At 50.5% G+C, this 72,089-nt stretch overlaps 1 long non-coding RNA gene across 1 annotated transcript; it reads left to right on the forward strand.

Annotated features, from left to right (window-relative positions):
• The first annotated feature begins 28,164 nt into the window (after positions 1–28,164).
• LOC125543909 lies at positions 28,165–31,748 on the forward strand. Its single transcript, XR_007299031.1, has 2 exons — positions 28,165–28,546; positions 31,336–31,748. It is a non-coding gene; the product is annotated as an uncharacterized LOC125543909 (long non-coding RNA).
• Positions 31,749–72,089: the final 40,341 nt, after the last annotated feature.

Below are 72,089 nucleotides of genomic sequence, written 5' to 3' on the forward strand. Positions count from 1 at the left end.
TTCAGTGATGTTGAATGTCCTTGCAACTTTAGGCCAGTGGCTATGGATAATTGCCCGCCCAACCTTCGTCCTCTTCAGCAAGACTTCAATATTATACCGTGGGTGTTGAATGAATACCTTCCTCACCTCTTGACCATGTAGGTGGTTTGAGAGGTAATCATCGGTGAACTGCTTTGAAAAGTACTGAAAACAAAGCTATGCATAAATCGTTGTTGTAAATTTTGAAATGGAGCAAGGGGTAAAAACAAGGTAAAAGAGTTGGTACCATCCTATAGTTGACAGATGTCTTCTTCATTGTGCAAACAAAGATCTTGTTGTTATTCGTCGCAAGTTTCTTCATCCTAACAATCTTTCTAAGTTTCTTGATTTGACTGATATTCATGGACATCTCATTTTCCCATATGCAAAATGGGTCGAACAGTGGGTCTAAGCCTCTGACAGTAGAACCTACATGTGCAAGACCAAATTGTAAGAAACCTAAATATTAGAATGATTCCTCCAACTGCACAATAATGTGCTATTAGCCAAAGGGCCCTGCTTGAACAAACCTCGATGGTAAACCGCAATGTCTCCCATTGTTTCCCTGCAACACACATAAGGAAGATCTTGATCAAGTTAACTGAGAGTTGTCATACTATCAGTAGAATATGTATTGAGTATAGCCAAATTCGATTGGTGTCACATGCATAACAATACAAAATTATACCCACAGCAAATGAAAATCAAATTGCAGAACTGAACCAAATAATTAAATGGACAGCAGACCAAATGAACCAAAATAGTTAACTGAGCACGACATTGCAGAATAAAAATATGTACCAGAAGATAAGACATTTAACAAAACAAAGAATGCTTGAGAACAGTACTACGAAATGTAGCAATTGTTGGACCAAAGTGTTAATTGAACATAACATTTCAGAGGACCAAACTGTTAACTAAACATCAGATTGCATATTAAAATTAAAGAGGACAAATCACTAGAAGGCACTGGCGGTGGCCTCGAGAAAACATCATGAACTATATTTTAAAGTAGACAACCGCGTCGCGGTGTCGACGGTGGCCTCGAAGACAAGGTGCTCCTCCAAGATCTGGTGGTCGACACGCATGGCAGCTATAGCGACCTCGTTCGCGCGTGCGGCCGCATGCTACTGAGCTCCACGTTATACTGCATGCAAAATGGTTCTGGGCAACGCTAAATTGGAGGAGGGGCAGTGATTTAGGTCCTACGCAAGAGATGGGAATGAAATTCAAACATCTGGGCGTCGTGGCTCGACCGGAAAGATTGAGAAACTTGGTTTTTTAATTCCTGTAAATCCAAAACACGCCTGAAAATCATGAAACTTGGCATGGTGTCATGACATGGCACCGACATGCTGCGGTAATTTTTTTGGCCGGATTGGGACAAGCTTTGGTATAAGCTTCTTGCAAATCGGAGCTTCCGTCAAGAAGGCTCGTGGTTCCGAGAGGGAACGTGCCATCTTCGTGTGTGAAACGACATACGTCCACTGCCTTCTCCCGCCTTAATTTTTTTACATAGGCAGATTAGACCAAATAGAAGTATTGTGCTAAATTTTGGAATTATTCCGGATTCGTTTGGCCTTTTTTATACATTAATTGAGTTTTTGCGCATTTAATATACATAATTCAAATTTGAACTACAAGCACAGGCTCCAGTGCACCAAAGTTGTTTGAAAAACCACATGTGTGTCCTTGGGTGAATTTATAGGTCCCATGCAAGAGATGGGAATGAAATTCAAACATTTGGGCGTCGTGGCTCGGCCGGAAAGATTGAGAAAATTGGTTTTTTAATTTCTGTAAATCCAAAACACGCTTGAAAATCATGAAACTTGGCATGGTGTCATGACATGGCACCAACATGTTGCGGTATTTTTTTTGGCCGAATTGCTACAAGCTTTGGTGTAAGCTTCTTGCAAGCCGGAGCTTTTGTCAAGAAGGCTCGTGGTTCCGAGAGGGAACGTGCCACCTCCATGTGTGAAATGACATACGTCACTGCCTTCTCCTGCCTTAATTTTTTTTACATAGGCAGACTAGACCAAATAGAAGTATCATGCTAAATTTTGGAATTATTCCGGATTCGTTTGACCTTCTTTATACATTAATTGAGTTTCTTCGCATTTAATGTGCATAATTCAAATTTGAACTACAAGCACAGGCTCCGATGCACCAAAGTTGTTTGAAATACCACATGTGTGTCCTTGGGTGAATTTTTAGGTCCTATGCAAGAGATGGGAATGAAATTCAAACATCTGGGCGTCATGGCTTGGCCGGAAAGATTGAGAAACTTGGTTTTTTTAATTCCTGTAAATCCAAAACACACCTGAAAATTATGAAACTTGGCATGGTGTCATGACATGGCACCAACATGCTACGGTAAATTTTTTGGCCGAATTGGGACAAACTTTGGTGTAAGCTTCTTGCAAACCGGAGCTTCTGTCAAGAAGGCTCGTGGTTCCGAGAGGAAACGTTCCACCTCCTTGTGTGAAACGACATACGTACACTGCCTTCTCCCGCCTTAATTTTTTTACACAGGCAGATTAGACCAAATAGAAGCATCATGCTAAATTTCTGAATTATTCGGGATTTGTTTGGCTTTTTTTATAAATTAATTCAGTTTTGCGCATTTAATGTGCATAATTCAAATTTGAACTACAAGGACAGGCTCCAGTGCACCAAAATTGTTTGAAAAACCACATGTGTGTCCTTGGGTGAATTTCTAGGTCCTATGCAAGAGATGAGAATGAAATTCAAACATCTGGGCATCGTGGCTCGACCGGAAAGATTGAGAAACTTGTTTTTTTTAATTCCTATAAATCCAAAAATCAACAAAGTCATTTCGGAACAAGTGCTGTCACTTTACAAATTGGAAACACAAGTATTATTGAAATCGTGGGCGTTCTACTTACCAATCACGTGCCGCCACGCGTCCCCTTTTTTATTGGCTACGAGGTATCATGCGGGGTAGCTATTTGAGTACGGGAGGCATGCGATCAGACCCCTGCGCGTGCTCATCGGGAGGAGAGCCCTTTGACCGCTACCAGTCGCGCACCTCCCTCCCAACGTCCTCATTAATGGCGCCCGAGCACCTGTTCTACAGCGTGGCTATATGTCTCACTAGACTGAGATTTAAGAAAGAAAAAAGAAAATCTAAAAAGAAAGTTTTGCGCGAATCTTGATGTAAGATCCGACTGACCTATATAGCATCGACTGTGACTTGTAGCAAGGATGATGAATATAAGGACGATGACAGTGGATAATAATCATCTTACATATTTAGCAACATAATTAAAATAAGCAACATACGGCAACGCCCGAAATACACAAGGGCAAAAGAAGAAGGAAGACAATGATCTGGCTCGCTGATCTCTACTTTGTTGATGCGTTGCTGCAGGCCGCGGGAACTAGTCTCCGCGGCGAGCGGCGACGAGCTCTTTCTTGTCCTCAAGATGCTGCTTGAGAGCATCCACAGATTCCTCGACCAGCCTTCTGCGCTCGATGCGCAGCATGGCATTCTCGTCCATAAATTTCTCGATGATGACGCCGGTCCTCTTCAACAAGGCAGTGGTCTGCTCCTACTGCTCCGCACTTCTAACGATCTTCGCCCTCAGCAGGTCGCGCTCGTCCCGGAGCTTCGCATTGCTCTCATATAGTTGTCGGATGACATCAGTAGACTATTCAAACGAGGCTTTCAGGTCATCCTGCAACCTCGCCCACCTAGAGATCTGATCCATCTGCCTAAGGACGAGGGCACACACGCTCCTGTAAGAGTCCTCGCCTGCCCGCGAGACATTTTCCCAGGCCACCGTGGCGTGGGAGGACATCTCTGCTGCATTCGCAGCGCGGCGGGACATCTCTTCTGCTTTCGCGGCACGGCTAAACCAGTCTGCTGCATCGACGGCACGACGGGACCTCCGTGCTGCTTCGGCAGCGCGGCGGGACCTCTCTGCTGCTACGGCTGTCGGGTGGTAGGTGCGACATATGCCAACGGGTGGCTTATCATTGTGGGAGCCAGTAAGACGTCGCCGGTGCCTGGAAACGGGATGAGGCGAAGACATGCACGCCGGCAAATCTTACCCAGCTTCGGGGCTCTCCGTGGAGATAACACCCCTACTGCTGCTCTGCGGGGACTCCGCATGATCACTAGATGGACAAGTAGCTACACAATGCTCCTTGATCTGTTCGGTGGGAGGAGGAAGAAGGGCACGGCTAGCTTGCTTCTTCTCCTTGTGTGGTGTCTAAAACTAGCTGGGGGTCCAACCCTTTGCATGGGCGCCCCGGGGGGTTTATATAGGCCTACCCCCGGGGGTACAATGGTAATCCGACTGGGCGCGGGGCCCAGCCGTCTGTGACTGCGCTCGCCGGCTTCTGCGCCGGCTGCTGGGGCCCGCCGACTGGTGGGTCTCGCCGGCTGCCGGCCCCTTGGTCGACAGGCAGGCCCCACTGTCCAGGACCTGGTCGATGGCTGGTTACTATTGCTCTATCTTGGTGACGTGGGCTTCATCAAGGTGCGTGGCTACAGTGCCGCCGCCCGGCGGGCGATCGCTGTAGCTTCACCGCGTCTTGTCTCCTTAATGGGGCGTCTCCTTTGAGGGAGGCGGCAAGCCGGCTGCGGGGAGCCGGCTTTGTCTTGGGCCGACTGGGGGAGGCGTGGCCGCCTTCGGGTGTCTCTCTGCCCGAAGGGGCCCACCGCCCGTGGGCCGCGCTGGCGGCCCGTCGTGGGTGACATCAGGGTCAACATGGCAACAGTGCCGCGCGCGGACGGGTCATGCCCACTCCGTACGGCGCACTGTGCCAGGCGTGCTCCGGGATTCGGGGGTGGCAGGCTTCACTGTAGCCACGCCCAGTCACATCGCCGCTAGGTGGATGCAAACTTTGAGGGTACGGTCTCGTCCGCTTTATGGGAGCCGGCTTCTTGGAGTCGGCCTTCTCGCGGCCGGCTTCTCGAAGTCAGCCCTCCCATGGCTTTCTTCATGAGGGCTAAAGTCGGGCCGCCTTCCGAAAGCCGGCCTGGGTGACAGCCAGCAAGGGGAAGGCGGCCCCATGTCTTGGATTCTTGAGAGCCGGACGGGCTCGTAATTTTTTCAGAAGGGTCAGGGGAAGCCGGCTAGGCTACCCATGGCTATTTACTCCGACAGTAGTCCCGAAGTTGATCGAGCTTCGAGGCGGACAAAGGGACGAGAAGCTTGGTCAGCTTCCTACCCTGAAGAGCCGGCTTTGCTGGTGTATGCCGATTTCGGGGAGCCCTGCGTCTTGCAGGCGGGAAAGTGGTCGACCCGCGTGCTCACCGCGGGCCCTCCCGCGGGCCACGTGGCAGCGAAACCCTGCCAGCGCACGCGCGCGACGGGACGCCGCCGCAGGCCCGGGCCCGCCACTCCTAGGCCTCGGCCCGAACGCTGATCTTCTGCGGCCCAGGTGGACCGCTCGCCTTCCCGTGGCGATTTTATTTCGCCGTTAGGGCACAATAAACGCGGGACGTGGGGGAGTGGGCACGATCGATCCCCACGTTTCCCCACGCCGTGCCTCCTCGGCTCCGCCATGCGAGCCTATAAGTAGGGGGAGGAGGGGGAGAGACAGAGGTTCGCACGCTCTCTCTCGCTCCGCCCCTTCTCGTCCTCCTTTCTTCCTCTCGTTGCCGCCGCAGCCTCCCGTCTCAGCGCCGCCGCGCCGCCACATCGTCTTGCTCCCATGGTGCTGTCGAGCTCGTGGGATGGATCCAACGTCCATGAGGACCATGTTGAGTTCCTCCGCCAGACTCGGCGCCTGCCCGACGCCAACCTCGTGCGGGTCCGCCTGGCGCCAGAGACGGAGATCTCGCCGGCACCGGAGGAGGGCGAGCAGGTCGTCTTCCGCTCGCACTTCCTGCGCGGCTTCGGCCTTCCGGCGAGCGGATTTCTGTGCTCCTTCCTCGAGTTCTACAATCTTCAGCCGCATCACCTCACGCCCAACGCGGTGATGCTGCTGTCGGCCTTCGTCTCTCTCTGCGAAGGTTTCTTGGGGCTGCTCCCCACGCTGGAGCTCTGGGGGGAATTCTTCTAGAGCAAACTCGGCACCGTCGTCGCAGGCGTGCCTGCCCCCTGCGGGGCCTTCATCACCATGAGGAGGTCGGGCGAGAACAACCCGTTCCCGCCCATCCCCCTGATCCAGTCGGTGAAGATCTGGCAGAAGTTGTACTTCTACGTGAAGAACGTCGCCCAGTAAGGAGACCACGTCAACTTGCCGGCTTACGTAGCCGGCCTGCCGGCTGGGAGGCAGCCCTCATGGAGTTTCTGGTCCAGGTCACTGTCTCAGGCCGGGAACGCTGCCGTCTCCCGACTTCGGGTGATGATCCAGTCGGAAGGCCTGTGCGGGGCCGACTTGGTGGCCGCCTTCGTGGAACGCCGGATACTTCCTCTCCAAAGCCGGCCCCACATGATGTGTCAGATGAGCGGCCGCTTCGACCCAAGCCGGCTGAGCACCAGGGAGATGCCTCATGCGGAGGTGTCGTACATGGTAAATCATATCTCCAATTGCAAGCTCGCCAAGGACTGGCGATACGGCAAGGTGCCGTATTCTCGCGCCAACCCTCCGCCCGTGGTAAGCTTTCCTCTCTTTCTTCTTTTGTTGGTAGCCGGCTTTATGATGGCCGGCTTCTGATCGGTCGGTTCTTCTTAGCAGAACCCCCCTTCTTCCGCCGATGACCGGGGCAGCAGGGATAGAACGCCAGTACGTCCCCGACCGCACGGCGGACGACGTCGACGACCCGGATTTGGGGGCGGCCGCCATGGAAGACGTCGTTGTGGGGGACGACGCCGAGCCCGGAGGCACCGGGCTTACCGCCAGCTTCGAGGACTGGCCGGATGATGCCGAAGCCGAAGTCGCCCCGGGTCGCCAGCCGGCGGCCGACCATCAGGGCGCGGGCTTGTCCACCGCGCCGGCTGCCAGCGACGGCGCACAGAAGCGCCGGGCCGCGTCAACCCTCTTCGGCAGTCGGCCGAAGAAGTCCAAAGCCTCCACCGCGGCGACCAAACGAGATGAGGCGGCCGCGAAAGCGACCTGCTTCCGCAAGGCAGTGAAGCAGCCTCAGGCGGTCTCAGCGTAAGTCGTCGATTGCCTGGTCACATGCTTTTCATCATTCTCTCTTGTTCGAACATTCTTCCTAACCTTTTCCCGCTCGCTGGACAGGGCGCCGCTTTCCCTTGAGCGGGGTCCGGGCGGCTTCGTAGTTGGGCCGACTGGAGGGTCTTCGGGCTCCCGCCGCGTGGACCCCCGTGCCGACCTCAGGGAGGCCACGGAGCGGAACGCCCGTGAGGAGCGAGAGGAGCGTGAGGCGGCGGAAAAAGCGGCCGCCCAGGCGGCGAGGGAGCAGGCCGACGCGGCAGCCAAGGCCCAGGCGGAGGCGGCGACCGCGGAAACGGAAGCGGAGGGTTCGCGTAACCAGCCTCCGCTGCTCGCCATTCCCCTCCGAGCCGTGGCCCCTGACACCCCATTGCCCCTGGCGGAGGAAATCGTCCAAGACCCGCCGCTGATGGAGAGGAGGGAGGACCTCGTGGTCTTCGCGGGGAGAGCGCCGCCGGCAGCGCCAACCGGAGCGGTCCAAGGCGGCCAATCGTCAGCGGCGCCAGAGGAGCCGGCCGGGGGTGAGCCGGAGGACGGAGCCGGCTTCGAGGTGCAGCCGGTGACGCGTCGGCGCGCAGGGGGAGGCGCCGCTCCGCCGGAGTCGCGCCGAGTTGCGGGCGCCGGCCAGTCGGCGGAGGCTCTGGAGGCGGCCAGCACCGCCACATCCGACTGGACTCCCAGCAGGGGGACTGGCGAGCTGAATGTGGCGGCTCAAGAGGTCCGGAGCCGGCTTCAAGCTCAGGCCGCCCTGCTGCAGCAGTATACCCAGGAGTTCCTGTCGACGCGGGCCGCCATCCGGGTGAGTCTTTCATTCTTGGCCGCTTTGGTCTCTTGATTTCTTCCGTGGGGGCGCGTCAGCGCACCCACTGGGTGTAGTCCCCGAGATTCGGGCCGACTGCTGAGCAGTCGGGTCGGATCTTTCTTGACGACTACCTTATTTTTGCTTCCTGTCTAAACTTCCAGGAATATCATAACTCCCGTGATGCCGCCTTCAACTCCCAGGCTCAGGAGTTGGGTCGGAAGACCAATGACCTGACCAACAGCCGAAGTAAGTGCTTGATCTTGTCTGTCTTCTGTGGGGGCGCGTCAGCGCACCCACTGGGTGTAGTCCCCGAGATTCGGGCCAACTGCTGAGCAGTCGGGTCGGATCTTCCTTGACGACTTATTCCTTATTGGTTTCTTTTTTTTATTTTGTCTTTCGTGCTTTCAGGGGCCAACGCCGACTTGAGGAGGGAGCTCGGCGAAGCGCAGGCCGCCCTTCGTACCAAGGATGCTGAGTACGCTACCTTGGTCCAGGAGCGTGACCGCCTGGCCAAGAAGTTGGCTGACCAAGAGGAGAGCCACAAGGCGGCCCTGCAGAAAGCGCAGGATAGCGAGGCCGCCCTGAAGGCAGAGTTTGAGACCGAGGCGGCGAGCTGGGCTGAGACCCGGCGAGCGCTGGATGAAGGCTTCGGCCGCATCGAGGACTTGATCGACGGTAAGCCGCCTTCCTCGCTCCTCTCCTGCCCCTTGCCGCCTGGCTTTTGGCCTGACTTGTGCCGCTGCCTATTTTCTTGTGCAGACTACTTTCCCGGCTACTCCGCCTTCGCCGCCCAAACCATCGAGGCCCATCGCGAGGCGCGCCGTCAGGCGGGGGTCAACATCGCGCCGGACGCGAATCGGACGCTTGAGGAGCAGCTCTTGGCTGTCCAAGCGCGGCTGCAGCCGGCTCACCGGATGCTTCGCCGGCTCCAACATGCCGGGGCGCAGGTGTTGGCCGCCCTCTGGCCCGGCGAGACGATCCCCCGCACCCCAAGCCAGACTGCCGACTGTCTGGAGGTCGCAGTCGGTCGCTTTGAAGCTTGGAAGGCGTCGGCGGCCCGTCTTGGAGCCGGGCGGGCATTGGAGTTCGTTCGAGCTTGGTACCCAGGGCTGAACCTGGACCAGCTGTGCACTTGGCGGCTGGAGGCCGACGCGGAGCTGGAGGAGGTGCGGCGGGCTATCGCCCAACATGCTTCGACGATCGCCGAGTGCACCGACATCAGCGTTTTTGCACCTGAAATCAATGATGACGGCGTTGCCCAGCCGGAGGAGTGGTGGGCGAGGACTCGGCAGAGGAGATCGCCTCCAGCGACGAGGGCGAGGATGACGAAGAAGAGGACGGTGAAGACGTCGAGCCGGCTAGTGGAACAACCGGCCGGCCTCAGGCTGACCGTGCCTCTAGCAACGAGGCGCGTGGAAGCGCGCCCTCTGCGGGAGGCGGTGATCAAGCCGAGGTTCGCCAGCCGGCCACTCCTTCAGCCGGCACAACCGTCTCCGCCGACCAGCCCGGCTCGTCGGTCGCTCCGCCAGCTTGACCTGCCGTCCTTATTTTTCCTGCTTGTTGCCTTTTGAACAATCTTTATTAAGCTTTCGCAGTTCCACCCACTGGGGGTGTATCCAAACTGTGTTGAATGCTGGCCTCTTGGAGGTCTTTTATGTAAATATTATTATGTGCATGTTTGGTTTCCATTCGCGTATGCTTTTTATCCTTAGGCTTTTTCCTTTGCCACCTTCCCTCTTTGGGGAGGCAAGTACTCGAGCTTTCTTGGATTGAAGTGAAGTGAATGGAAACCAGCCGGCCGGCTACTCTGGTAGTCGGTCGGTGGTAGGCGGCAAATCGGCTTTCGTTATATTAGTCCGTTGGTCCCTGGCCATTTTTCGTGTGGGCATCCTTTCCTGCTTTTGACTCTTGCCAGCCGAACAGCCGGTTCTTTGAACTGCGACTTTGGCAAGAGCTAAGCCTGGGTGTCGGCACACTACTTGTCTGACCGCGGGTAGGACTTCTAATATAACTCCAGTCGGCCAGTCCCCGGGCCGACTAGTCGAACCCGGTGCCGGACGGAACAAGTAAATGAAATGACAAGGTCATAAGCATGATACTTTTCATTCATAGATAAAAGATGGCAGTCCCCGAGCCCTCCTCGGGGGGCCTATTATCTCGTATTTAGTACAAAAGTTAGCGTGATACATACTGCATTTCAACTGTAAAATCTTCGAAGGAGGTTGGCGTTCCATGGTCGTTCCGACTCCTTGCCGGAGTCGTCTCTCTTTCGTGCCTTCGGCTTCTGCACGTCGATCAGGTAGTAGGAGTCGTTGCCTAGAGCTCTGCTGATGACGAAGGGGCCCTCCCAAGGGGCCGAGAGCTTGTGCTGGCCGGCTGTTCGCTGGACCAGCCGGAGCACAAGATTGCCCTCTTGGAAAGATCTTGGCCTGACCTTCCGACTGTGGTAGCGGCGCAAACCCTGCTGGTAGATGGCAGACCGGCTGAGGGCTAACAGCCGGCCTTCTTCCAGCAGGTCGACGCCGTCTTCTCGTGCTTCCTTGGCCTCCGCCTCCGTGTACATGGTTACCCGGGGCGAGTCGAACTCGATGTCGGTTGGGATGATCGCCTCGGCACCGTACACGAGGAAGAAAGGAGTGAAGCCGGTTGACTTGTTTGGGGTAGTGCGCAGACTCCAGAGGACAGCCGGCAGCTCATCGAGCCAACAGCCGGCTGAACGCTCCAGTGGCACGACTAGTCGGGGCTTGATGCCGGAGAGGATAAGGCCGTTGGCTCGCTCGACCTGGCCGTTTGACTACAGGTGGGCGACGGACGCTAAGTCCAGCCGGATACCTTGGGCTGCGCAGAAACGTGCCAAGGCTCCTTTGGCAAGATTCGTGCCATTGTCGGTGATGATGCTGTGTGGCACGCCGTACCGAGTTGTTATGTCTGCGAGGAATGTCACAGAAGTCGGCCCATTCAGCTTCTTGATCGGCTTTGCCTCAATCCACTTGGTGAATTTGTCCACGGCGACGAGCAAATGCGTCATGCCACCGCGCGCCGTCTTGAATGGGCCCACCATGTCCAGTCCCCAAACGGCGAAGGGCCAGGTGAGGGGAATGGTCTTGAGTGCCGAAGCCTGCATGTGTTGCTTGGAGCTGAAAAGTTGGCACCCTTTGCAATATTTAACTAATTATTTAGCGTCATCCAAAGCAGTCGGCCAGAAGAAACCATGGCGGAAAGCTTTGGCGACGAGTGATCTTGAAGCCGCATGGTGGCCGCATTCTCCTTGGTGAATGTCTCTGAGGATTGCAATGCCCTTCTCTTGCTCGACGCACCGTTGGAGGACTCCAGTGACACTGTGCTTGACGAGTTCTCTGTTGACGATTGTGTATGCTCCGGCTCGACGTTGGACTTGTCTTGCCTCTGTTTCGTCAGCCGGCAGATCTTGGTTTACTAGGAAGTTGAGGATGGACTGAGCCCATGACGGAGCCGCGACTTCTCCTACTGCCAATGTGGCTACTGCCACCAGGGTGGGCGGGCTGGGTGGTGAAATGCTGGAGTCGGCCACCGGCTGTTGTGTTGGTGCAGTCCCCGGGCCGGCTACTGCAGTCCCCGAGCCGGGTGTGGCAGTCCCTGAGCCGGTTGCCAAAGTCCCCGGGCCGACTACTGAAGTCCCGGGGTCGCCTGCTTGGTTCTTCGAGCCGGACCCAGCCGCGTCGGGATCAGGCAGTACGAAGATGGAATCGGACTCTGGAGACGGCTTGATGGACGGCTTGAGGAGGCGTTGTAGAGCGACGCCGGTTGGTATTGCTTGCCGAGTGGAGCCTATTCGAGCCAGGGCATCGGCTGGCTCGTTGTCGGCTCGCGGTACGTGGAGGAACTCGCATCCTTCAAAGTATCCGCTGAGTTGTTGAACCAGGAAGCGGTAGCTTGCCATATTTGCGTCCTTGGCGTCCCAGTCGCCGGATGATTGCTGAACCACCAAGTCTGAGTCGCCATAACATAGGATCCGGCGGATGCCGAGTTCCTTGGCAAGCCGGAGCCCGTGTATGAGTGCCTCGTACTCGGCTACATTATTGGAGGCGGCAAAGTGAATCTGCAGCGTGTATCTGAGCTTGTCGCCTTTGGGAGAGGTAAGGACGACGCCGGCTCCCAAGCCGGTGCGCATCTTGGACCCGTCGAAGTGCATGCGCCAATGGGTGGAGTCGGGAGCCGGCGGCAGGTACTGGGTCTCGGCCCAGTCGACGAGGAAGTCGGCCAGTGCTTGGGACTTGATGGCGGTGCGGGGCTGGTAGAAGATTGTGTAAGGGGCCAGCTCGATGGCCCATTTCGCCACCCGGCCGGATGCGTCCTGGCTGCCTATGATCTCGGCCAGCGGGGCGGTGCATACGACCGTGACGGGATGCTCTTGAAAGTAGGGCTTCAGCTTCTTGGCGGTGAAGTACACGCCGTAACACATCTTCTGGTAGTGCGGGTAGTTCTGCTTTGAAGCGGACAACACCTCGCTCAAATAATACACCGGCCTCTGGACCGGCTGGGCTCGGCCTTCTTCTGGGCGTTGGACTACGATGACGGTGCTGACCACCCGGCTGGTTGCGGCAATGTAAAGGAGCATGGGCTCTTTCTTAGTCGGCGCCGCTAGGACGGGCGACGTGGCCAGCATCTTCTTCAGCTCGTGAAAAGCTTGGTCGGCCTGGTCGTTCCACTCGAAGTGAGTGCTCTTCTTCATGAGGCGGTAGAGGGGGAGAGCTTTCTCTCCGAGCCGGCTGATGAAGCGGTTCAAGGAGGCCAAGCATCCGGTGAACTTTTGGATGTCTCGAAGCTTGGTGGGGATCGCCATTCTCTCGATGGCCTTGATCTTCACCGGGTTGCATTCGATGCCGCGTTCGGAGACCAGGAAGCCTAGGAGCTGGCCGGCTGGCACTCCGAACATGCATTTCTCGGGGTTGAGCTTGATTTGGAACCGGCGTAGGTTCTCAAACGTTTCTTTGAGGTCTTCCAGCAAGGTGCCGCGCCTCTTCGTCTTCACCACAATGTCGTCCACGTAGACATGAGCGTTTCTGCCGAGTTGCTTGAGGAGGCACTTCTACATGCAACGCTGAAAAGTGGCACCAGCATTTCTCAAGCCGAATGTCATAGTCAAGTAGCAGAAGGCTCCAAATGGCGTGATGAAGGCGGTCTTCAGGCGGTCGTCCGGATCTAGCTTTATCTGGTGATATCCTGAGTAAGCATCCAAGAAACTCAACAGCTCACATCCGGCCGTGGAGTCTATCACTTGGTCAATCCTCGGCAGGGCAAAGGGATCTTTAGGGCAGGCCTTGTTGAGGCTTGTGTAGTCTATACACATGCGCCACTTGTTGTTCTTCTTTAACACGAGGATCGGGTTGGCAAGCCACTCTGGAAAGAAGACTTCCATAATGAAGCCGGCTGCCAGAAGGCGGGCTATCTCCTCCCCTACAATCCTTCTCTTTTCCTATGATAGTCGGCGGAGGGGCTGCTTGACTGGTTTCGCATCTTTTCGGACATGTAGTTTGTGCTCGGCGAATCCCTTCGGAACACCCGGCATGTCCTTGGGGGACCATGCAAAGATGTCCCGATTCTCATGGAGGAAATCGGCGAGCTCGCCTTCCTATTTGCTGTTCAGGCTTGCCCCGATGACGGCAAACCTCTCGGGGTGCTCGGGGTCAAGGGGTATCTTCTTGGTTTCTTTGGCCGGCTGGAAAGATCCTTGGGCATCATACTCCTTGGGGTTGGGGGACTGGTTCGTTTGTTTGCTGGCCATGGCCACGACCCGGTCCAACATCTTCTTCTCTTCGGCAATCACAAGGGACTCGGCCAGCCGGCTGCTGGCGGCAGCGCACTCGGAAGACTTCTTGTAATCGCCGGCTACGGTGATGACGCCCTTGGAACTTGGTATCTTCATCTTGAGGTATGCATAGTGGGGGACTGCCATGAACCTGTCCAAGGCGGGTCGGCCAAGCAACGCGTGGTAGGGGCTCTCCAGGTCCACCACTTCAAACCAGATTGCTTCCCGGCGGAAATGCTCCTTGTCCCCAAAGAGTACATCAATCTTGATCTTGCCAATGGGGGCGCAGGACAAGCCGGGCACGATGCCATGAAACACTGTCCGAGTAGGCATGAGTTGCTTCGTCTTGACATTTAGCTTCTCCAGGGTGTCACGGTACAAGATGTTGATACTGCTCCCGCCGTCTATCAGCACGCGGGAGAAGCGGGCAGCGCGTCTGTCTGTCGCGAGGGTGGCTTCCAGGACCAACGCATAAGAGCCGGGAGACGGCATCACCTCTGGATGGTCGGCCCGGCTCCAGCTGATGGGTTTTTCTGACCAATGCATGTGTCCGGCGGGGTTGGCAGCGACCACGCTGACTTCCTGGTGCTCTCGGCGTTTGCCGCGCCGGTCTTCGAGCTGGCTTGTAAAGACGATGTAGGTTGCTTGCTCGTCGGGGAATTTGTCATGCACGGCTCCGACTGCGGGCCGAGCGGCCGGAGGCGGCGGAGCCGGAGGCGGCGGGCCGGCAGGCGGAGGCGGCGCGAGCCCCTCGCCTTTAGATATTCGGGTGAGCCAATGGCACTTCCGGGTTGTGTGGTTGGATGGCTTCGCGTCGCTATGGAATTTGCACGGGGCGTCGAGAGTTTGCTCGTAGGAGAAAGCCGGCTGCCAAGCCAGCCGGCCGCCCTTGGGCTTCTTGGGCGCGGGTCGCCCTTCAGGCAGCGCGTCTTCGACCGTGGCCACCTGCCGACTGGCGGGAGGCGGCGCAGGGCCCTTGCGCTTGTGGTCGTTCGGGTGTGGGCGTCAGCCAGAATCCCCTGCCGGCGTGTTGGGCGCCGGGTTGAGTACTTTCCCGGACGCATCTACCCGGAGCTCGGTCTTCATTGAAGAGTCGGCGGTGGCGTATCTGTCTGCTATGTCCAGAAGCTCGTCGAGGGTAGTCGGCTCGTCGCAGAGGAGCTTGTGCTTGAGGAGGGTACCTTCTCGGCACCCGGCAGTGAAGTATTCGATGGCTTGCACCTCGTGCACCCCCTCGCAAGAATTGCGGAGCTCGGCCCAACGCGTGAGGTAGTCGCGAGTGGACTCGCTGGGCCCTGTACGCACAGGGAGAGCTGCCTGGGCTTGGGGGCCCGCTTGTAGGTGCTGGTGAAGTTGCGGATGAAAGCTTCGGTGAAATCTAGCCAGCTATTGATGCTGAGAGGCTTGAGGCTGTTGAGCCAGGTCCGCGCCGTGCCTTGCAGCATGAGGGGCACGTACTTCACGGCAACGCGCCGGTTGCCGTTGGCTATGCTGACCGCCGTGGAGTAGTCGATCAACCAATCTTCCGGCTTCACGGAGCCGTTGTACTTGGGTGTGTCTCTTGGGAGCGAGAACCCTTTGGGGAAAGGCTCGTCGCGGATGCGGGGGCCGAAACAAGGCGGGCCGACATCGTCTTCTTCTTCCAGCGCCAGGGATCGCGCCAGGCGGTCGATCCGATGGCGGGCGTCGTTCTCGCCGACTCCTTCGCGGCGACCTAGTCGGCCGCTGAGAGTCGGGTGCGCCACTGGCGGCGGGGTGGGATATCTCTCTCCACGGGGTCGAGGCGGAGGCGGGTTGCCCCGCCATTCCATGGCGCGGGGATGGCCGTCCGCGTCTCGCTCGATGGAGATTCGGGTCTGGCTTCAGCTGGCCGCCGGCTCTTTCTCGCGCCACGCGCGGGCGTTGCTCGTAGTCGGTGTCCGAGACGTCGCGCCGTGATCTCGGCGCGGGGGAGGGCTTTCCGCGCAGGCATCGGCTTCGTGCCACCGTGCGGCCGCATCAATCAGTTGCTGGATGCGCCGGGTCATGTGGGGGAGTTCTTCGGCTTCCAAGCCGTCCAACTCGTCCACGGCCGCCTGGGCGGCACGCAAGTTCTCGAGCGGAGTGGCATAGACCGGGCGGTCGATTCCCAGCATGTTGGCGATGACGGCGCCGCGTTGCTTGACAATGCCGGCCCGGCTTGGCCCGCCCGGGGCCGGCGTGCCGAAGGCGGCGCAGTCAGCTTCGCGCTGGTAGGCCTCAATGAGGCGTCTCACGGAAGCCAGCCTCCGGCCCTCTGCGAGGAGGGCGAGGCGGCGCGCCTCCAGTGCTTCGTCGTCGGCATCAGCCGGGAGGGGGGTGGACAAGTCATGGTCCGCCACGTGCGGGGCGTCGTGGGCGCTCTCGTCGGTCAGGCCGCCGTGGCCGACGACCATCACTTCGGTGGTGACAGTATTGCGGCCGTCGGTCCAAGGAAGCGGGGCGTTGTAGATCGCGACGTTGGTGGGGAAGGTGTCGAAGGAGGCCGTGTCGGAGTCGACAGGCATCGGGTCAGTGGAGCCAACCGACTCCAGATCCACAGTGGGCTCGCTAGAGACATGGAGCTGGCCGAGGAGGTTGGCGAGGCGGTCGGTGCCCGCATCGGAGGCGAGCTCGTCAGAGATGAGGGTTTCATCGAGGAGATTGGCGAGGCTGCTCGCCGCGCAGATGCTGGTGACGCCTTGCAGCGCGTCGTGGCAAGCGCCATCAGGCGTGCCGGGCTGGCTACGCTCGCTGGGGAGGAAGAGGGTTCCCGTCCAGAACAGGTCTCCGGACGACGGTGCACCTAGCCCCATGGTGGGCGCCAAATGTCGGGTGGTAGGTGCGACATATGCCAACGGGTGGCTTATCATTGTGGGAGCCAGTAAGACGTCGCCGGTGCCTGAAAATGGGATGAGGCGAAGACATGCACGCCGGCGAATCTTACCCAGCTTCGGGGCTCTCCGTGGAGATAACACCCCTACTGCTGCTCTGCGGGGTCTCCGCATGATCACTAGATGGACAAATAGCTACACAATGCTCCTTGAGCTGTTCGGTGGGAGGAGGAAGAAGGGCACGGCTAGCTTGCTTCTTCTCCTTGTGTGGTGTCTAAAACTAGCTGGGGGTCCAACCCTTTGCATGGGCGCCCCGGGGGGTTTATATAGGCCTACCCCCCGGGGGTACAATGATAATCCGACTGGGCGCGGGGCCCAGCCGTCTGTGACTGCGCTCGCCGGCTTCTACGCCGGCTGCTGGGGCCCGCCGACTGATGGGTCCCGCCGGCTGCCGGCCCCTTGGTCGACAGGCAGGCCCCACTGTCCAGGACCTGGTCGACGGCTGGTTACTGTTGCTCTATCTTGGTGACGTGGGCTTCGTCGAGGTAGGCGTGGCTACAGTGCCGCCGCCCGGCGGGCGATCGCTGTAGCCTCACCGCGTCTTGTCTCCTTAATGGGGCGTCTTCTTCGAGGGAGCCGGCAAGCCGGCTGCGGGGAGCCGGCTCTGTCTTGGGCCGACTGGGGGAGGCGTGGCCGCCTTCGGGTGTCTCTCTGCCCGAAGGGGCCCACCGCCCATGAGCCGCGCTGGCGGCCCGTCGTGGGTGACATCAGGGTCAACATGGCAACAGTGCCGCACCGGACGGGTCATGCCCACTCCGTACGGCGCACTGTGCCAGGCGTGCTCCGGGATTCGGGGGTGGCAGGCTTCACTGTAGCCACGCCCAGTCACATCGCCGCTAGGTGGATGCAAACTTTGAGGGTACGGTCTCAAAGGTTTATGGGAGCCGGCTTCTTGGAGTCGGCCTTCTCGCGGCCGGCTTCTCGAAGTCGGCCCTCCCATGGCTTTCTTCATGAGGGCTAAAGTCGGGCCGCCTTCCGAAAGCCGTCCTGGGTGACAGCCAGCAAGGGGAAGGCGGCCCCATGTCTTGGATTCTTGAGAGCCGGACGGGCTCGTAATTTTTTCAGAAGGGCCAGGGGAAGCCGGCTAGGCTACCCATGGCTATTTACTCCGACAAAGGCCGTGCGGCGGGACATGTTGGGTGCTTTCACGGCGAGACGGGACATCTCTCGTGCTTCCGCTTCTAGGCTCGCCTCTCCCTGGTGGCAATCTCTCGACCCAGAACTCACGCTGGCCATGGCAGACGCAAGGGAATGATGATGAATGACTTGTTTGTTTTTGTGGATGATGAGTTGAAGAGGAACGTGCAATCATCTTGGAGTAGTAGTATTTATAATCGAGTAGTAATACGCTCCTAAGTGGGAAACCGTTTAGATTTTGATCGGTGTGAACAGGTTTGCAATTTGAAATGTGACAGGATGCGCCCTTCCTATTCTTCTAAAAAAATTGTGACGGGATGCATGCTCAAAATTTACTAGTGGTTATAAGTGCGGCACTATTCCCGGAAGACGTAACATGGGCACGTATGCCTTCTCGGCCGCGTATGTGGCGTTTGCACCATAGGGTACATCGCAATAGGCAATGTCAGCACATGTCTTGTTGCAACAACCATGCGCGTGATACGTCTCCAACGTATCTATAATTTTTTATTGTTCCATGCTATTATATTATCTGTTTTAGATGTTTAATGGGCTTTAATATGCACTTTTATATTATTTTTGGGACTAGCCTATTAACCGGAGGCCCAGTGCCAGTTTCTGTTTTTTGTCTATTTCAGTGTTTCCCAGAAAAGGAATATCAAACGGAATTCAAATGTAATGAAACCTTCGCGAGGATCTTTCTTGGAACAAACGCAATTCAGGAGACTTGGAGTGGAAGTCAGAGACACAACGAGGCGGCCACGAGGTAGGAGGGCGCGCCCAGGGGGGTAGGCGCGCCCCCACCCTCGTGGGCCCCTCGTAGCTCCACCGACATACTTCTTTCACCTATATATACTCTTATACCCTAAAAACATCCAGGGGAGCCATGAAACCACTTTTACACCGCCGTAACCTTCTGTACCCATGAGATCCCATTTGGAGCCTTTTTCGGCGATCTGCTAGAGGGGGATTCGATCAGGGAGGGCTTCTACATCAACACCATAGCCTCTCCGATGATGTGTGAGTAGTTTACCACGGACCTTCGGGTCCATAGTTATTAGCTAGATGGCTTCTTCTCTCTCTTTGGTTCTCAATACAAAGTTCTCCTCGATGTTTTTGGAGATCTATTCGATGTAATACTTTTGCGGTGTGTTTGCCGAGATCCGATGAATTGTGGATTTATGACCAAGTTTATCTATGAACAATATTTGGTTCTTCTCTGAATTCTTATATGCATGATTTGATATCTTTGCAAGTCTCTTCGAATTATCGGTTTAGTTTTTCCTACAAGATTGATCTTTCTTGCAATGGGAGAAGTGCTTAGCTTTGGGTTCAATCTTGTTGTGTCCTTTCCGAGTGACAGTAGGGCAGCAAGGCACGTATTGTATTGTTGCCATTGAGGATAAAAAGATGGAGTTTATATCATATTGCTTGATTTTATCCCTCTATATCATGTCATCTTGCCTAATGTGTTACTCTATTCTTATGAACTTAATACTCTATATGCATGCATGATAGCAGTCGATGTGTGGGGTAATAGTAGTAGATGCAGAATCGTTTTGGTCTACTTAACACGGACATGATGCTTATATTTCATAATCATTGCCTAGATATTATCATAACTACGCGCTCTTCTATCAATTGCTCGGCAGTAATTTGTTCACCCACCATAATACTTGCTATCATGAGAGAAGCCACTAGTAAAACCTATGGCCCCCGGGTCTCTTCCTTATTATATTGCATATCTTTTATTTATATCGCATCTCGTTTACTATTTTGCAATCTATACAACAAAAATACCAAAAATATTTATCTTATTATCTTTATCAGATCTCACTTTCGTAAGTGACCGTGAAGGGATTGACAACCCCTTTATCGCATTGGTTGCGAGGTTCTTAATTGTTTGTAGAGGTACTAGGTGACTTGTGTGGTATCTCCTACTGGATTGATACCTTGGTTCTCAAAAACTGAGGGAAATACTTACGCTACTTTGCTGCATCACTCTTTCCTCTTCAAGGGAAAAACCAACGCATGCTCAAGAGGTAGCAAGAAGGATTTCTGGCGCCGTTGCCACGGAGATCTACATCAAGTCAAGACATACTAAGTACCCATCATAAACTCTTCTCCTTCACATTACATTGTTTGCCATTAACCTCTCGTTTTCCTCTCCCCACTTCTAAAACGATTTTCGAAAACCTTCGCCTTTTTCTTCGCCCCTCTTCCGTTCGATCTTTTGTTTGCTTGTGTTACCATGTGCCTTCTTTTTGCTTGCATCTTTGCTTGCTAAAAGTTTATGGATCCTCATCCACTTGCTAATCTTTTTAAGACATCCAATTATGATGAACCAATTGCTAGTGAGTTGTGTGCACTAGATTATCTTTATGAGGTTTTGCTTGAAATCCGTGAATCTGAAAATTGTGATGAAGTACTTTATGAAGTGATTCATGGTAGATCTTTGAATGAAAAGCATGATTGCAATGATGTTATTATAAATTCTATTAATGTCAATTGTGCTAATAATATACAAAACCCTAAGCTTGGGGATGCTAGTTTTGCTATGTCCTCTACTTGTTGCAATGATCATGATTGGGTTGATTCTTCTTATGATCTTGAAAATTTATTTAAATCCCATGATGAATATGAGATTGATAATAATGTTTGCAATGATATTGAAAGTGGGTTTGGAACAGTGTCGACTTTAGATCCCACATATTTGGAGAATATTCAATCTTGTGAATTTTTTGATAAAAGTGGGTTCGGAGAGGTCATGACTTTATTCTATAATAATCCCACTATTTCGAAAGAGTGTCAACTTTGCATGCATGTGGATCATGAAGAGAAAATTTTATGTGATAGTTATATTGTTGAATTTCATTATGATCCTACATGTAATTATTATGAGAGAGGAAAATATGGTTGTAGAAATTTTCATGTTACAAAATTACCTCTCGTTATGTTGAGATTGTTATTGTTTCTTTCTTCTTCCTTGCATATTCTAGTTTTTGCTTGCCTTGATAATTTGTTTGCTTATAAGATGCCTATGCATAGGAAGTATGTTAGACTTAAGTGTGTTTGTCACATGTTTTATGATGCTCTCTTTATGCTTCAATTCTTGTCTTTCATGTGAGCATCATTGAAACCTCAATGCCTAGCTAGGGGCGTTAAACAATAGCGCTAGTTGGGAGGCAACCCAATTTTATTTTTGTTCCTTGCTTTTTGTTCTTGTTTAGTAATAAATAAATCATCTATCCTTTATTATGATTGTGTTTTTTATATTTTAATTAGTGTTTGTGCCAAGTAAAGCCTTTAGGATCTTCTTGGGTGATTGTTGTTTGATCTTGCTGATAAAAACAGAAAGTATGCGCTCACGAAAATAATTTTATTTTTTTGTCAGAGAGCGCTAAAATACCAATTCCGACTGCAGTAGATCAATATACAAATTACTTAGGTCTTCCTAATTTTTCAGAATTTTTGGAGTTATAGAAGTATTCGAAACCTCCAGATTGCTACAGACTGTTATGTTTTTGACAGATTCTGTTTTTCGTGTGTTGTTTGCTTATTTTGATGAATCTATGGCTAGTATCGGGGGGTATAAACCATAGAGAAGTTAGAATACAGTAGGTTTAACACCAATATAAATAAAGAATGAGTTCATTACATTACCTTAGAGTGGTGGTTTATTTTCTTATACTAACGGAGTTCATGAGATTTTCTGTTAAGTTTTGTGTTGTGAAGTTTTCAAGTTTTTGGGTAAAGATTTGATGGATTTTGGAACAAGGAGTGGCAAGAGCCTAAGCTTGGGGATTTCCAAGGCATCCCAAGGTAAAATTCAAGGACAACCAAAAGCCTAAGCTTGGGGATGCCCCGGAAGGCATCCCCTCTTTCGTCTTCATCTATCGGCAACTTTACTTGAGACTATATTTTTATTCACCACATGATATGTGTTTTGCTTGGAGCGTCTTGTATGCTTTGAGTCTTTGCTTTTTAGTTTACCACAATCATTCTTGTTGTACACTCCTTTTGGGAGAGACACACATAAATCAGAATTTATTAGAATACTCTATGTGCTTCACTTATATCTTTTGAGCTAAATAATTTTGCTCTAGTGCTTCACTTATATCTTTTTAGAGCACGGCGATAGTTTTATTTTATAGAAATTATTGATCTCTCATGCTTCACTTATATTATTTTGAGAGTCTTTTAGAATAGTATGGTAATTTGCTTTGGTTATGAAATTAGTCCTAATATGATAGGCATCCAAGATGGGTATAATAAAAACTTTCATATAAAGTGCATTGAATACTATGAGAAGTTTGATACTTGATGATTGTTTTGAGATATGAAGATGGTGATATTAGAGTCATGATAGTTGAGTATTTGTGAATTTTAGAAATACTTGTGTTGAGGTTTGCAAGTCCCGTAGCATGCACGTATGGTAACCGTTATGTAACAAATTTGAAGCATGAGGTGTTTCTTTGATTGTCCTTCTTATGAGTGGCGGTCGGGGACAAGCGATGATCTTTTCCTACCAATCTATCCCCCTAGGAGCATGTGCATAGTGCTTGGTTTTGATGACTTGTAGATTTTTGCAATAAGTATGTGAGTTCTTTATGACTAATGTTGAGTCCATGGATTATATGCACTCTCACCCTTCCATCATTACTAGCCTCTTCGGTACCGTGCATTGCCCTTTCTCACCTCGAGAGTTGGTGCAAACTTCGTCGGTGCATCCAAACCCCGTGATATGATACGCTCTATCACACATAAGCCTCCTTATATCTTCTTCAAAACAACCACCATACCTACCTATTATGGCATTTCCATAGCCATTCCGAGATATATTGCCATGCAACTTTCCACCGTTTAGCTTATTATGACACGCTTCATCATTGCCATATTGCCTTGCATGATCATGTAGTTGACATCGTATTTGTGGCAAAGCCACCGCTTTATACATGTCACTCTTGAATCATTGCACATCCCGGTACACCGCCGGAGGCATTCATATAGAGTCATATTTTGTTCTAGTATCAAGTTGTAATTTTTTAGTTGTAAATAAATAGAAGTGTGATTATCATCATTATTAGAGCATTGTCCCGTGTGAGGAAATAAAAAAAAGGAGAAAGGCTAAAAAAAGAGAAGGCCAAAAAAATGAGAAAAAGAGAGAAGGGACAATGTTACTATCCTTTTCCACACTTGTGCTTCAAAGTAGCACCATGATCTTCATGATAGAGAGTCTCTTATTTTGTCACTTTCATATACTAGTGGGAATTTTCATTATAGAACTTGGCTTGTTCCAACAATGGGCTTCCTCAAAATGCCCTAGGTCTGCGTGAGCAAGCAAGTTGGATGCACACCCACTTAATTTTTTTGTTTAGCTTTCATACATTTATAGCTCTAGTGCATCCGTTACATGGCAATCCCTACTCCTCGCATTGACATCAATTGATAGGAATCTCCATAGCCTGTTGATTAGCCGCGTCGATGTGAGACTTTCTCTTTTTTGTCTTCTCCACACAACCTCCATCATCATATTCTGTTCCACCTATAGTGCTATGTCCATGGCTCGCACTCATGTATTGCGTGAAAGTTGAAAAAGTTTGAGAATACTAAAATATGAAACAATTGATTGGCTTGTCATCGGGGTTGTGCATGATGGAAGCATTTTGTGTGACGAAAATGAAGCATGGCCAAACTATATGATTTTGTAGGGATGATATTTCTTTGGCTATGTTATTTTGAGAAGACATAATTGCTTGGTTAGTATGCTTGAAGTATTTATTATTTTTATGTCAATATTAAACTTTTGTCTTGAATCGTTCGGATCTGAATATTCATGCCACAATAAAAAAATTACATTGAAAATTATGTTAGGAAGCATTTCACATCAAAAATTATGTTTTTATCATTTATCTACTCGAGGACGAGCAGGAATTAAACTAGGGGATGCTGATACGTCTCCAACGTATCTATAATTTTTTATTGTTCCATGCTATTATATTATCTGTTTTGGATGTTTAATGGGCTTTAATATGCACTTTTATATTATTTTTGAGACTAACCTATTAACCGGAGGCCTAGTGCCATTTTCTGGCTTTTTGCATATTTCAGTGTTTCGCAGAAAAGGAATATCAAACGGAATCCAAACAAAACGAAATCTTCGCAAGGATCTTTCTTGGAACAAACGCAATCCAAGAGACTTGGAGTGGAAGTCAGAGACGCAACGAGGCAGCCACGAGGCAGGAGGACCCTCGTGGGCCCCTCATAGCTCCACCGACATACTTCTTTCGCCTATATATACTCTTATACCCTATAAACATCCAGGGGAGCCACGAAACCACTTTTCCACCGCCGTAACCTTCTGTACCTGTGAGATCTCATCTGAGGCCTTTTCCGGTGATCTGTCGGATGGGGATTCGATCATGGAGGGCTTCTACATCAACACCATAGCCTCTCCGATGATGTGTGAGTAGTTTACCACAGACCTTCGGTCCATAGTTATTAGCTAGATGGCTTCTTCTCTCTCTTTGGTTCTCAATACAAAGTTCTTCTCGGTGTTCTTGAAGATCTATTCGATGTAATATTTTTTGTGGTGTGTTTGTGGAGATCCGATGAATTGTGGATTTATGATAAAGTTTATCTATGAACAATATTTGGTTCTTCTCTGAATTTTTATATGCATGATTTGATATCTTTGCAAGTTTCTTCGAAATATCGGTTTAGTTTTTCCTACTAGATTGATCTTTCTTGCAATGGGAGAAGTGCTTAGCTTTGGGTTCAATCTTGCGGTGTCCTTTCCCAGTGATAGTAGGGGCAGCAAGGCACGTATTGTATTGTTGCCATCGAGGATAAAAAATGGGGTTTATATCATATTGCCTGAGTTTATCCCTCTACATCATGTCATCTTGCCTAATGTGTTACTCTGTTCTTATGAACTTAATACTCTAGATGCATGCTGGATAGCGGTCGATGTGTGGAGTAATAGTAGTAGATGCAGAATCGTTTCGGTCTACTTAACACGGGCGTGATGCCTATATTTCATAATCATTGCCTAGATATTCTCATAACTATGCGCTCTTCTATCAATTGCTTGGCAGTAATTTGTTCACCCACCGTAATACTTGCTATCATGAGAGAAGCCACTAGTGAAACCTATGGCCCCAGGGTCTCTTCCTTATTATATTACATCTGTTTTATTTATATCGCATCTTGTTTACTATTTCGCAATCTATACAACAAAAATACCAAAAATATTTATCTTATTATCTTTATCGGATCTCACTTTCGTAAGTGACCGCGAAGGGATTGACAACCCCTTTATCGCGTTGGTTGCGAGGTTTTTAATTGTTTGTGCAGGTACTAGGTGACTTGCGTGGTATCTCCTACTAGATTGATACCTTGGTTCTCAAAAATCGGGGGAAATACTTACGCTACTTTGCTGCATCACTCTTTCCTCTTCAAGGGAAAAACCAACACATGCTCAAGAGGTAGCAGCACGCTCGTTATTACCATCGCGCACGCTTCTTTTAATTAGAATGTGTGTGCCCGTCTAGCGCACACATATTAATCTATCTAACTGTTTCAGTTTGTTGTGGCTAATCGCAAACAGTTCATCCATGTGAAGTGTATGCCATCAATCGCAGACACTTTGATCTGGCTGACCCATTCCTGTTCTGTTGCCTAATCGCAAATAGTTAATCCTTCTGAAGCATATGTCCTCAATCACACACACTGACCGTTTCTTTTGTGTTGCCTAATCACAAATAGTTCATCTGAGTGAACCGTATGCTCTATATCACACACGCCTTCATCAGGCTGCCCGTTTCTTTTGTTTCGCCTCATTGGAAAACAGTTCATTGGACTGAACAGTATGCCCTGGATCGCACACACAACTTAAATTTGAACCGTGTTTGATGGCTTCGCCATCGCAAATGTTTTGCACCTTTTTTTGAGGTTGTTTTACACCACCGTTTGCGATTATTGCATCGCACACAGTTTCTTCGAAGGGTCTCTGATCATAGTGTCACGTTAGCAGCATCCTGTAGTAGTGCTTGTTGGTTTGAGTGATTTCCTCTCGTATTTCCCCCCGTGTTTCCCCTCGTGTTCTTCGTGTTCTTCGCGGGATCCGCTCCTTTCGTGAAATATCGGGCGTATAGGGTTCTACCCTACATCATCTTGGTATCATGAGCCACGTTGATCACGATTTCGGAGCTTTCCTCTTTGTTTTATAGCCTTGTTTTGCTTGATTTTGACCTAAATTCAAAAATCCCCACCAAATATAGCCCCTAATTTTTTTTGTGATTTGTTGGTTTGGATGATGTTTTGTTGATTTTGATCCATGGATTCGTTGTGTCTCAAGTGGATCTAGCCTTCCCCATCTTTTCCCCCATTTCCATCCATGAAATAGTCCTAATTTTGACCCTGAAAATCAAGTATCTGGAATTTAGGGTTCGTCTCGGAAGAAATTCCACGACCCTCGGAACTTCCGGACTCCCACAGAACTTCCGTCCTTACCCCGGAACTCCCGGACTAAACAGAAAGTTTACCCCAAAAACCCCCAGACTCCCCGCACTTTTTCCGCGACCACCGAAACTTCCGGCCACCCCCCTAAACTTTCGGAGCCCGGAACTTCCGGCCTAACCCGAAACATTACACAAAATTTCAGCATCAGCCTTCTTCATCGTTTTCATCGCAACTTTTCGCTCCGAACTCTGATTTGAGTGTTCTTTGGCTCGTTTTGAAGCTATCGACATGCCCGAGGTCCTCACCTTGGTTTCACCACCTTTTGACACCATCATTTTTTGTAACTTTGGCATCTTTGCCTAGGGCTTCCACCATATCATCCGCATAACCACCAACGACTTTCGCAACCTAACCAATTTTGATCCCCATTGCATTTGAGGTTGTTTGAGTAGTGATTTGTGTCTCCTAAGGTGTTTCGGCTACTTAGGGATGCTTTCTTCTTCATCAACCACCACCATAACTACCGCATAACCTTGCCCACCATACACTTTCACCACTCCAACTTAACCCAATTTTGTTTGTGTTATGTGTTGTGTCTCCTAAGGTGTTTCGGCTACTTAGGGACCGTGATTTCAACTCCGACACCATATATAGTCAACTACCATAACCTCCACTTTCGCATTGCTTACTCCAAAACCCATCATTGCATTTCCACAATCCCTTTGAGCTTTCGCGAAACCACCACCGCTTTCTGCTACCACCGTTTGACATTTGAGATTTTGAGTTCGCGGTTTTTTCGTTTCCTAAGGTGTTTCGGCTACTTAGGGACGAGTCTACATCATCTTGGTATCTACATCAAGAACACCGCCACTCATCATCGCCACGGACGGTAACCTCCATATCATCTTGGTATCATGGTATCCCTCCATTGTATATTCCCTTGCCACTGCATTGACAACTCCTAGCCCATTTTGTGTCACTTGCCTATCGAGACTAGCCATTGAGTATTGCCGGCAACGTTATTTGTGCACATTAGTGATCTATATCTTCCATTGCATACATACACACCATACCATCTTGGTATCGTCATATCATCTCTTGTGTCACAAGATTGTTCCCGTATATACACAATTACTATCTTGATTTGTGCATTGTGCAAAAATGGCCATACACATACAAAAAATATAAAAAAGAATAAGCTTTTAAGCAAAAGAGAAAGAGCAAAGAAGCTTGTAATCAAGTGCCATAGCATAATACCACATTGCACATAAGATTTTCATATCCGATCATCTTGAGAGAAACATCGGGAACCATACATACATAGCATACTTGGGATAGAAAGTTCATACATTTTGCATATTATAGGTTGTGCACAAGTTTCATATCCGCCTATTGAGCAATCGTGTCAGCGTCTCTTTAGAGTTGTGCAACATGAGCGTTTTTCATGGATTTCACATTTTGTGCTCATCCTTGGTGTAACACCCCGAGAATCATGCTACGGTGATCTCCCCTTTAATGATACCATGTCATCATGTTTTTCAGACTAAATCGCCACTTGATGAAAATCAAAACCCAATTCCATTTGAAATACAAGTCGAATATTTACTTCTTCTGTCATACAAACAAAAATGTTTGTGATGTTGCAAATAATCCCCAGATATTTATCATGTTGAAACCAACTTGGTTTGACTCAAATTCCTAGGAAATTAATAAGTGGTCCAAAGCTTTTAAATTGGCTTTTTCAAAATAAGCAAATATTTATAATTTTCCAAATGATGTGAAACAATGTGTGTGGTCTCAAAATATTGCAATACTAATTATGTGGCCATCTACACTTTTTATAAAACTGTTTTGCTAACAAATTAATATGCAAAACAGAGTTATAAAAAAATAGGAAGCAGAAAAGAGAGAGGTGCTACTGGGCATTTGGCCCAGCTAGCTACACAAAATACCCAGCCCACCCCCGCTTGTCCATCCGCCGGCGATGGCCGTGCGTGGCGGCCATCCGTCCCCTGCCCCTGCCTACAAAGCCCCCCCGGTCGCCTCCCCGAAACCCTAGCGCCCTCCTCCTCTCGCCCCCATCTCCCTCCCTCGCGCTCGGCCTCGTCGTCCTCCTCCGCCCCACCTAGCCGTCGCCGTCATCATCACGGCCACCGTCGTTTTCGTCGCTCGGCAGCACATCAAGGAGGTCCGGTGTGGCCTGCTTCGTCCGTCCTGAGCACCAAACCGAGTCGAGGCGGCCCATACGCTCTGCATCGTCGTCGTCTCCTCGCCACGACCGCCGTCTCTCGTCATCAAATTCGACGCATCCCGGCCACCCCGCGCTCGCTGACCTCAACCACAAACACCAGGGTGAGCATCCCCTTCGATTCCCCCATGTCTCCGCTTCGATTTGTACCCGTGCACGCCACCCTCCGTCATGGCCGAATCTCGGCGTCCGCGTATGCGCTCATGCTGCTGCTTTGCTGCTGCTACTGCCGCTATGTTGCTTGCTGATGCTACTGCCGCTATGATGCTGTTGCTGTTGTGTCGTTGCTCCTCTGCCCGCGCTAGCTGCTACTGCTCCTTCTACCGCCGCGCACCTGGCCGTCCGTGCCCGCCTACGCCTACACTGCCGCTCTACTGCCACTGCTTGCTGCTTGTACTGCTGCTGGCTGCCCCTTGTGCCGTCGCTGCTGTTTGCCGCTGCCGCCGCCGCCTGCTGCGTCGCTCCTGTTGCTGCCGATACTGTCTGTCGATGCCGCTGCTCGCTGCCGCCGCTGCTACGGCCGGGCATGGCCGAGCTGTGAGTGTAGTGTGTGTGTGTTCTGCATAGTGTGTGTCCGTGCAGCTGGACATGGCCGTGTGCGCCCGTGTGTGCTGTGAGCAGCGTGGTGTGGTGTGTGTGCAGCGTGGTGTGTGAGTGCGCCGTGCGTACTGTGGCCGGCTGGGCTAGGCAAGGCCCTTGCTTAGATTAGTACTACTAGGTGCGTGCGTTCTGCTAAGTTAGTCTAATACTAGCAGATGACATGTAAGCCCCTTTAAATAAGTTCGGTTTATTTATTTGTTTAGGTAAATAATCTATGACATGTGAGCCACAACTGCCCTTTGACTAGTCAAAATTGATTTAGTCAATTCGGTTTAAGCTAAATATAATAATTCCATAAATTCAAATAAACTTTGAAAAATCATATAAAATAATCCGTATTTTGAATGAAAAAGTAATATACATGAAAGTTGCTCAGAACAACGAGACGAATCCAAATACGTGGTCCGTTCGCCCGCCATATGTCCCAAGCATAGCGAACATGGAACATTTCCCCTCCGGTCATCTATTTGACGCAGGTCCGGAACCGGGAAAACTTTCCCGGATGTTATCCCCCTTCGCCGGTATCGTGTAGCACCGCGTTAGAACACGTCTAGCTATGTCTGTTTTCCTGTTATGCACTTGCTTGCTATGTATTTACTGGTTCTCCCCCTCTTCTCTTCGATTGACCCCGTGGGCGGCTGCCCATGCCGCTGTGATCGACTACGTCACCGACGACCTTCCTCCTTGCCAGAGCAACCACGCAAGCCCCCCCTTTGATCATCCCGATATCGTCCATTTCATTCTCTCATGATTGTATTAGATTTTACTACTGTAATTGATTGCTCCTATTCTGATGCATAGCCTGCATTTGTAACCTGCTTATTGTTACCTACCTGCTTATCCTAAACTGCTTAGTATAGGTTGGTTAGTGATACATCAGTGACCCCCATCATGTCCTTGTTGCCCCTGCTTCATCTTTGAAGACCCGATCAACGGGATCGAAGACCAGGCCCCGACACCGCACATCACTTTCCCCTTAGTTGCTCGACACTACTGGGTTACTATCGAGTGTCGAGGGTGAGACCTCTACATCACCTCTGATGTTAACTCCGTAGTGTAGCTATTCGGTCGTGGTCATCGAGGGTGATTCCGCCTTAACCACTTCCGATACGACTCTGTCGTGCAACCCCTCAAGTGTGAACCTCGGGGGTGATTCCTCTTACGTTCACCTTGATGATTACCTCGAATGGAATTCACCGAGGGTGACTCCTCGGGTTTTCCCTTTGATGTTTGGACACATGGATACTTGGACTTTACCACTGTTACTTGGAAAGGCGGGTCGACCCTGAGGGGTACCCGCGAGTGATGCGGAGACGGGTTGACCTGGAGGGTGCCCGCGAGATAATTACGAGGTGTGGCCGGGCATTCCTAGCCCTTGCCGCAAGTCCTCGAGACGGGGCAACGGGGTCACATCTTTCGTGAGTCTCTGCTTGTTATCGCGCGTTCCTAATCCACTACGATTTGAATATTTGATCCGAGGGGCCTCTGGCCTGATAGCACTAACCATCACGTGGGCATAGTATGGGCGTTCTATGTCGTATACATCAGCCGAAGCTTAATAGACGTCAGCGATTGAGTGGCGCGCGCCGGGTTGGACTGCGTAAGCACCTGCCTTGTTGAAGGAGGTAGCTAGGTCTGCTCACCGGCCGCCCACGCAACGTGCAGGAGTCTGTGGGGAGATGGCCCATGACCCCTGGGGGCATAGGTTTAGTCCGGCGTGCTGACCTCTCTATTAAGCCTAGGTCGGGTTGCGGCGTATTGTTTGGCCGAGGCCGGGCATGACCCAGGAAAGTGTGTCCGGCCGGAGTTAATCGAGCGTGGTGGGTAAGTTGGTGCACCCCTGCAGGGAAGAAAACATCTATCGATAGCCTGTCCTATGGTAACGGACACTTAGAGTTGTATCCCGATTGATACAACTATAACTGGATACTTGTGATGAGAATTGGATTATGATGAGAACTAGATAGTATGGCTTTGGGATTGCTTTCTGGCAGGGAGTCGAGAAAGGATCTCTGGCCGAGGTTGATAACACTTCTACTACTTTACTTTATGCTACTCTACTCCCTCCAGTTGCTGCAAGATGGTGGTTTCCAGAAGATGCTAGTCTTTGATAGGCTAGGCTTTCCCCTTCTTTTCTGGCATTCTGCAGTCCAGTCCACAGATACAACCCTTTCCATTGATATCGATGCATATGTAGTGTAGATCCTTGCTTGCGAGTACTTTGGATGAGTACTCACGGTTGCTTTGCTCCCCCTTTTCCCCCTTTCTTCTTCTTTCCGGTTGATGCAACCAGATGTCGGAGTCCAGGAGCCAGATTCCACCTTTGACGACTGCTACTACCCCGACGGTGCCTACTACTACGTGAAGACCGCCGACGACCAGGAGTAGTTAGGAGGCTCCCAGGCAGGATGCCTTGCCTTTTCGATCGATGTTGCTTTTGTGCTAGCCTTCTTAAGGCAAACTTGTCTAACTCATGTCTGTGCTTAGATATTGTTGCTTCCGCTGACTCTTGTGTTTTTGAGCTTATGTATTCGAGCCCTCGAGGCCCCTGGCTTGTAATATAAAGTTTTTATTATTTTAATTTATGTCTAGAGTTGTGTTGTGATATCTCCCCGTGAATCCTTGATCTTGATTGTACACATTTGCGTGTATAATTAGTGTACGATTGAATCGACGACGTCACACTTGGTTACACGATCCCATTTATCTATCCGTGTGTGCGTTTCCGTGTGCCATTCATTGCTATTGGTCTATTTGTTTCACTTGCGAATTTTTGAATCTCTTTCAACATTATTGACTCTTGCTAACATTTTGCATCAAATTTTTGTGTCACTATCCTCGCCAAGCTCCACTATAAGCCTTATTTGTGTAGGTGTGAGAAATCAACAAGATCGGTACCAATTGTGCTATTTCCTTGTTACATCATTGAGTGATCAATGATCCATTTTCAACATCGGTCAAAGGTACATTTGGTATAGTTCTTCTCTTTCTTCCACTCATATTTGCTCGAGTCTTGTGATGAATAGGCAAGGCATTTCATCTCCGGTCTTTCACAACAACGACGGCGCGAACAACTACATCATCAAAGCGTCCATCTTTGATCTACAACGACAAATGCAAGGTGCACAATCAAGATTGCGAGAGCACATTGACAACCTCGCCATCGACATGCGACACTCCGAGCTACGTACAAGAGACTACCTCGACAACAAGCTTTCCGCACAAAAGGAGGAGGAAGATGGAAGGATGGAGGAGATTCGAACCTTGTTGATCAACCATTCTTCCCCTTCATCATCCTCAAGGCGATGGCGAGAAAGTCGATCATCTTCAGAGCGCCCATGCGATGCAAGCTCAAATCGTCCACGTCCACGTCTCCATGGTAACCATCATCACATTCGTGATCCACATCGTCATGAAGGGAAAGTCACCTCCAAGCAACATGTGCATGATGACGATGAACGGCATCTACTACGAGCTCAAGTACGACAATGACACCATCAACATGAAGATGCTCGAGATGCGCCTACCTACAAGTCCCAACAAGCTCTACATCAAGCTACGACCAAACTTCATGAGTACAAGAGAAGACCACAAGACAAGCACCACCAAGAGGACGCTACGGCTACTACCACCACCACTTCGGCATCTTCGCCAAGTGCTATCAAGGCATCTTCGCCTTTGGACGTACGACATCTTCGCCTACTTCCCATGAGTTTGCCTACATTGACATCTTCAACAATAAGGCGACCACCTACAAGCGAGGGTGACACTTCCATCTTCGGAAGCCCCTCAAGAAAGATGGCCGAGCATGGGAATTTCTCTTCGGTCATGGAGACGAGCTACGAGGTGCCACATCATATGGGCCTCCAACAACAAGACGGCGACAAGACGGTTGAGCAAGGGCCATCCCCTTCGACCACGGCGGCGAGTATGAACCACTTCAACAACATGAAGACGATGCCCATATTGGACTCATACTCCGAGTCAAGCTACCCGAGCGCACATGAGACCTTCTCTTTGATCTCGGAGGAGAGTGATGTTTTGCCACATCCTACAACATTCATCTTTAGAGGCGTTATGGATGAGGAGGTTGAGCATGGGACTATCCCTTCAACCAAGGCGGCGATAGGAGTTGAGCATGGAGACATTTGCACCAACATCTCTCCGACACCCACATATGACAAGATGCCCCAATTCCCATGTGAGGAGAGCCACCCCACCATGAGTGATATGAGTGACTCCCCCATATGTGACATTGAGTGCATTTCCTATGAGAGGATGAATGTGACCACCACTAGCCCCACACTTGAGAGCATACTACACATCCTATGTGAGGATGAGAGCCATTTGAGTGACTCCACCAACCATACGAGTGAGAGCATTCAAGAGGGAGTGAGTGATCCACAACACTTAGTGAGTGAGGTAGTTGATAGGGCATGTGAGGCCACTATGATTTCTAACGACTTACCCTCTACTTTGAGTGTGTTTTCTTCTTTGGTGCTAGGTCTCCTACATGATGACATGCCTATCCTCGATGAGTCCATACCTTCAATGGAGACGGCGATGGCCATGGTGGACGATGATGCACCCCCCACATGGTTCCATCAAGATGAAGAGGAACACGACTTGGTCTTCGACACCTCACCTAAAACACATGAGCGATGCTCCAAAGGTAACATAGGTGATGGTGCTTCTCTTATCCGACTAGTGGACTATCTCACCAATGATTGCTTGCATGATGATGATCACCCCATGGATTCATCACATACTATGTCTTGTTTCAATATGCCACCCATTTATGGAGAATATGATGATGAGCATGTTGAATTGCCTACTTGTGATGATATGCTCCATAGGATATCATGTGAAAATTCTATTGGTCACGTCATGTTTGATAATCCTTTAAACTTGTCATATGCTATGAGTGAGATCTCTCATATTGCATCATTTCAATCTCAACATAGTAACTATGCGTGCCCCATTAAAATAAATCTCATTTGCACTTATGGCATAGATGACGAGATGATGGTCATTGGCTTTTGTTTTTCATGTGATAATATTGCCATGCTTCCTTTACATGATTTGCGCAATTCATCTAATATACCATGCCATGATCACATAGAACCAAATATGCTTTGTTTTGGATGTTGTCAATATTATCCATGTGATGTTTCCATTAATTCTCATGAGGAGATCCCCATAGTTTCCTCATACATATTAGGAGATTTTGATGCATTCCATACTTTGCATGATTCCCATAATTGCTTGCACCATATGCATTCCATGAATAATAATGCTCTACATATTTCTCATGATGCATTACACAATTTGAGTCTTCATTATGCTACACATAACAATAAACCTATCATGATGGATGACATGTTTCTATATCACACATCTCATTTATTTGAGCATTGGCTATTTTGTGCTAACCAACACATGCACATGCGCATCATGATGGATGATGTGTACATATACCACACACACACAATTTTACCTTTGCCTTTGTTTTGTGTAGGTACTCACATATACTCGTCAACCTCTCAATCCCAAGAGTTGACGAAACAAGCTCTTGAGAGCAACGGCGATTTGGGATCCCGTTGACTATTCTTACCACCGTTCTCTTCGCGCAACGACTACGCGCATCTCTTCTACTTGGCTCTCACACGGCTATGGACTATCTACCATTTGTCACCTTATGCCCATTATATCATGCTCACTTTGCATGTTATGCCTATTTCTATGTCTTTGCCATGCAAGTGTGACCCTTATTTGCATTTACCCATGAGCCACCATTTTACTACTATGTGGATTTGCATGCTTGGTGGAGATACTTGTTGCTCACTTGATTTGTCTTGATCATTGTCTCTCACTTGATTTGTCTCGATCATTGTCTCTTGTCTCCATTATTTGCATCTCTCGTATCACCTTGTATTGTATGCCAACTTGCTATGCTTATTGATCTTGCAGACTTGGACATATTACTTGTGAAGCTTGCTTGTTTACTTGAGTCTATTGTCCTTGGTTGTAGTTGCATCATATGCTTTCATACCATACCACACCTTATCCTTTCTTATGATAAGAATGATGAAAACACTTGTTGGGTATTTTACCACACGAATGCTAGGTGTTGCATTTGCACTAAGCTCATTTGTTTTTCCGAATGTTTGTCATGTTCTTTCATTTTGAAGGATTCACAAGGCGTTACCATCACGAGACATATTGGTTATGTGAAGGCATACACGATGTGCAACACCAACATTTGCGAGAATCTCCTAAAGGTGAACTCCTTCCCTTTGAGCCACCCTAAAATACGCATATTAGATGGGTCATTCTTTCATTGTTGTCTCCTTCTTATCTACATGATACATCTATTGGATGGAGGACCGACATTGGAGATTGACTCTATGGACCTTCACATTAAGGAACGCTCGGACTTCTTGGATGCACCTCCGGAACTCCACTCATGCCATGACATCGAACATCGGTACATCAACACTCCTTTGACACATTGCACCAAAACATACATATTTGTTGATTGTGCTCCCACATGTCATGCTCGATGGACATTTCATACTTACCGCAAGTTTGCACCCTATGCATGGATTGACACAAACTATGATTGCCTTGTTGCATCTTGTATTCCATGTCATCCATGATATATGAGCTTGTGCATTTTCTTAGCAAATTTGTTGTGATCTTTCTTGATGGCATATTCATACATCATGATCATATTGCCTATCATCAATTGCATGATAACTTATTCATATTGAGCATCCATTTCCATATTCATGCTATTGATAAACTGTCTCACTATGACATCATTTTGCACCGTGGTTGCATCGATCATATTCACAACACATTTGTGTGCACAATGAATTCTTTTGCTCCCATGAACTCTTTGCATATCACTCTATATCATCTTGATAAGCTTCATGTACTTTGTCACGAACAACCTTGCCGCATGAACTCATTCTTACATCTTGGACACTTTGTGTGCGCTAACCATTGTATTCCCAAGTGTATTTTGTGTTTGTTCATTTTGCATGCACCACTTACCGGAGACACCTTGGAGTACTTGGATTGTACAATGCCTTCCTCTACGTCCAACTACAAGTCCGTCAACGACAACCGTTTCCATGGTGATGAGGATCACGATCCGAGGTCGGATCTTTCCCAAGGGGCGGAGATGATGCGGAGCATCCTATGATCATCCCCATGTACACTATGACAAGACCTCAACCTCGAGCATACACCATTGGACAAAAGGTGAACTCGTTCCTAAACGCTTCCCCTTTCCATTCGAGTGAGACATGGTTGCTAACTAAGTCAGGGATACTATGTGTGATCAGGTACATCAACCATCCCGAAGAAGGAGGAGGAGCAACCAACGTCAAGACTTGCGCAAGGTTTCTACTCAGCCCGGAGCTTCCGACCATTGCCCAGAACTTCTGGCCCCCGGACCTTCCGGCCTGCCCGGAACCTCCGGCCCTCGACACTCTAGGCGACGCTCAGACGCGCCAACTCTCTGTCTAGCCTGGACCATGCCTGGAACTTCCGGAGCCCGGACCTTCCGTCCCTGCCTGGAACTTCTGGCCTGCCTGCGCGCAGAGACTCGGGCCAAGGCCCATGTACTTGTTTCGCCCCTCACTTACCCCTTCATGGCCCTAGACTATATATACTCCTCCACCTCCACCATTTTAGGGTTAGCATTGTGTTAGCTCATATGTGAGATAGAGCTTTGCTCATCCATCTAGATCTACTCCATCGCGAGGGACCGTCACCTCTTCGGAGAAGATCCACTTGGATTCAAGACCCCTAACGGGAAGACCTCAAGACCTCCTCACGGAGAAGAACCGGTTACCTATGTATCGTCCTTTCTTGGATTCGGATCGTGTATCTCTTTATGTTTCGAGGATCTAGCATATGTGTGACCGTATCTTGTTGGTTTAAGTGATTTCCTCTCGTATTTCCCCTTGTTTTCCTCTCATGTTCTTCGCGGGATCCGCTCCTTTTGTGAAAGATCTGGCGTATAGGGTTCTACCCTACATCATGTATTCTGCGTCAAATTGTTGGCATGCCGCACACGCGGTCGACTGACACGGGCCGGCCCATTCAGCAGCGAGGTGCGCGTTCACACATCCCAATTTTGGGAATGTTCTCAAAGTTCCTAGCCTGTTTTCTTATTTTGGGCACCTTCTAGAAGGTTGTTAAACCACATTTTCTTTTTCTTTATTTTCCATTTTCGAAGTTCCTTTTCTTTCCATTTTTATTTTTCCCATTTTTTTATTTTTAGGAATATTTTATTCTTATCAAATGTTCAAGATTTTTTTTGCATTTAAAAAAAATTAATCATTTTTCAACAAATGTTCCTGGTTCAAATATTTCATAAAAAATCATAAGTTCAAATATTATTTGCTTCTTTTACAAAAAATGTTTGAAAATTAAAAAATAATAGAATTCCAATTTTTTAAATGTTAGCATTTTTAGTTTTTGTTCAAAAATTTAGAAAATGTTTGTGAATTTCAAAAAATGTTCCCACTTAGAAAATATGTTCACAAATTTCATAAATGTTAATGCTCTTGAAAATGCTTGAGGAATTTGAAAAACAAGAAAGCTAAATTCCGAACATCTGAAATTTAGCAACAGGTCCGAACGACCCGTGCGGCGCACAATCTGCATCGAACGAATCCGCTTTCCCTGCGGACCTTGCCGCTTTCCCTTCAAATTACGCTGACCCCATCCACTCTTTTCTATTAACCCCGCTTTCCTTTTAAATTATTTCCTTCTTATCCTGATGACACCGCCCACTCTTTCCTTCTTAAGCAGTTTTTTCATTGATATGGTGTGCACTGATACCGTTGCTGCAGCTCTTTCCTTCTATATTTTTTAACGCTAAAAAAGATGTGTGAGAAGAGACTACCAACTAGTCTAGTAACCCAGTCATGCATGAATACTAAATTAGAAAGTTTTATGCCTGACCATGCGCGCATCCGGATGACCACACATCAAGCAGGTACCTCAACAACCAAGTACACTACAAACATTATACGTACGATTATCAACTAAGATCAATAACACACCCCGGTAACTTCTGCATGGATACATGATAACTTACATACAAACAACGCGGTAATTTTGACCCAGGAAAAAGTTGGTCAAAACATATCCTGGTAACTTCCGTGTAAATTGCATGATAATTTACGTACCACAGACCTTGTAAATTACTTACAAACACCGTGATAACTTTGACCCGGAGAAAAAAGTTGTTCAAACATACTCCCTAGCAACTTCTCTCTTAATGACATGATCATATGTGCACCACAAACTTGATAATTTACGTACACCATGGTAACTTTGACTGAGGGAATTATTTCGTTGAAATATACCTTGATAACTTGCGTAAAATACATGATACTATATGTATAGAAGATATGATAACTTATGGATGAGCACCATGGCAACTTTTGAACGGGGGGTGGGGATTGTTGAAAAATTCTCCCCAATAATGTGTGCGTGCAAAGTGTGGTATTTTTATGCATCACATAGCTAATAACTTACGCTCAAACACCATGATAAATTTTAAATGGGGGGAGTGGGTGGGAGTTGTTGAAATATATCCTGATAATTTTTATCTAAGGTTATATCCTCATAATTTTTACGTAAAGTTATCGTGATGTCCATGCTAAACTTATGATGCTTCTCATGCTCTAGTTATCAGCCTTCTAACAATGTAACCTTGCTATGCTATTTGTTACTAGGTTGCAAATGTTGAAATTATCAACCTTATCATTTCCAAAGTTACCATGCTTCTCGCGCTTTAGTTGTCAGACTTCTAAGGATTTAGTTATCAGACCTATCATGCTAAAGTTATCACACTCTAGTTATCAGCTAGAAAGCGATTTAGTTATCAACCTTACCATGCTATTTTGGTTACCAGGGTGCTAATGTCGAAGTTATCAGGATGGTCATGTTATAGTTATCATGCTGTTTATGCCAAAGTTACCAAACTTAAATCAACTTTCTTTGCTAAGATGGTAGAAAGAAGAGGGTCCAAATACCATGTTTATGTTTAGTAGACAACAAGTAAAGGTGGTTTAGTTGGTTCTTGGGCTTAGTAGCTACACAATAGACCTGGGTTCAAGTCCCCTTTCTAGTTATTTTTTGCTTTTTTATATTCTTTTCTGTCTAGAATGGAAAGCAGAGATGAACCACCGGCGGTGGATGTTAAAGATATCTATTACTACCTAGCGATTAGTCGGAAGTTAGTGCGGTCCTTTGAAAAAATGTTTGCATTTTTTTCTTTGTTCACAAATTCAAAAAATATGCCAGCTTTTCCAAATTTGTTTACATATTAAAAAATGTTCATTTTTTCAAACAAAATCGCAATTTAAAAAATGTTCGGGGAATTTTTGAAAATATTCACATTTTTAAAAATTGTTGGTAATTTTGGAAATATATCCATGATTTTCAATTTTTGGAAATTCACAAAATGTTCGGGAATTTCAAAAAATGTTCCGGCTTTTCCAATTTTTTTAACATATCCAAAAATGTGCATGTTTTCAATTTTTGTTCGCAAATTCAGAAATGTTTGGGGAATTTTCATGAAATGCTCGCACTTTTGAAAAACTTGTTCGTAGTTTCAAAAACTCTTTGTTTTTCCAAATTTTTTTCACAAATTCAAAAAAGTTCAAGTTTTGCCAAATTTGTTCACATATTCAAAAAATGTTCATGTTTTCATATTTTTTTGCAGATTCAAAAATTGTTCGCTTTTTGGAAATTTTGTTCATAATTTCAAACAATGTTCGCATTTTCAAAAAAAAAATCCTGTTTTCCATAAAATGTTTGTGTTTTTAAAAGATTGTTCGTGATTTCAAAGAGTATTCTCATTTTCATTTTTTTTGCTTTTTTGAGAAATATTTGAGAAACCAAAAAATGTTTTTGTTCTCACGAAATTTTCAAGTTTTTTTCATGAATATGAAAATGTTTGCGTGTCAAAAAATATTTACATGTTTCAGAAAGAAAATAATGTTCGAAATTTCTAAAAGGTTTAACTCTGTGCGACTTATAGTTCATATGCATTGGGCTGCCATTTTAGTTACAAATTCTTAGATGTTACAGTGGTTAGTTTTTAGAAGTTTTTGTGAACATTTAGATTTTGCCGCTTTTGTTTGTTTCTTTAATAGTTGGGTTGCATATCTAGCACAGGGCTTGTCAGGTGGATTGGCTAGCACAACGCACGCATCACCTTGAAGTCTCGGGTTCGAAGCTCAACTCTGGCGCGCTATTTTTTTTGGCATTTTTGCCACTGCAAAATGGGACGGCCTAGGTGAGTCGCGCCCTATGCCAAACGTCAGATCTCTGACATAGAGAGCGTCACATAGGAGCTCCCCTCATGCCCAGCCTCGCGAGCCACATGCCTTCATGACCCGATTATAGAAATGCACAATTCAACCATTAAACTCTTTGGTTTTCGTTATGGGTCCACATATGCTCCACAAGATCATTGAGTAGTTGCATATGCATCTATTGATCTTGAAGATTCCGATGCATCTCCAGAAAATTCAGAATATGATCTGCATCTTGTTATAGGATGTGGACTTGTACTTTGGGCTTCTAAAAATCATGAGTTCGGGCTGCCCCTTTACCCTCGTCTTCGACAATCATATTGTCCAAAATGACAACATGTCATCAACGCTCACAAGATCTGTCAGAGTAATGGGCTACGGGTAGGCTAACTCGAGCCCCAGAACCTTTCAAGACATCGGGGCAGGCTAAGCCCCTCAAGACCCCAGGACACAGAGCCGCCTTTAGAGAAGTCGGCGGCAAGGCAACCAACTAGCCACTCGCGGCCGAGTCTCAGGAAAGACTTCAGGATAAGCCGACTCCTGACTGCTGACTTCCCGAGAAGCCGACCTTGGGGAGTCAGACCGCGACTCCAACAAACCCCATATCCTCATCAGGAGGGACAGGACAGGGGAGTGGCTACAGTGAAGCCTGCTCCCGCCCCTTTCCAAGGGCAGGCATGGCGACAGTACACCGTACCAAGGGAGATCTCTGTGCGGCGTGGCACTGTTGCCGTGCCGGCCCTGACATCAGCACCAGTGGACCGAATCCTGCGCCCACGACGGCTTGTCTGTACGACCCTGGGGCGGCGGGTCCCACCAGCCAGTGGGACCCCAGAAGACGGCAAGTGCGCCACCAGTCGGACCCATTGGGAGTCGGCCCCTGAGAGTCGGCCAGCTCCTCCCCCAGGGCCCATGCGCCATTAACCAGATGTGACGGAGAGTGGCAATAGTGATCGTTCGCCAGGCGGCAGGGCTGTTGCCATGATTCCATGACCAAGCCCGCGTCATTAGAAGCACGGCTACAGTAATCAGCAGCCGGCAAGACCCGCCCGTGGCGGACGCGGCTTGTCGGCTCCGTACTGAGCCAGTCGGCGGGGCCCACCAGTCGGCGGGCCCCAGCAGTCGGCGGAGAAGCCGGAGGCCGGAGGCACTGACGGCTGGGCCCGCGTCCAGCCGGATTACCATTGTACCCCTGGGGGGTAGGCCTATATAAACCCCCAGGGCACCCATGCAAAGGGTTGGAATCCATTAGCTCTAGACCAGATCATATAGGAAGGAGAGAGCTAGCCTTGCCTTCTCCTGCCTCCAGGAAACAGCTCAAGCAGCAATCGTGTAAACACTTTGCCATAGTGATCATGCGGAGACCCCGTAGAGCAGCAGTAGGGGCATTATCTCCCCGGAGAGCCCTGAAGCTGGGTAAGATTCGCCGGCGTGCATGTCTTCGCCTCATCCCGTTTCCAGGTACCGACGACGTTCTACTCGCCCCCACCATGATAAGCCATCCTTTGGCATATGTCGCACCCAACCCCCGACATTTGGCGCCCACCGTGGGGCCTGGTGCACCATCGTCCGGAGACCTGTTCTGGATGGGAACCCTTTTCCTCCCTGGCGAGCGCAGCCAGCCAGGCACGCCAGACGGAGTTTGCGCCGACGTGCTGCACGGCGTTGAGATTGCCTGCGTAGCCAGCTACCTCGCCGAACTTGTCGGCAAGGTTCGCCTCTCCGACGAACCTGCATCCAACGCAGGCACGGGCGGCTCCGAGAGCCTCCTCGCGGGCCTCCTCGATCAACTCCACGTCGCCGGTGAGCCTGCCGTGGACTTGGAGTTTGTAGGTTCCACCGACCCGATGTTGGTTGACTTCGACACCGCGTCGCTCGATGCGTTCCCCACTAATGTGGTGGTCTACGACGAGCCTCTCCCTCGTGCGAAGAGCGGCGGAAGCACCGTCACCGAGGTGCTCATCATCAGTCATGACGAGCCCCCCGGCGGAGGAGCGCATGATCCACTTGGCGCGGCGCTACAAGACCTGACTGTGCCCATTTCGGAAGACGCTGATGCGGAGACGTTGGAGGCGCGCCGCCTTCAGCTTGTCAAAGGTGCGAAGAAGCTGGCTAGCACGAGACGCTTGTCAGAAGCCTACCAGCGAGAGATGGATCACGCTGTTGGTGGCTCGCCAGCCCCGGCTGGGCCCAACCGCCTTGGCGCGGTCCAGCAGCGCGGCGTAGCCATCGCCAACCTGTTCGGGGCAAGTCGCCCTGTGTACGCTACACCTGCGGAGAACATTCGAGCCGCCCAGGCGGTGGTGGACGAGCTGGACAATTTTGAGGGCGAAGAGCGCCACCTGATGATGGAGCGAGTCCAGCGGCTCCTCGACGTGACTGCCGCGCAGAACGAGGCCGGCTGCCGCACGGAGGCGCCGCAGCGGCAAAATGACGACCTTCGCCGAGATCAAGGCACGACGTCTCGAACGCCGACTGGCGGCGCCCGAGGAAGAAAGGACAAGGATCCGACTGTCAGCCACAGTCGGACTCACATTACCATAGAGCGCGACCGAGACGGCCGCCCGAGAGCAGTAGAACGACGGGACGACTGTCCGCCTCCTCCTCCTCGCAAGGAAAGGCGAGTCTCCCTGCCGCCTGTTGATCATTCGACTCTCGGCGACCGCCTTGGCCGCCGAGAGGGAGTCGGGGAAAACGACGCCCGCCACCGGATCGACCGACTTTACCAATCTCTGGCGCTGGAAGAAGAAGACGAGTTGGGTCCGCCTTGTTTCGGGCCCCGCATTCGAGACGAGCCCTCTCCCAGAGGGTTCACGCTCCCAAGAGACATGCCCAAGTACACCGGCTCTGTGAAGCCGGAAGACTGGCTGGTCGACTACTCCACAGCTGTCAGCATAGCGAACGGCAACAAGTGTGTCACTGTAAAATACGTTCCGCTCATGCTCCAGGGCACGGCCCGGACATGGCTGAACAGCCTGAAGCCTCGCAACATCAACAGCTGGGTCGACTTCACCGAAGCATTCGTCCGCAACTTCACCAGCACGTACAAGCGTCCTCCCAAGCCTCGTCAGCTTTCCTTGTGCATGCAAGGTCCTGACGAGTCGACTCGCGACTACCTCACGCGTTGGGCCGAGCTTCGGAACTCCTGCGAGGGCATGCACGAGGTGCATGCTATCGAGTACTTCACCGCCGGGTGCAGAAAAGGCACCCTCCTCAAGCACAAGCTCCTCTGCGACGAGCCAGAAACCCTAGACGAGCTGCTGATCATAGCAGACAAGTACGCCATAGCCGACTCCTCCATGAAGGCTGAGATTCAAATTAGTGCAACTGGCAAAGTGGCCCCTCAAGCTCCAAGAACTCAGGCGGGAGACGCCAGTCGGCGGCAACAGCAGAGCGACCACAAGCGCAAGGCCCCGCAGCCGGCTGGTCGCGACAGTTGAAGCCCAACAGCCGGATGGGCAGCCTCCACCCAAGCGACAAAAAGGTGGCAAGCCCAACTGGTTGCCGACCTTCTCATACGAGCAGACCCTGGACGGTCCTTGCAAATTCCATAGCGGCACGAAGCCGTCGAATCACACCACCCGGAAGTGCCACTGGCTCACCAGGATCGCCAAAGGAGACGGCCTCCTGCCTCCCCCGCCTGCTGGGCAGCCGCCTCCGCCTCCGCCCCAGCAGCCGGCTGTTAGGCCAGTCGACGCAGTACAAGACGAATACCCCGAAGAACACGGAGCCTACGTGGTGTTTACCAGCATGGCTGATGATCGACGTAGCAGGCGGCTGCAGCGACAAGAGGTGAATGCAGTAGCATCAGAGACGCTAGAGTTCATGCACTGGTCCGAGAAGCCTATCAGCTGGAGCAGGGCTGATCACCCAGAGGTGATGCCGAGTCCGGGCTCTTATGCCTTGGTCTTGGATGCCACCTTTGCCACGGATAGACGAGCCGCTCGTTTCTCGCGAGTTCTGATAGACGGAGGCAGCAGCATTAACATCCTGTACAAGGACACCATGGAGAAATTAGGAATCAAGCAAAGACAGCTTCAGAACAGCCGGACTGTGTTCCACGGCATTGTTCCTGGGCTTTCCTGCTCACCAATCGGCAAGATCCTGATGGACGTCCTCTTTGGAGACAAAGATCACTTCCGCCGAGAGTCAGTTTGGTTTGAGGTGGTGGACCTCGAGAGCCCATACCATGCATTACTTGGCCGACCCGCCTTGGCCAAGTTCATGGCAGTCCCCCACTACGCCTATCTCAAAATGAAGATGCCCAGTTCCAGGGGAATTCTGACCATAGCCGGCGACTACTGGAAGTCGTCTGCCTGTGCGGCTGAGAGCAGTCGGCTAGCCGAGTCCCTGGTGATCGCAGCCGAGAAGCGGCTCCTTGAGCGGGTTGTGCGATGGCCGGCAAGCAGCCAGAGGTGTCGCCTAACCCAAGGGAGTCGGAGGCTGAGGGTTCGTTCAAGCCGGCCAAGGAGATAAAGAAGATACCCTTGGATCCGGAGCACCCAGAGAGGTACGCTGTCGTAGGTGCAAACCTCGACAGCAAATAGGAAGGAGAGCTCGTCGATTTCCTCCGTGAGAATCGGGACATCTTCACATGGTCCCCCAAAGACATGCCAGGTGTACCGACGGAATTCGCCGAGCACAAGCTACATGTCCGATCTGATGCAAAGCCGGTCAGGCAGCCCCTGCGGCGCCTATCAGAAGAGAAGAGAAGAGTTGTCGGAGAAGAAATAGCCCGGCTCCTAGCAGCCGGCTTCATAATGGAAGTATTCTTTCCAGAGTGGCTAGCCAATCCGGTCCTGGTACTGAAGAAGAACAAGCAGTGGCGAATGTGTATTGACTACACGAGCCTCAACAAGGCCTGCCCCAAGGACCCGTTTGCTCTACCAAGAATTGATCAGGTGATAGACTCCACCGCCGGATGCGAGCTGTTGAGCTTTTTGGATGCATATTCAGGATATCACCAGATCAAGCTGAACCCGGCTGACAGACTGAAGACCGCCTTCATCACGCCGTTTGGAGCCTTCTGCTACCTCACCATGACGTTCGGCTTGAGGAATGCCGGCGCCACTTTCAGCGTTGCATGCAGAAGTGCCTCCTCAAGCAACTCGGGAGAAATGCCCATGTCTACGTGGACGATGTGGTGGTGAAGATGGAAAAGCGTGGAACACTGCTGGAAGACCTCAAGGAGACCTTTGAGAACCTGCGCCGATTCCAGATCAAACTCAACCCCGAGAAGTGCATCTTCGGAGTACCAGCCGGCCAACTCCTTGGCTTCCTGGTCTCTGAACGCGGCATAGAATGCAACCCTGTAAAAATCAAGGCCATTGAGAGGATGGAGGTACCCAGCCGACTGCTGGACGTGCAAAAGTTCACCGGCTGCTTGGCGTCCATCAGCCGATTCATCAGTCGGCTGGGCGAGAAAGCTCTCCCCTTATACCAACTCATGAAGAAGACCACTTTTTTCGAGTGGAACCACAAGGCGGACGAAGATTTTCTCCAGTTGAAGAAGATGCTGACTACTCCACCCGTTTTGGCGGCTCCGACTCCTAAGGAACCTATGCTCCTGTACATCGCCGCCACCAACCGGGTAGTCAGCACGGTCATTGTAATGGAATGCAAGGAGGAAGGCAAGGCACTACCTGTCCAGAGACCGGTATATTACCTGAGCGAAGTACTGTCAGCCTCCAAGCAAAACTACCCCCACTACCAGAAGATGTGCTATGGCGTGCACTTTACCGCCAAGAAATTGAAGCCTTACTTTCAAGAGCATCCAATCACTGTGGTCTGCACGGCCCCACTTGCCGAGATCATCGGAAGCCGAGATGCTTCTGGCCGAGTGGCCAAGTGGGCCATAGAGCTGGCTCCCTACACCATCCACTACCAGCCCCGCACCGCCATCAAGTCACAGGCACTGGCCGACTTTCTCGTCGACTGGGCCGAGACCCAGTACCTACCTCCAGCGCCCGACTCCACCCATTGGCGGATGCATTTCGACGGCTCCAAGATGTGCACCGGCTTGGGAGCCGGTGTTGTCCTCACTTCTCCTAAAGGCGACAAGCTCAAATACGCACTGCAAATCCATTTTGCCGCCTCCAACAACATCGCCGAGTACGAGGCGCTGGTTCTTGGGCTCCGGCTTGCCAAAGAACTTGGCATTCACCGGATCCTATGTTATGGCGACTCAGACTTAGTGGTCCAGCAGTCATCTGGCGACTGGGACGCCAAAGATGCAAACATGGCGAGTTACCGTTTCCTTGTGCAGCAACTCAGTGGGTATTTCGAGGGGTGCGAGTTCCTCCATGTGCCAAGAAACGACAACGACCAAGCAGACGCCTTGGCACGAATTGGCTCTACCCGCCAAGCAATACCATCCGGCGTCGCCCTTCAACGCCTCCTCAAACCGTCTGTCAAGCCTTCACCAGAATCAGACTCCATCTTCGTGCCGGCTCCTCCCAAAGAAGTCAGATCCGACTCCAGAGCCCTGGCAGACGGTACGGGGATTTTGGCAGATGGCTCCAAAGCCGCCACAGTCGAGGCCGGCCCAGGGACTGCAGAACCCGGCCCGGGGACTACGGCGGCGGGCTCAAAGACTCCAGAACTCGGCCCAAGAGCCGCGCCAGTTGGCCCGGGGACTTCATTAACCCAGCAAGCGGTTGCTGACTCCAACCCGCCGCCTCCCAGCCCAGCCGCCCTCGTCCAAGTCGCAGTTCTGGCAGTCGAAAAAATAGCAGCACCCTCATGGGCCCAGCCCATCCTCAAATTCCTGGTGAGCAAAGAGCTGCCGACTGATGAGACCTCAGCTCGGCAAGTACAACGCCGAGCGGCAGCCTACACCATAGTCAACAGAGAGCTGGTCAGGCGCAGCGTCACTGGTGTCTACCAGCGCTGCGTAGAGCCAGAGCAAGGCCAAGCAATTCTCAAAGACATCCATCAAGGCGAGTGCGGCCACCACGCGGCTTCAAGAGCACTCGTCGCCAAAGCTTTTCGACACGGTTTCTTCTGGCCGACTGCCTTAGAAGAGGCCAAGGAATTGGTCCAAAAATGCAAAGGGTGCCAGAAGTTCAGCTCCAAGCCGCATCAGCCGGCTTCTGCACTCAAGACCATCCCCATTGCCCGGCCTTTCGCAGTTTGGGGTCTAGACATGGTGGGACCATTCAAAACGGCACGAGGTGGCTTAACTCACTTACTTGTCGCAGTGGACAAGTTCACCAAGTGGATAGAAGCGAAGCCAATCAAGAAATTGAATGGTCCGACTGCCGTGACTTTCATCTCCGATATCACAATTCGGTACGGCATACCACACAACATCATCACCGACAACGGCACAAATTTTGCCAAAGGCGCCTTGGCCCGTTTTTGCGCAACACAGGGCATCCGACTGGACCTAGCGTCCGTCGCCCTTCCACAGTCAAACGACCAGGTGGAGCGAGCAAACGGCCTCATCCTGTCCGGCATCAAGCCCCGACTGGTCGAGCCTCTAGAGCGCTCGGCTGGCTGCTGGCTCGATGAGTTGCCAGCCGTCCTCTGGAGTCTGCGCACGACTCCAAACAAGTCAACCGGCTTCACGCCTTTCTTCCTTGTCTACGGTGCTGAAGCTGTCATCCCAACGGACATAGAGTTCGACTCCCCGCGAGTCACCATGTACACCGAGGAGGAAGCAGAAGAAGCACGTCAAGACGGTGTCGATCTGCTGGAAGAGGGCCGGCTGTTGGCACTCAGCCGGTCCAGCATCTACCAGCAGAGCCTGTGCCGATACTACAATAGGAAGGTCAAGCCGAGATCTTTCCAAGAAGGCGACCTTGTGCTCCGACTGATCCAGCGAACAGCCGGCCAGCACAAGCCGTCGGCACCTTGGGAAGGCCCTTTCATCATCAGCAAAGTGCTGGGCAATGACTCCTACTACCTGATTGATGCTCAGAAGCCCCGAGCACGCAAGAGGGACGACTCCGACAAAGAGACAGAGCGGCCATGGAATGCAAATCTCCTCCGAAGATTTTACAGTTGATGCAGTATGTACCACGCTACCTTTTGTATTAAAGTACCAAGACTTCGGGGCCCCCGAGACGAGCTCGGGGACTGCCCTCTTTTTGTCTATATGATAAAAATTATGCCTACGAGTATGTTACTCTTTGTTATGCCGCTTGGCACCGGGCTCGACAGGTCGACCCGGGGATTTGCCGCCTTGCACTATGAAATGCTTCCTGTAGCCGGACAAGTAGTGTGTGGCGCCTAAGCCATCTCCTGTCAGAAGCCGCAGCTCGCAGAGCGACTGTACGATGGAAAGGAGTAAGGTAGAATGGGCGTTCGCATGAAAAATGGCTAAGGACTCAAAGCATAAAACATAGCTTAAGTCGGCTTCCAGCCTTCCTTTTTTCTTATCGCAAACCGGCTATTAAGCAGTCAGCTCACCGCCTTCTATTCAACTTGCTAAAAAAACTCTAAAACGACTAAGTACTTGCCTTCCCAAAGTAGCCAAGCATTTGATCCAACGGCAGTCCGCAGAGCGGCTGTCCAACTGGCAAGACAGGCAACTAAGGGAAAGCGGCAAGGAAAAAGCCAAAAGAGCAATGAGCAAGAAAAGATAGAATTCGGATAAATATTTACATAACATAGGACCTTGGCCGAATCTTCGAGCAGAAGTTCAAAATACACCCGCGGGTGGAATTGTGTGAATTAACAAGTTCTTCAAAGACTACTAAAGCAGATAAAATAAAGATAAGGCGGCAGCCTAAGATGCGGCAGACGGATCCGGAGGGTCGGAGGAGATGGCAGCTTCAGGCGTTGGGGTGGCCGGCTGGGCAGTCTCGGCTCGATCGCCTCTGGCGGCAGTCAGCTCGGTCGCACGCGGCTCGTTGCTGGAGGGACGGTCGAGCTGAGGCTGGCCGTCCGCTCCGTCTTCTGGTGCTTCCATCTCGCCTCCGTCCTCCGCCTCGCCTTCCTCCTCGGCGCTGGAACCGATCACCTCCGCTGAGTCCTCACCGTAGTCTGGGTTCATCCCAAACCACTCCGGCGGTACCTCCTCGCCATCTTCAGACCGCTCAGGGACGAAGATGCTGGTGTCGGTGTACTCGGCGATCGCCGCGGCATGCTTGACGAGGGCGTCTTCCGCGGCTGCCAGCTCCGGCTGGGCCTCTGACCGGAGTGTGGCCAGCCAGTCTAGGTCCAGCCCCGGATACCATGCCTTGACGAACTCCAAGGCCCGGCGCGCTCCAGCTTGGGCCGAGGAACCTTTCCAGGCCTCAAGACGACTAGCCGCGACCTCCAGCCAGTCGACAGTCAGACTGGGGGTGCGCGGAGCCTGCATGTCCGGCCACAGGGCAGCAATCGCCTGGGCGCCGACTCGTTGAAGCCGGCGCAGCATCCGGTGAGTCGGCCGAAGGCGAGCCTCGATGCTCAGGATGTGCTCATCAAGGGTGCGGGGGGCGTCGGCGGCGATCTCTGCGCCTTCCGCCCTCCGACCTTCACGGTCAGCCTCGATGACTTGGATGGCGGCCTACGAGTGCCCAGGGAAGAAGTCTGCCAAGACGGAAGAAACAAAGAAGCAAGTCAAAAACCAGGAGTCGGCACGACTTATAATCGGCAGCTCGAAGAAAGAAAGTAAAGAAACTCACCATCAACAATGTCTTCAATCTCATGGAAGCCGGAGGCCAGCATTGCCTCTTTGTCAGTCCAGGAGGAGCGCTCGCCCGCGAACTCGGCCAGGAGGGCGGTTTCCGCCTCTTCCGCCTCCTTCTGCGTCTTCGCAAGCAACTCCTTCTGCTCTGCCAATTGTGTGGCCAGCAGATCGCGCTCTGTGGCGAGCTTGCTGCACTCCTCCCCCTTGGTGCGCAACGCGGAGTTGGCTTTGCTTAGCTGCTGTTGAAGAACAGTGCTGGCTTCTGAAGAGAAGGAAGAAAGAAGGCGTTAAGTCATCAATAAAGAAGGTCGCCGGGGAGATCCGGCCCGACTGCTCAGCAGTCGGCCCGAATCTCGGGGACTACAGCCCGCGGGTGCGCCAACGCGCCCCCGCAAAGAAGGAAAAGGACTCACTCTGGCTCTCGGACAAGTCGGCGGTCCGCTTGCCCAGCTCTTCAACGTTGCGGTTGAAGGCAGTGACACGGAGGTTGTGGTAGTCCTGCGACAAATATTTCAGACAAAAGTAAGTACCCGGAACTCGCCAATTGGAGTTCCGGACCGCCTGCTCAGCAGCCGGCCCGAAACTCGGGGACTACACCCAGTGGGTGCACTGGCGCGACCCCACAAAGAGGAACAAGAAAAAAAGGGACCAAAGAGAAAGCATACCCGGACGGCTGCCCGCGACGCCAGGTACGCCTTGGTGCAGTTCTGGATCGCGTCGCCCTCAGCTCGCAGCTTCGTCTGGACATCCAGAAACGCCTGGTTCAGCGGCCCCGTGGCGCCTCCTCGCACCCACCCAATGGGTGCGGCGCTCGTCGCTTCGGCGTCTGGGATCGCCGAGCTGGCGGTGCCGGTCTCCAGGGGGCGTGGCGCCGAAGTCGCCTTCTCAAGACGGCGGCGCGTTGGTGAGCCGACTTGAAGGAGTAGCCTCGCCACGGCCTCGTCTTCAGTCGGCGGCACCGGCGGGTCCGCCGGCTGTTTGCCTTGCGCGCTCCCAGACGGCGGCGGAGGTGGCAGCGGAACGATCATGTCCGGCGTGGAGGATTCGCCGCCTTCCCTCTCCATGATGGGGTTCTCGCCGCCGGTTTCCCCAGTCAGCCCCGTGAACTCCGGAGGCGGCGGCGCAGAGTTTAGCAGGGTGACAAACACCGCCGATTGGTGGTGCGCGGCCTCCTCAGCCTGCCGCTTCATCGCGGCGACGGCTTCGGCCTCCGCCAGTTTCTTCTTGGCGGAGGCCTCTGCCTTATCGGCCTCCACCTTCTCCAGGCGGGCGGCCTCTTCCTCGTTGCGCTTCTCCTATGCGTTCCGCTCCATCGCCTCCCGGAGGTCGGCGGCGGGGTCAATCCGCCGAGTGGTGGCGGACGTCTCCGCTGACCCCATGACGGAGGCGGCGACAACCCTCTCAAGAGTGAGGGGAGCCCTGAAGCAAGGGAAGCAAGTAAAGGACTCAGACAAAGCCACGAAGAAAGAATAAAGCGTTAAGACGGAATACTCACGCGGAGACCAGTGGCGGCTTCTTTACTTCCTTGCGAAAGCGGATGGCCTTCGCGGCCTCCTCGTCCCGCTTGGTCGCTGCAGCCGAACTCTTGGGCTTCTTCGGCCGACTGCCGAACAAGGTCGGCACGGCCCTACGCTTCTTCCCGCCGCCTGGAACACCCGGCGCGGCAGAAGAGCCCGCGCCAGGATGGCTGGCTCCTGGCCGGTGGCGGGGGGCGACCTCCTCCTCATCATCAGGCCAGTTCTTTGGACCGGCCCCGAGCCACGGGCCGCCTCCTCCCTCCGCATCGTCTTCCAAAGCCGCCGCCGCCAGATCGGGGTCGTCGACGTCGCTCTCCGCTCGGTCGGCAAGGAACTCGCGGGCCGGGCCCGTGGTGCCGGCTGGTGGATGGAGGAGGGGATTCTGACCAAAGCCGACTGGTTAGGCCGCACAAAACAAACTCGGCAAGAAAGAAGGCAATTTAAAGAAAGAAAGAAAAGGCAACTCACTGTGGGTGGGGGGTTGGCGCGGGAGTACGGCTCCTTGCCAAACCGCCAGTCCTCCAGGAGCTTGCTGTCCGAGAGGTAGTTCACCATGTAGGCCACCTCCTCATGAGGCATGTCCTTGGTGCACATCCGACTCGGGTCACGGTGCCCGCTCATTTGGCATATCATGTGGGGGCGACCTTGGAGCGGGAGAACTCAGCGCGCCACGAAGGCGGCCAGCAGGTCTGGACCAGTCAAGCCCTCCGACTGCGTCAGCACTCGGAGTCGCGCGACGGCGCCGGCTCCCGCAAGCGTCAGTGACTTGGCCCGGTACGACCAGTTGGGCAGTCTCCCAGCCAGCGGGCCGGCTTCGAAAGCTGGCAGGTTGACCCAATCGCCCCTCGCGAATACGCTCTTCACGTAGAAGTACGATCGCTGCCACATCTTCACCGACTTTATCAGCTTGATGGTGGGGAAGGGGTTGTCGGCCCCCGATCTCCACACGGCGATGAACGCGCCGCACTGAGCCGGCACACCTGCAGCCTGGGTGCCGAGCTTGGAGTAGAAGACCTCCCCCCAGAGTTCGAGGGTGGGGAAGACTCCGAGGAAGCCTTCACACAAGGCCACGAAGGCGGACAACAGCACCACCGTGTTGGGTGTGAGGTGGTGCGGCTGGAGGCCGTAGAACTCCAGAAAGGAGCGGAAGAAGCTGCTCGCCGCCAGCCCCAATCTGCGCAGACAGTGCGAGCGGAAGATGACCCGCTCGCCCTCCTCCGGCACTGGAGAGATCTCCCCCCGCGGCGCAAGGTGTACCCGCACGTAATATTCGTCGGGGAGCCGACGAGTCTTGCGGAGGAACTCGATGTGGTCGTCGTGAACTTCTGAGCCGTCCCAGGTGCCGGAATGCACCGAGGGTGGCGCGGCGGCAGAAGAAGAACTGATCGTGAGCGGAACGCCGCGGCGTTCGGCAAAGCTTGGGCGCGCGGCGGAGCGAGGAAGAAGAAGAAGAAGAAGAGCGAGGAGTAGCGTGAAGGAGGGGCGCGCGTGCTCTGCCGCGCCCCCTCCTCCCCCTACTTATAGCCTCGTGGGCTGCGAAGCAGAGGGGGCGGTCGTGGGATTTACTGCACCCACGACCCCACGACCCCCACGTTTCCACGACAAAGTTACTGCACGCAGTAACTTCACAAGAATCTCAACCGTTCGCTCGGGCCACAGCGGATCCGCTCGAGCGCTGAGGCACGATAATGGCGGGCCCCTCCTACGGGCCTGTCCCATCACGCGCGTAGGCTGGCAGACTGGCCCGGCCGCGCGTTGCCACGTGACGGGCCCGGAACGGGCGGCGGCCTGGAAGCTTTGCCAGCACGCTGTTTGGATCCCGCCACGACGTTCGAAATATTGTGCAAGTCAGAGTTGGGCGGGTCCGACTCCTTCTAATCGGCCCGGCGGAAATCAAGCAAGAACCATGCCTCGGGCACCTGGAAAGAGAAACTGCTGAGGCTTCTCGGCCGATCGTCCGCGGCGCCTCATCAGCTTCGGGACTACTTTCGGAGTAATGGGCCACGGGTAGGCTAACCCGAGCCCCAGAACCTTTCAAGACATCGGGGCAGGCTGCGCCCCTCAAGACCCCAGGACACAGAGCCTCCTTTAGAGAAGTCGGCGGCAAGGCAACCGACTAGCCACTCGCGGTCGAGTCCCAGGAACGACTTCAAGATAAGCCGACTCCTGACTGCTGACTTCCCGAGAAGCCGACCTTGGGGAGTCGGACCGCGACTCCAACAAACCCCATATCCTCATCATGAGGGACAGGACAGGGGAGTGGCTACAGTGAAGCCTGCTCCCGCCCCTTTCCAAGGGCAGGCATGGCCACAGTACGCCGTACCAAGGGAGATCTCCGTGCGGCGTGGCACTGTTGCCGTGCCGGCCCTGACATCAGCACCAGTGGACCGAATCCTGCGCCCACGACGGCTTGTCTGTACGACCCTGGGGCGGCGGGTCCCACCAGCCAGTGGGACCCCAGAAGATGGCAAGTGCGCCACCAGTCGGACCCATTGGGAGTCGGCCCCTGAGAGTCGGCCAGCTCCTCCCCCAGGGCCCACGCACCATTAACCAGATGTGACGGAGAGTGGCAATAGTGATCGCCCGCCAGGCGGCGGCGCTGTTGCCACGATTCCATGACCAAGCCCGCGTCATTAGAAGCATGGCTACAGTAATCAGCAGCCGGCAAGACCCGCCCGCGGCGGACGCGGCTTGTTGACTCCGTACCGAGCCAGTCGGCGGGCCCCAGCAGTCGGCGGAGAAGCCGGAGGCCGGAGGCACTGACGGCTGGGCCCGCGTCCAGCCGGATTACCATTGTACCCCTGGGGGGTAGGCCTATATAAACCCCCAGGGCACCCATGCAAAGGGTTGGAATCCATTATCTCTAGACCAGATCATATAGGAAGGAGAGAGCTAGCCTTGCCTTCTCCTGCCTCCAGGAAACAGCTCAAGGAGCAATCGTGTAAACACTTTGCCATAGTGATCATGCGGAGACCCCGTAGAGCAGCAGTAGGGGCATTATCTCCCTGGAGAGCCCTGAAGCTGGGTAAGATTCGCCGGCGTGCATGTCTTCGCCTCATCCCGTTTCCAGGCACCAGCGACATTCTACTCGCCCCAACCATGATAAGCCATCCTTTGGCATATGTCGCACCCAACCCCCGACAAGATCTCTGATTTCCACATCACTACAACTCCATGAACAATGCACCGACGAGTTTGGAGCACTCCGAGTGCCCTCTCCTCATCTTTCTTAGTTGCTTCTTGCATTGTCGCAAAGTGACTTTGTCTATTACCATGGGGATCGGATATGATCTTCACAAATGTCGTCCACTTAGGACAGATACCATTGGCAAGATAGCATCTCATGTTGTATTTGTGCCCGTTGACTATGTAGTTGCACGAGGGCGCTTCCCCATCACAAAATCTCTTTAACAACAGAGATCGCTGGAGCACATTTGCTGTCGTTGTGAGAACCAGGCATGCCAAATCTACAAGTCCTGTGATGCCACTGCTTCTAGTATGATGGTGGCCTCTTTGGTATGACCTTGTTACATCCCGCGGAAAACTTTGGGGCAGTTCTTTCATTGCCAATGCATGCAATCAATTGACCTGAGCATACCTGAAAAACCTCTTGTCGTTCTAATAGCCATCAACCTTTCTCTATCTTGCGCATTTGGTTCTATCATATACTCTGCTCCAAACACCTTCACCATGGCACGGGGAAATCTCACAGTCGTCTTAAGTCATGTGTTCTCCCCCATCCGGACCGTCTCACCAATGGCATTGTCGAAGGTACCTGCTTGCTCCCGTAGGAGCTATTGGGATTCACCCAAGTGAAAGGATGAAGTAGCCCATCGACAAGTATTTCCCTTAGTTAGAGAACTAACATTATCAATCCAGTAGGAGTCTTGGTGCGGAGCACCCTACGGTCATCCCCATGGACATGCCACCATCACCCCAAACACCAAGTGGACCGATGAAAAGATCACGTGCAAGAGCTATTAAAATCAAGGTTACCTCTCTCCTCTTTGAGCTCCCTATGTATTCACATGAGGAATGGCTACTACCTCAAGCGGAGACTGTTTGCATGCTAAGGTACCAAGGAGAAGCTAGGGAGCAAGGTCAAACCATGGCGGAAGATGGACGTTAAAAAGATGGAGAGAGCTCAACCTAGGAGAAGCAATACGGCCGTTGTTGTGAGCAGTACAACCGTTCCAAGCGGTACAACCGCTCACATGAGTAGTACAACCACTTAGACCATCAAATGGACAATCGCTCAGGTCATCATCGGTACAACCGCCCCAACAACCTTTCCAACCAGCGCTCCACCTCAATTCTTCTCGGGTTTCAAAGCGATACAAGGCCAGTACCACTCTGGTACTTCCAGTAAATATACAATAGATGGTACAACCAGTACTCCATCTGCTACTACGGTTCGCAACTTCAACCTGCCCCATCAGCTTGGGAGGAGCAGTACAACCATGTGACGCCCTTGTTTTGACCATACACTAATCATACACACAAATGTGTATGATTAAGATCAAGGACTCATGGGAAGATATCACAACACAACTCTAGACACAAATTAAAATAATACAAGCTTTATATTACAAGCCAGGGGCCTTGAGGGCTCGAATACATAAACTCGAATACACAAGAGTCAGCGGAAGCAACAATATCTGAATACAGACATAAGTTAAACAAGTTGCCATAAGATGGCTAACACAAACAGGGATACAGATCGAAAAGGCATGACCTCCTGCCTGGGTCATCCTAACTACTCCTCGAAGCCGAACTCCATGTAGAAATCATCCTCGGGATCCTCTGGCTCCTGGACTCCATCATATGATCGCAATAACTGGGGAAAGGGGAAAAAGAAAAATGCAAAGCAACTGTGAGTACTCATGTAAAGTACTCGCAAGCAAGGATCTATACTACATATGCATTGGTATCAATGAAAGGGGTAGTATATGTGTACTGAACTGCAGAATGCCAGAATAAGAGGGGGATAGCTAGTCCTATCGAAGACTACGCTTCTGGCAGCCTCCATCTTGAAGTAGAAGAAGAGAGTAGATGGTAAGTTAACCAAGTATCACCGCATAGCATAAACCTACCCGACGATCCTCCCCTCGTCGCCCTGTGAGAGAGCGATCACCGGGTTGTATCTGGCACCTGGGAGGGTGTATTTTTATTAACTATCCAGTTCTAGTTGTCATAAGGTCAAGGTACAACTCCGGGTCGTCCTTTTACCGAGGGACACGTCTACTCGAATAGATAAACTTCCCTGCAGGGGTGCACCACATTTCCCAACACGCTCGATCCCCTTTGCCCGGACACACTTTCCTGGGTCATGCCCGGCCTCGGAAGATCAACACGTCGTAGTCCTACCTAGGCACAACAGAGAGGTCAGCACACCGGTCTAAATCCTATGCGCGTAGGGGTCTGGGCCCATCGCCCATTGCACACCTGCACGTTGCGTACGCGGCCGGTGAGCAGACCTAGCAACCTCCATTACAAAGGAAGTTGCGTTACACGGTCCAACCTAGCGCGCGCCGCTCAGTCGCTAACGTCAAGAAGGCTTTGGCTGATAGCACGACGTCGGGTGCCCATAAGTGTTCCCGCGTAGTTGGTTAGTGCGTATAGGCCAGTGGCCAGACTCAGATCAAATACCAAGATCTCGTTAAGCGTGTTAATTAATGTAACCGCGGACGCCGACGAGGGCCAGGCCCACCTCTCTCCTAGATGGTCTCAACCTGCCCTGTCGCTCCACCACAAAGTAACCATCAAGGGGTTGTCGGGAACCCAGGCCCATCACTACCTTGATGGAACCACCTGCCCCTTCAGCCTCCCTCTCCGAACAGTAACATAAGTATGTAAAAGTATATAGTATGTGTACCCGTGATCACCTTCCGAAGTGATCACAACCCAGTAGTATAGCATGGCAGACAGACAAGAGTGTAAGGCCACCAATGATAAACTAGCATCCTATACTAAGCATTTAGGATTGTAGGTAAAGGTAACAACAGTAGTAGCAAAGACGGGCTATGCATTAGGATAGGATTAACGGAAAGTAGTAACATGCTACACTACTCTAATGCAAGCAGTAGAGAGAAGAATAGGCGATATCTGGTGATTAAGGGGGGGCTTGCCTGGTTTCTCTGGCAAGTAAGGGTCGTCAACAACGTAGTCGACCGGGGCACCAGCAGCGGCGTCAGTCTCGTAGTCTACCAGAGAAGAGGGGGAAGAAACAATGAATACAATGCAAACAGATGCATATCGATGCATGACATGACAATGAGCGGTGCTAGGTGTGCCCTAACACAGTAGGAGGTGATACCAACGAAGGGGCGAAACATCCGGGAAAGTATCCCCGATGTTTCGTGTTTTTGGATAGATGAACCGGAGAGGAAAATTCCATGTTTGCAGTGCTGGAGGCATCTGACAAGTATGTGGATAGCGATTTGGGTTGGCCTCATTTTTCTGATCAACTTTCATGTATAAAACTTTTTCATCCGAGCTACGGCTTAATTTCTATTAATTTTAGAAGTTTTCAAAGATTTTATGAAATTATTGCTAATTCGAAAGTAAACGGGAAATACTAGGTACACTCGGTGTAGTGCACCCAACATTGCACCAGGGGATGACAGTAGGAACCAGTTGACTACTGGCTCAGCAGTCAATTGTGGACCATTGACTGGTCAAATGGGTCCATTGGACCCACACATCATTCACTGGATCAGTCTAGTCAGCAAATTGACTAGTCAAACTGGTCAATAGTATGTGCGGTACCCACTCGTCAGTGTTACGTGTTTTTTTAACAAAGACATTTAACTTATGTTAAAACAGTTTAGTTAGCAAAGGGGCCCCACATGGCAGTGCCTAATTAGGGGGGGGGTTAGCACTAATTAGTTGGGGCTGGCCCCACTAGCAATGGGCGAGGCCCTGCCTGTGCTCGAGCACAGGCTCGCACGGTGAGCGCCGGCGGGCAAAGAGGCTGGGCGGGGTGGCTGCGGGCACGACTGGCGCGCGGGTCGGGAGGTGCGGCCAAGCGCAACAGCTGGGGGCGGCGGTGGCGCCACCAGGCAGCTGCAGGGGCGGGGCGTGGCCGAGAGGGCGGGGGCGGAGAGGAACGACGCGGCACGACGCGACTAGTGCGGGGGACGCGGCGGCGGAGGTAGCGCGCAGCACCATGGAGGCAGGCGTGCTCGCACGCCCGGGGCGCGACCGGCGCGGGAGACGAGCGCAGGCCGGAGCGGTGAGGGGATGCAGCCAGAGGACTCCGGCGGCCGGAGGCGGCAGTCGCGGCCCCAGCGAGGCCGGTGAGGCACAAGCATCGGGCGGCCTCGACAGGGACTGGGACGCGGCTACTCCGAAGGTGGACCCGGCTGGGCATAGGAGGACTCGGTCGGGGGCGGAGAGCGGGGAAGCCGCAATGCAGGCCATGAGTAGCAGCAGGGCAGGGCGGGCCGCAAACGGCGGCGGCACTGTGTGCAGCCAGGCACCGGCCAGTGCGGGCAAGCGTGCGGTCGGGCAGGCGGCTGCGGAAGGCGCAGGTAGGCAGGGGTATCGGCAGTGGCGACGGCGCCCGATGAGGAGCTAGCTAGGAGGACGCGCGTGGGAAAAAACAGGAAGGGAAGGAGGTGCGCGAGCTCATAGGGGTCCCGACGAGCATCTCAGGGAGTCGAGGCGTGGACGGAGCTGGGTGGATTCAACGGCGAAGGTCGACGGGGCCGAGGAAGAAGACGACCTCGATGGTGACGTAGTGGCACGGGGCAGCTCGAACCCATGCCCGGGGTTGACGAAGATGAGATCGGCGAGTCTCCTGGACGTGCTCGCAGGCACGGTAGAAGCTTGGTGGACACGAGAGCAACGACGGCCATGGCGAGGGTGCTTCGGGCGTGGTTAGGGAAGTGGTAGCGGCGCGAGGGGAGGGGAGGAATCGAGCAAGGGTTTACAGAGGAGGGGGGGGGGGTCACGGGGTCCTTATGCACCGAGGGGTGAAGGCGGATGAGCTACGCATGGAGGATCCACGCCATGGACGTGCTGCAGGCGGCCACGGCGCCTGGAGTGAACAGGAAAGAAGAAGAGGGGAAACAATGGGCTGGGTTGTGCACTGTAGGAGGGGCCTGCAGTGCACAGTGTAGCCTTTCCTTTTTTATTTATTTATTTATTTCTTTTCTATTTTAATTTTCTAGCATCACTCTCTATTTTCTTTTAGTATCAAATGATTTTTGGTGAACATGAAAGTTGGCTCAAAAATCAAATGCAACACTTTGAAAAACTACCCAAAGTTTGGGGGCATTTGGAAATATATAACCATTTGTTTATTTTTGAAAATGTTATTTTTATTGTTTTTGGACCACTTATAATTTCCTAGGGATTTATGTGTGAGCCAAAAGATGTTGGATTCTACATGATACTGGTCGGTGTAATTTTTAGAATAATATGAACATTTTAGTTTTCTGTTTGAAGAAATGATAATTTGACTTTATGTTAAATTTGAATTTGTGGTCGGTTTGGGACAAAGTGATGATTAGTAAAATTTAATTATGATGATGTGGCACCATTAATAGGAGTTTACTGTAGCATGTCACTCGGGGTGTTACAATTCTCCTCCACCACAAGAAATCTCGTCCCGAGATTTAAGAGGTGGAGTAATGGGAAAGTTTTGATTACGGAATTATAACGGATCTTCTCATTCCGGGTTGCTCTTCTCGAAGAAGTTGATCCCTTACGTTGATGTCTTCATGTCACTGCATCAGGGCATCATGATGAAGTTGTCGTCCTTCCTTCTGGATCTTCATCGTACTTATGGAACAGATTAGGGGGAAAACTCCGGAAGGATGGAGCTCGACACATGTTAGGTACATGGGGGCTATCTTAGTGAATGACACATAGAGGCATCTCTCGAGTTGAAATCCAAGAAATTCAGCGAGGGCAAAGTAAGAAGGTGCAGTAAGAAGTTGCAAGCGGATAGGCAATCGTTCATTTCCTGGAACAGAGTGTGAAAGGGGTCTAGAGCAATAGGAATATTATTGCACCAGATATCAAATTAGATATGTAGGAAGGTGGCTCGTGAATTACCTACAAGGCCAAGCATGGGGAATAACACTGGGAACGGGGATGTACAGAAGAGTCAGGTTTCGATCCCGTGGAACTGTGGGTTATGGGCCCATCCTGTGGGTTAACAATAGAAAGGGCGCTGACATCTTGCACGATCATGGTAGCAAGGCATGTCAGAGGATAGCCTGTCAGTTATGTTGGTAACAACGTAGGTACCAAGGGCGAGGGACGAAGAGAACCATTTTCCTGCTCGTTGAAAGAGGCGGACCAATAGGCAAAGTTCTCGTCCATCGGTGGCTACCGGAATGTCACCAACAATAGTAACAGGGCCTTGCTGACAGAATTGTACACCGGGGTGTTTACATAAGCAGGAGAATATTACTGCTTAGATCATATAGATCACAAGAGACGTTAAACCAACCAATGGAAAGGAAAATATGATTATCAGATTAAAGAGAACAATGGAAAGGAAAATGTGTTTAAACACATATTTCAAGGGTATATCCTTCCCAAGGACAAGTAGAGCATGATATCCATGACATGATAGAAAGCAGAAAACCATTTAGGCAAGGGGAGAGAATTTTCATGACATTACCCGTACAACTTTGTTTGGATAATTGAGCAGGAAACATTTAGCATTGGTCTTCAAATGTTCTTGTTGAAAATCAGAATACCATAGACATGCTTTGAGATAGCATTGACATGGTCTTCAAGCAAAGGTCAGTCTTTGGATACATGAATGATTCATCAGGAACAACTGGTAGAATAAGTCTTACAATTTCCTCACGGGAGAGTGTTTAACCTGGCTGAAAAGGAAACTATAACAATAGAGCCTCCGGCCAGGTGTGCTAGGCATGACATCACCTTACCGGGTCATATAAAGACCAATGTTATAACTCTTGAAAATATATTCCAACCATCATATCTGACCGAGATTCAGATATGATTGGTGTCAGGATACCTCAGACTCAGGATGCCTGAGAAGAAAAAGGTGTGACACAAATTGACGAGATGACATTGTAAGATCCTCGGGAAATGAACTGTGGAAGCGAGTTCTGAAACAAGAGTTCATCATTAAACCAAGGGAATGACGAGGGGGTGGCTGATGGACTCAGCGACAATTCCTCGAGTTTTACTAAAAGATGGATCTCCACAATTATGTGAACAAGGAGATAACATTTGTCAGATCAAATGATATAATGAGGTATGCTCGAGGAAAACATACACAATTAAACATTGGTAGAAGGTGCACCCGAAATACGGTCTTAGGTAGCATAATCAATGTTAGAATGGTGATTCAATAACCAATGGTCTAAGAATGGACGACCGACCATTAACTTCAAAGCAATAAGGTTGCTAGAAGTACAGAATCCAAACAACACCGTTCACTTGTTGGTACCCCGGTTAGAATCAACAGGGGAACCAAGAAAGAATGGTGATGGTGACATGTATCACTATTTCAAGAATTCTTAAGAGGTGGAGCAATTCTCACAACATCCTCGACATAACAGATGGTAATACTCCAAGGTAGAACATATCATAAGCTAGATGGCAAGGAAATCAAGATACAACACAAAACATGAACAAGTTTGTGTTGGGGGAAGGCAAGAATGTTGTCGATGATAAAAAATTCATCGAGGGGCAAGGATGGCATTTCTCATCCTGAATTCAACACACAACTTGGAAGAAGTCAAATTGTTGACAATGATTACGACTAATCTGTCGAGAGGTTTCATGAAGATGTAATCAATCGGCGATGACATCAAGTCAACAGAATGATGAAGCGAAAAGTTATTGAGACCATGGGTACGACACAAACTCGAAATCAAGCTTGTTGTTCAAGGACAATTGATACGACAAGGAAGATCGACGTAAGATTAGCTCACCGTCGAAATTTTTGCTCCGGGAAGAAGGACCAGGTAGCACAGTTAAAATCGGCACGACAAGGATATAGCCAAGCAGGCTAGGAATGACGTGATCGAGTTCAAACTCGTAAGTAATGAAGGTTACCAAGAGTTGTTTAATCGCGGTGCAGACTTGAGTCGGTTATCGGTGTCTTTGAGTGTTTAATAACTCAGAGCCCGTGAAAAATTGGAATCAGTGAGAATGTAGCACTTGATGAAGAACTCATAAGAAGTTATGCAGTTCCATGATAATCTCGACATACCAGGGGGGTAATACTCGACGACAAATCAAAGTAGAGGTTGGACTAGGGTAATGCTCTGTAGAAGACAAGTGCTCAAACTTGCACGAGAAATGGAATCAAGGAGAAACATGGTCGGAACCACGTCCACTGATACAAGATGAACTTATAACAAGGGGATAATTATTTTAAGAGAAGCTTCCATGATAAGGTATACATCGTGTCCATGGGCATGAACACAGGGTTCAAGGTCGACTCCCACTTGTTCAACACATAACCTTTCATTCACCTCTCATATTTCGAAAATGACATTAGTTGTAATATTGAAATTTTATCTGACATAACACCAGTAGAGTATGACCTGTAGTAGTTTCCGGGTTCACACAGATTCGAAAAAGGCATAGGTTCAACCCATCTGGGCCTCTTAGGAACATATACCACAAACTTTAGGAGCGAATAACTCAAGCTCGGGAGCAGAGCATGGTTGACAAAAGAAGGGGATACAATTTACCAAAGGCATTATGTATCCGATGAAAGGCTCACAAGTTTAATGAACATGAAGGACGGTGTCAGACAAAATCCAACAAAGGATCTGGTGGTCCATAAGGGATCTGATGTGAGTATCGGTACTCAACCAGAGGGAGAAAGTGTTGGGGAACATAGTAATTTCAAAAAAATTCCTACACACACATAGGATCATGGTGATGCATAACAACGAGAGGGGAGAGTGTGTCCACGTACCCTCGTAGACCGAAAGCGGAAGCGTTAGCACAACGCGGTTGATGTAGTCGTACGTCTTCACGATCCGACCGATCCAAGTACCGAACGCATGGCACCTCCGAGTTCAGCACACATTCAGCTCGATGACGTCCCACGAACTCCGATTCAGTAGAGCTTCACGAGAGAGTTCCGTCCGCACGATGGCGTGATGACGGTGATGATGATGCTACCGACACAGGGCTTCGCCTAAGCACCGCTACGATATGATCGAGGTGGATTATGGCGGAGGAGGGCACCGCACACGGCTGGGAGAGATCAACTGATCAACTTGTGTGTCTAGAGGTGCCCCTGCCCCTGTATATAAAGGAGCAAGGGGGAGGCCAGCCGGCCCTCCTAGGGCGTGCCAGGAGGAGGAGTCCTCCTCCTAGTAGGAGTAGGACTCCCCTTTCCTACTCCTACTAGGAGGAGGAAAGGAAGGGGGAAGGGGAGAAGGAAGGAGAGGGAGGAAAGGAGGAAAGGGGGGCCGACCCCCTAGTCCAATTCGGTTTGGGCTAGGGGGCCACGCTCCCTGCCTCCTCTCTTCCACCACTTGGCCCATGAGGCGCAGCACTTCTTCCCCGTATTCCCGTAACTCCCCGGTACTCCGAAAAATACCCGAATCACTCAGAACCTTTCAGATGTCCGAATATAGTCGTCCAATATATCGATCTTTACGTCTCGACCATTTAGAGACTCCTCGTCATGTCCCGATCTCATCCGGGACTCCGAACTACCTTCAGTACATCAAATCACATAAACTCATAATACCGACCATCACCGAACTTTAAGCGTCCGGACCCTACAGGTTCGAGAACTATGTAGAAATGACCGAGACACGTCTCCGGTCAATAACTACTAGCGGAACCTGGATGCTCATATTGGCTCCTACATATTCTACGAAGATCTTTATCGGTCAAACCGCATAACAACATACATTGTTCCCTTTGTCATCGGTATGTTACTTGCCCGAGATTCGATCGTCGGTATCTCAATACCTAGTTCAATATCATTACCGGCAAGGCTCTTTACTCATTTCGTAATACATCATCCCGCAACTAACTCATTAGTTACAATGCTTGCAAGGCTTATAGTGATGTGTATTACCGAGTGGGCCCAGAGATACCTCTTCGACGATCGGAGTGACAAATCCTAATCTTGAAATATGCCAACTCAACAAGTACCTTCGGAGACACCTGTAGAGCACCTTTATAATCACCCAGTTACGTTGTGACATTTGGTAGCACACAAAGTGTTCCTCCGGTAAACGGGAGTTCATCGTCATGTGATTTAACACCAATAGTTCACATCACCATGTGATTAACACCCATAGTTCACATCATCATGTGACCAACACCCAAAGGGTTTACTAGAGTCAATAATCTAGTTCACATCTCTATGTGATTAACACCCAAAGAGTACTAAGGTGTGATCATGTTTTGCTTGTGAGAGAAGTTTAGTCAACGGGTCTGCCACATTCAGATCCGTATGTATTTTGCAAATATCTATGTCAACATTGCTCTGCGCGGAGCTACTCTAGCTAATTGCTCCCACTTCACACATGTATTATGTTTCCGGTTAATACAATTCTAGCATGAATAATAAACATTTATCATGAAAGAAGGAAATAAATAATAACTTTATTATTGCCTCTAGGGCATATTTCCTTCAGTCTCCCACTTGCACTAGAGTCAATAATCTAGTTCACATCGTCATGTGATTTAACACCAATAGTTCACATCACCATGTGATTAACACCCATAGTTCACATCATCATGTGACCAACACCCAAAGGGTTTACTAGAGTCAATAATCTAGTTCACATCTCTATGTGATTAACACCCAAAGAGTACTAAGGTGTGATCATGTTTTGCTTGTGAGAGAAGTTTAGTCAACGGGTCTGCCACATTCAGATCCGTATGTATTTTGCAAATATCTATGTCAACATTGCTCTGCGCGGAGCTACTCTAGCTAATTGCTCCCACTTTCAATATGTATCCAGATTGAGACTTAGAGTCATCTGGATCAGTGTCAAAACTTGCATCGACGTAACCCTTTACGACGAACCTTTTGTCACCTCCATAATCGAGAAACATATCCTTGTTCTACCAAGGATAATTTTGACCGCTGTTCAGTGATCTACTCCTAGATCACTATTGTACTCCCTTGCCAAACTCAATGTAGGGTATACAATAGATCTGGTACACAGCATGGCATACTTTATAGAACCTATGGCTGAGGCATAGGGAATGACTTTCATTCTCTTTCTATCTTCTGCCGTGGTCGGGCTTTGTGTCTTACTCAATTTCACACCTTGTAACACATGCAAGAACTCTTTCTTTGACTGTTCCATTTTGAACTACTTCAAAATCTTGTCAAGGTATGTACTCATTGAAAAAACTTATCAAGCATCTTGATCTATCTCTATAGATCTTGATGCTCAATATGTAAGCAGCTTCACCGAGGTCTTTCTTTGAAAAACTCCTTTCAAATACTCCTTTATGCTTTCCAGAAAATTCTACATTATTTCTGATCAACAATATGTCATTCACATATATTTATCAGAAATGTTGTAGTGCTCCCACTCACTTTCTTATAAATACAGGCTTCACCGCAAGTCTGTATAAAACTATATGCTTTGATCAACTCATCAAAGTGTATATTCTAACTCTGAGATGCTTGCATCAGTCCATAGATGGATCGCTTGAGCTTGCACTTTTTGTTAGCACCTTTAGGATCGACAAAACCTTCTGGTTGCATCATATACAACTCTTCTTTAAGAAATCCATTAAGGAATGTAGTTTTGACATCCATTTACCAGATTTCATAAAATGTGGCAATTTGTTAACATGATTCGGACAGACTTAAGCATCGCTACGACTGAGAAAATCTCATCGTAGTCAACACCTTGAACTTTTTCAAAACCTTTTTCGACGATAGTAACACTGCTATCAGCGCCCGTCTTCCTCTTGAAGATCCATTTATTTTCTGTGGCTTGCCGATCATCGGCCAAGTCAACCAAAGTCCACACTTTGTTCTCATACATGGATCCCATCTCAGATTTCATGGCCACAAGCCATTTTGCAGAATCTGGGCTCATCATTGCTTCCTCATAGTTCGTAGGTTCGTCATGGTCAAGCAACATGACTTCCAGAACAGGATTACCGTACCACTCTGGTGCGGATCTTACTCTGGTTGACCTATGATGTTCGGTAGTAACTTGATCTGAAGTTACATGATCATCATTGTCGGGGATATACCCCGTGATGTAAACCGGCCAGAAGTTAACCCGGCTAGGACTTGGCGGTTTATCTGAAGACCCCGCTGACACTTGGCGAGTTACTGGCGACCCGCCCTGACCTGGCAGTTTACAAGCAACCCACCTGGTCATTATGACTCACTGGTGATCCGGCGTGCGGGACAGACGGATGACAAGGCCCAAGGCCCAGAAGGCCGGTTCACATTTAATGGTGGGCCGGTTTAAGAGGAAAGGCATGAGGAACATTTATCTTACAAGGAGTTAAGACCTGGACTTGCATCCGGTTTGTATTAGAGATAGACTAGTCCTAATCCTAATAGGACTCTACATGTAACCCGCCCCTCCAACATATATAAGGAGGGGCAGGGCTCCCCAAAAGGGACAAGTTTCACAAGTTGGACAAGTTAGGTTTAGACAATAGCTCTCGAGATAGAGCACTCTTGTAACCGTGATCATCATCATCAATATCAATGAAGCAGGATGTAGGCTTTTACCTCCACCGTGAGGTGCCGAACCTGGGTAAAACATCGCGTCTCTCGTCCCGCTCAACCCCTCTCAAGCTACCACATAGATGTGTTGGCCTCGTGACTAAGTCCTGACACTAAGGACATCTGCCGTGACAAGTGATAACTTAATACTTGCTCCAATAAGTGTTTCAACCTTGAAGAAATCCTGTTTGTTCATCTCAATTATATAAACTGAATACTCCATATATGTAGCCCCCAAGTGTCGGGTTGTCATGCTTGCAGCAACCTGGGACTTGTAATTGCTTATAAAAACTTCAATCAGTGTAGCCCCCAAGGGCCGGTTCAGTAAGATAATATTGATCTGGGACTTTATATATACTTCATTGAAAATAACATCATATGATGTAACTCCCATCATGGGGCTTGAACCCACGTCCACAAGGTTAAGAGCTTTGTGCTTTACCAACTGAGGAGTGGACCCTTCAATATAATGGATAAAAACTTGTGTACCTTGAATTGTTGATAGGAGCAATTGGTAGCCCCCAAGGGCCGGCTCATTATAATATGATGAGTCGGGTCTTCAATAAGACTAAAAATGACTTGGCATTAGCCCCCAAGTGTCATGATGCATGCTTGCAGTGACATGAGACTTGCATGTAATCTCGATTTGAATAATGTAGCCCCCAAGTGCTGGGTTGTAAGCCTGCAGCGACTCGGGACTATTCCTTCCATTGTAGAATAAATCATATCCTTTGATAAAATAGTAGACATTGCGCTATAGCGACTTTGAAAACTCAATAATACCGGTTATTAATAACCATAAAAAATCCAGCCATGTTGTCTATTCAAGATAATATAATCCGGTGAAAACCTTATTCATTCAATATCATAATGAAAATTCAGCCAAGTTTGGCTATTTGAATAATATAACCCAATGATTTATAAGCGCATAATTCCGATGGTGCAATCCAAATATATATATACTGGCGACTTATAGTCCAAAAACCAGGCTGGTTTAACAAACACTGGATAATTTCTCATCATACTGGCGACTTATAGTCAAAAGCCAGGCCGGTTTAACAAACCTGTTTCTGCATACAACAAGTTTAAAGTGTCCTAGCGGTTTACCGCCGGACGGGTCATAATGCCCAACATATAACCCGGGTTTATAACCAAGGCCGCACTTAAAAACATGAAATATATCATACCTGTGACATTGAATCACATCGTTGGTTTACCAACTTTTTGTAGTAAGAGTGATAACCCCAATCTTGGAGTAATGATAACTCCTTTCATATTGTACCGGTTTATGATGAAACCATACCGGGTTGTGATAAACACCGGTTTACTCCATAATAGGATGGTAACAGAAAATCAAACCGAGCAAATAGCCTCCGGATTAAAATGGACCGTGTTCCGTCAATTGACAGTTTGAACCGGCTTAAAACTTTGTCGGTTTAAAAAATGCAATAAAAAGAAAGAAATATCTTTCAAAGAAAAATGTGAAGCAAAGGCAATGACAAAACCGTTTGCAGAAAGAGGCTTATTTGAGCTGATCAGATGGTGTTACCATGGTCGGACATGACCAAGCTCCCGATAGGCATAGCTATGGTTCAAGTCAGCTAGGTCCCCAAATGAAACCGTGGCATTTATGCCGATCAAGTGGCATGGCAATGGTTCGGGTTCGACCAAGCCCCCAAGTGATTCTGTGGCCTTAGGCCGATCAAGAGGCATGACTGGTTCAGACGTGACCAAGTCCCCAAGTGATCTGGTGGCTCTCGCCTATCAAGAGGTATTGCATTGGTTCGAACACGACCAAGCCCCCAAGTGATATAACATGATGCTTTTGAAAAGCTAACTCAAGGGGTAAACCGGAGGCCGCTTTAGAACAACTCCGTGTAACCACACATGATGTAAAAGAATAGAGACCCCGCTTTATGAAGCAGAAGCCCCCATGTGATCAATAATATGTCAGGCCAGTAAGGCGGGATACCCATGTTCGAACCGCGCATCGTGGCAACAGGTCCTCTTCGGCAATTTTTAACTTTTTGCAAGAGATAAATTCTTCTTGAACCGGGATCTTGAACCGGATATTGAGATCTTCAAAGCTTTGTAGGAGACATCTTTCCCTTGAACCGGATTTTAAACCGAAATCTTCATTTTTAGCCGGAAATTTTCTGACGGCCTTTAAACTCGAACTTGTGAGAAGTTAATTCCTTTTTGAACCGGACATTGTTAAACCGGATTTTTGAGAGCTGCAGTCAGACTGACTTCCCTTGAGCCGGATTTTAAACCGGAATCCTTTCTGATGACCCGGATCTTCTTCATTGAGCCGGGATTTTGTAACTGTCATATACTTTCTAAACCGGAAATTTTCTGACGGCCTTTAAATTTTCATCAATATAACAGTAGCCTCCAGGACTAGGTTATCTTTCCCTCCATCGTCCTGGGGTTCTTAAACCAGCTGAAACTGGCAAGATTTGCCGAGTCATGTCATCGTAGCCCCCGAGTCTCAAAGGTGCCTCGAGGAGTTGGCTTGAGACTCCCCATATTTGACCGTGATATAAACCGGCATAATTTGTATATCATTGATGTTGATAGCACGATGTGAATCCACAGAAGGTTGAGGTGACTGCGGCGGGTTATAAATGATCCCGTATGATCCGTGTCAGCAACTCGGCCAATGGTTCCTTCCAACTGGTTGTTTGAAGTTTTTCCAAACTGTAGTGGTGACGACTTGTGCGCCTGCCCATTGAACCATCCAGTGCAGACGGCGGCTGATAATATATGATAATTTGCCTCCAATTTGTTGGAAGAAAACCGGGCTTCCCAAGTAGTGACTTGCTCATACTCAATAAACAGCTCATCCAGACAAGTGCGGCCCAGTGCGTTGATGTAGACCAGGCCGCGAGAGACGGACGGTAAAAAACGACCGCCGCATCAGAGGTGGCCCAAAACAGATGAGTCGGCCACCGTGCTGTAAACCGGCGCGGGTGAGTCAACCACATTGTCCTGCATCAACAATAGTGCAGACCAAGGCAAAGATAAACTGCTCTTTGACAACAATAATATATGCCAATAAAATATATCTAGATGGATATCACCTAATGTGCCAGGCCGGAAATGATCCGCCGTGAGATTGATGATCGCTTGGTGAAATTGAAGTCGCTCACGGATGAACCGGTGCGGACGGGTGAGTCGGCCGCGACATTTGTAAGCCGGCGTGGACAGCGAGTCAACTGCGGCGTTATAAACCGGTGCGGGCGGGAGAATCGGCCGCAGGGGCGAACAATAAGTCAATTGCGTGTGCTGATGTAGCGGGGGTAGCAACCTGCACAGGATGAGCGCTAGTGCAAAAAATAATATCTGCTCACGCCCCTTTTGCAAGACCTTTTTGTGAGGAATAATGGTCCTGCGAAAAAATAGCATAGACCAAATAATTGTTCTTTGATAAAAACAATGTGTTAAGAAAAATAAATTTAGATGAATATCACCTGACATTTTCGCCGGATGAACAGGATGCTGGTGTTGGATGATACTGGACGTAGTCGTCGGATAAAAAAGACGACTCGTATATATGTACGTCTGATCTGACGTTCCACTAGCAATCAGTAGTCTTGATCCATACACGGATTAGTACCGCCAGCACTGCTTTGGAAACGAGCTAGTGTATCTTCACGTGGACTCTTCCCTTGGATTGATCCTTTACTTGGGGTCATGCTAGCAAGTACTAGCACTCCACGGATGAATTGTTTATTAGTAGTGAATTGGCTTGCCTTGTAGCGCCATGGGTGCCGGCGGGTCGACAACGGAGACGGGTCGAGCGGCCTCCTGGACTCTAGAACCGTGAGCTGCTTGAGGTGATGGTAGTGAGCAACGAGACGAAGGTGGCTCAGACGGCGGGTCGATCCGACGACTCGAGGCAGCCTGCTTGCACGGAAGTGAGCCGGAAGAACGCGTCGGCAAGGTTGGTAATAGCAGAAGCGGCGGCGGCCGAGGGCGACGGAGGCCGAGTCCGCGTCCATGCCTGGGTCACGTCCGGCTCACCTTGGACGACAGAAGCCGCCGGCGAGGTGTACCCCGCCGACGCAGGTGGCTTAACACCAGCTAAGGTGGTGACTTGTTGCTCGGGACGGAGGCGGATGCTGGGCGAGGCGGCGCGGCTTGAGGCTGAGGCGGATCCGGCGAGGTACGGCGGCCCGAAGCAGAGGTGAACGAGGGTAGCGGCCCGCGTGGTAATGGAGGCGAGGCCGCGGGTGGCGGAGGCGGGACGGTAGCGGGCGGCTCGCTGGCGAAACCACCTGCGTATCTGTTCCCGAATCGTGGCCTTATCCACGTCCAGGTCGTTTGGCATTTTTTTTCAACTGCTGGTCCACGTGCCTGAGGTTTCGGCCTTGATCCGTTGAAAAATTGGCAGAAGGCCTAGGGGGCCACGCCATGCAATAGCGATGGAATCTGATGCTTCGAATTAGATTTGGACACGGACAACGGTGTCGGTCTCGGCGACTTGTCCCTCGTATCAACTGTTTTCGGATGCTAGACTTCGACTCAAACAGCCGACCGCTCATCGATGAGCGAAACACGCGATCGTGAAGACTCGCCAAAACAGAAAAGAGCGGCCGCCGACGATGTAGATCCGATCGCGCCAGATCTTCTTCATCCGGTTAACCGCGAGCTTCTCGAAACCCTGGAAAGATCCCTCCAAGAACTCAACACCACCATGCGCGAGCCCCACGATGGGCGCCAACTGTCGTGGAATTGTCACGGCAGATGTCCTTAGTGTCAGGACTTAGTCGCGAGGCCAACGCATCTATGTGGTAGCTTGAGAGGGGTTGAGCGGGACGAGAGACGTGATGTTTTACCCAGGTTCGGCCCCTCACAGTGGAGGTAAAGGCC

Source organism: Triticum urartu, chromosome 3, assembly GCF_003073215.2.
Source record: "Triticum urartu cultivar G1812 chromosome 3, Tu2.1, whole genome shotgun sequence".
In the NCBI taxonomy this organism is placed as follows: Eukaryota; Viridiplantae; Streptophyta; class Magnoliopsida; order Poales; family Poaceae; genus Triticum; species Triticum urartu.